This window comes from Beta vulgaris, chromosome 5 (assembly GCF_026745355.1).
Source record: "Beta vulgaris subsp. vulgaris cultivar EL10 chromosome 5, EL10.2, whole genome shotgun sequence".
Lineage (NCBI taxonomy): Eukaryota > Viridiplantae > Streptophyta > Magnoliopsida > Caryophyllales > Amaranthaceae > Beta > Beta vulgaris.
The window spans coordinates 4,511,611-4,572,558 of NC_079206.1; the positions used below are offsets into that span (position 1 = coordinate 4,511,611).

General features: G+C 33.5%; 8 protein-coding genes and 1 long non-coding RNA gene across 12 annotated transcripts; 5 read left to right on the forward strand and 4 right to left on the reverse strand.

Annotated features, from left to right (window-relative positions):
* The first annotated feature begins 6,753 nt into the window (after positions 1–6,753).
* Positions 6,754–7,815, forward strand: LOC104892312 (thaumatin-like protein 1). Its single transcript, XM_010678209.4, has one exon. It carries the CDS (start codon positions 6,822–6,824, stop codon positions 7,479–7,481), a length of 660 nt encoding a protein of 219 aa, XP_010676511.2. The 5' UTR covers positions 6,754–6,821; the 3' UTR covers positions 7,482–7,815.
* A 2,165-nt stretch (positions 7,816–9,980) lies between these two features.
* On the forward strand, positions 9,981–12,670 carry LOC104892317 (uncharacterized). Of its 2 annotated transcripts, XM_048645146.2 has the most exons (3): positions 9,989–10,284; positions 11,452–11,692; positions 12,037–12,670. In XM_048645146.2, the coding sequence occupies exon 2, from the start codon at positions 11,455–11,457 to the stop codon at positions 11,683–11,685; it is 231 nt and encodes a 76-aa protein (XP_048501103.1). In that variant the 5' UTR covers positions 9,989–10,284; positions 11,452–11,454; the 3' UTR covers positions 11,686–11,692; positions 12,037–12,670. The 2 variants fall into 2 exon arrangements, with proteins under 2 accessions (XP_048501104.1, XP_048501103.1); XM_048645147.1 differs by lacking the exon at positions 12,037–12,670 and having other exon boundaries at positions 9,981–10,284; positions 11,377–11,988.
* Positions 12,671–15,097: 2,427 nt separating this feature from the next.
* On the reverse strand, positions 15,098–16,033 carry LOC104892314 (thaumatin-like protein). The gene has a single exon (XM_010678210.4). The coding sequence runs from the start codon at positions 15,969–15,971 to the stop codon at positions 15,285–15,287; it is 687 nt and encodes a 228-aa protein (XP_010676512.2). The 5' UTR covers positions 15,972–16,033; the 3' UTR covers positions 15,098–15,284.
* A 2,533-nt stretch (positions 16,034–18,566) lies between these two features.
* Positions 18,567–19,626, reverse strand: LOC104892315 (protein P21). Its single transcript, XM_010678211.4, has one exon. It carries the CDS (start codon positions 19,556–19,558, stop codon positions 18,875–18,877), a length of 684 nt encoding a protein of 227 aa, XP_010676513.2. The 5' UTR covers positions 19,559–19,626; the 3' UTR covers positions 18,567–18,874.
* Positions 19,627–30,062: 10,436 nt separating this feature from the next.
* Positions 30,063–30,920, reverse strand: LOC104892316 (alpha-amylase/trypsin inhibitor). The gene has a single exon (XM_010678212.4). It carries the CDS (start codon positions 30,858–30,860, stop codon positions 30,228–30,230), a length of 633 nt encoding a protein of 210 aa, XP_010676514.2. The 5' UTR covers positions 30,861–30,920; the 3' UTR covers positions 30,063–30,227.
* A 5,448-nt stretch (positions 30,921–36,368) lies between these two features.
* On the reverse strand, positions 36,369–37,849 carry LOC125497374 (uncharacterized). The gene is made up of 2 exons (XR_007274010.2): positions 37,370–37,849; positions 36,369–36,684 (listed from the first exon to the last, which is right to left on the reverse strand). It is a non-coding gene; the product is annotated as an uncharacterized LOC125497374 (long non-coding RNA).
* Positions 37,850–40,909: 3,060 nt separating this feature from the next.
* LOC104892321 (hypothetical protein) lies at positions 40,910–45,821 on the forward strand. Of its 3 annotated transcripts, none has more exons than XR_007274639.2 (9): positions 40,910–41,236; positions 41,694–41,824; positions 42,032–42,086; positions 42,264–42,321; positions 42,531–42,625; positions 42,729–42,832; positions 43,416–43,544; positions 43,678–44,830; positions 45,047–45,821. XR_007274639.2 is itself a non-coding variant. In XM_048645145.2 (9 exons), the coding sequence occupies exons 2-8, from the start codon at positions 41,694–41,696 to the stop codon at positions 44,681–44,683; spliced, it is 1,578 nt and encodes a 525-aa protein (XP_048501102.1). In that variant the 5' UTR covers positions 40,910–41,236; the 3' UTR covers positions 44,684–44,715; positions 45,047–45,821. The 3 variants fall into 3 exon arrangements, 2 of the variants coding, with proteins under 2 accessions (XP_048501102.1, XP_048501101.1); XM_048645145.2 differs by having other exon boundaries at positions 43,678–44,715; XM_048645144.2 differs by having other exon boundaries at positions 40,913–41,236; positions 43,678–44,696.
* A 1,430-nt stretch (positions 45,822–47,251) lies between these two features.
* On the forward strand, positions 47,252–49,841 carry LOC125497636 (galactoside 2-alpha-L-fucosyltransferase-like). The gene is made up of 2 exons (XM_048645143.2): positions 47,252–47,795; positions 48,137–49,841. Exons 1-2 carry the CDS (start codon positions 47,525–47,527, stop codon positions 49,606–49,608), a joined length of 1,743 nt encoding a protein of 580 aa, XP_048501100.1. The 5' UTR covers positions 47,252–47,524; the 3' UTR covers positions 49,609–49,841.
* Positions 49,842–55,219: 5,378 nt separating this feature from the next.
* Positions 55,220–58,406, forward strand: LOC104892324 (bifunctional UDP-glucose 4-epimerase and UDP-xylose 4-epimerase 1). The gene is made up of 9 exons (XM_010678222.4): positions 55,220–55,537; positions 55,751–55,800; positions 56,077–56,212; positions 56,837–56,938; positions 57,021–57,248; positions 57,341–57,422; positions 57,566–57,648; positions 57,744–57,835; positions 58,034–58,406. Exons 1-9 carry the CDS (start codon positions 55,340–55,342, stop codon positions 58,116–58,118), a joined length of 1,056 nt encoding a protein of 351 aa, XP_010676524.1. The 5' UTR covers positions 55,220–55,339; the 3' UTR covers positions 58,119–58,406.
* Positions 58,407–60,948: the final 2,542 nt, after the last annotated feature.

Sequence of the window (60,948 nt, forward strand, 5' to 3'; positions counted from 1 at the left end):
GATGATGCATGCATGGATTACTAGTCAATTCACGAATCTACCAGCAGGGTTAAGTGAGACGACAAGAACCGTTGATGTTTACAAGATGTTGTTTTTACTTCCACTATTAAAAAAAGACAACCTCAACTACATACTACCTCTCTTTTTTTAGTTGCAACATTTGCTTTTTCATATTTGCCGATACGATTCTTTGAACGTTAATATTTTTTATTGGGTATAAGTAAAAAAAATCTTTTAGGAATGAATTTTAACTTCTTATATCATTTCTCTTATAATAAATGAAATTTGGAATGAAAATAAAAGATGAAATAGAAGTACCTAAGATAAAAGAATAGCTTCCAGTATGGTCTAGTTCTCACCACAAACGCATACATTATAGACTTTCGGGACTATCATAAGTTCATAACTAAACTAGCAAGTCCTATGACATATGTAGGCCCATATGTGCCGTGCTAGGGTCATACACCATCTTCTCTATATTCATTGCAATTCGTTGCGACCTACAATAATAAAAGACCAAGACAAGCAGGGCCGTCTCAACTTTTTTTTTTTTTTTTTTTAATAAGCAAAGAAAAACTAAGTGAACCTTCTACCATGGAGGTCGGCCTAAAATGTGTTTTCGAACCAATAGGGAAAAATCGACATCAAAAGGAGGAAAGAAAATAGTAGGGGAATTGTAATGGTGAGTTGGTGACCCTTAGAAGCCATAAAATCAGCAGCTTTATTGCCTTCGCTTTTGTTCCAATATGACGAAAGCAGATCTCCAAAAAACCCACAACCTTTTTACCTGATAGGGTCGTCTCAACTCTCAACTGTGATCGAGGCCTTGTATTACTAACAAAATATGAGACCCTCGATTCGAAGTATCCTCTTAAACCTCCATAATTCAAGATAAAATATGATTATAAAGTCTAGCTTCTTTTGGGTCCCTTACTGGAGACCCCATGATAAGATGAACGGCACTGTCAGACCGGCACCTCTCATAGATTAATCAGTCCTGGATTTGCGGGTAAACACTTTGAGATTGGGGGGATGGTAAGGAAAAATCCTCTCTCAAAGTGTCCTTAATGGAGATTGAACCCCCAACCTTGAGGTTGGAAGTTTCTTTCCTCACTACTAGGCCAAACTTAGATTGGTATAAAGTCTAGTTATTTACCACCCTAATAAATTTTCTACCTATTGCCCTTAATACGTAATTTACATATTTTTATAGACCTGACTAATTCCTCCTTTCCCAACCCCAATCCCCCCTTCCTTGTTATCCACATCAGAACACTACTGCTAGCACCACCCCCACCAGGCCACCAGATCACCTCCATCTTTCTCTCCTTTCACCCATCTCCCTCGCCTGTAAACTTAGGAACACATTGCAAGCACTACCCCCCAGTAGATTGAATGAAATTAAAACCAAAGGACAACAACATTTGAGTCAACATCGAAAAACACCCAATTTAACGGAAAAAAATGTTGGAGAGGTCATGTACCTATCAAAGACGTCTCACCATAGGTTGAGGGACGGCTAAGGACATGGGCAAGGTGAACAACTACACACAGGATCCCCAAAATAAAGGATTCAATTCTATTAGTTGTCTTCTCAAAGTATTAAAAAAAACTAAATCTAATTACACGTTGTTCCTTTTCAATTTATCAAGAGTAACTAGTTTTTAGGCCCGGGCTATTCCTCGAGTAATTATAATATTTATTTATTAACATTTTACTTTTAAGTAAAACACTAAACATTATTACTTGTTTTGGTGGTTAAGACTTTAGTGTATAAGCTTGAGGTCATGGGATCAAATCTTATAATATGCATTTTCCTTTTTTTTTATTGTATGCGGTTTACATAAAGTAAACACTCTAAGCCTCTAAGGGAAAGCGCCACGTGGTGTAGTTCCTTGCTTAGGAACGCCTTTTAATATATTAGTATATATGTTGGATGCAGATTGAAAGAGGTTGATTTCTATGGTGTTATGCTTCGTCTCTTCCTATTATTCTAAATAAAATCATTAATGACTCATCATCTCTTCCCATCAAAAATTGTCAATCATATAATTTTATCACAGGACCCCTAAATTGTATAAGACGGTGCCGCATAGGTTCACGCGTCTATCACAAACGATCCACCGCTGGTGCATACGTCTATAGTGGACGCCCCACCATATGAACAGACGGTGCAGATGTATTCGGGTATTCTCCGACAAGTTTTGACATTCTTGTGGTGGTCGTGGTGGTGCAAGGATCAGAACAAAGAGGATTTATAGAGGAAGTGAAGGAAAGAGGGAAAGACGAAAGAGAAAAATGGTATCAGAGTTGTTTCAGTGGTGGTGGTGTTTATGGGGGTGGAGTAGGAGACATGGAGAGAAGTAGTAAGTGGTGGCGGTGGTGATGGAAAGGGAAAAGCAATGAGTTGGGAATACGATATATGGATATATCTTTATATAGTATTTAGGGTCATACCAAGATAAATACAGGGCGACATTTAGTCATTCAGAACAAGGATATGTGCCGATTTATTGTTGTATATGTTTATCCCCATTTCAATGCTGATTAGAAGAAGAATGCATTGATCTACTGAGGTAAGACAAATCTCTAACAGGTAGATGTGTTAGACATAAATTTTCGTGTAATAAAAATTATTTGTTATATTCACAAACGATATTTGTTACACAAAAACTTGTGTTAGATACATCTAACTATTTGAGATTTATCAAACCTCTTGATCTACTATTATACTTTGGCACTATAGTAGGATCACTATGCGGAACTTGATTACAAACGTTGAGGATCAATTTGTATTTTTTATGCAGCACAAACAAATGTCATGCTGCCACATGTACTTTCCCCTCCTCCACACAATCATATCAAACATTAAACAATAAAAATGTGTCTTGCAAGACTTGAACCCATGACCTCTCATTTAATATGCTAATGCATTAACCAAATACACTACAATAGTCATGTTGGTCTTTGTGAGGGAAAAAATCATTTAAAGACAAGATAATATTTCTATTTTTAAAGACTTCAAATACACGCTGGTAAATAGTATCCGAGGCGTATCTCTCGTGACAAAAACTAGTTAACTTCATAACTTGTGATCTTTCCAAACTATTCTCAGTAGCTTTGGAGAGGTAAATGCAATGACTTTTATATCTAATATGCAATGTGGCAAGGAACAGATGGGCTTGAATAATAGCTATGTCTTTGTTCATTTGGTAATTCTCCCATTTTTCTTATTTGCTCATTAGAAGCCATTAAATTGAGTAAATTGAATGAACTAAAAAATAGCCTTTGAGTACACCATATGCATATATACTTACGTGGGTGTCTCATGAAAATGGTAGATATATATGTGAAAGCTAAGTAGTTTAGTTATTGTATGGAGATGATAACTAATAATAAGACATATGAGTGATTCTTGTGTACAATACTTCTCCGTACGACACTATATACCAATAAGTATTTGATAATGAATTATATAATACAAATCTATTAAAGTTCATCCGATATCTTGATCCTATCCTAGTGACCAAGAACGACCTGTAAATATATTGTTAAAGGATATCGTTTGCTAACCCACCAATAATTTTCCAGTAAGAATATTCAAAATATATGCTCAAGTATAGTTGGATATTTATTTGACAATGAACATCAAAGCGAAATAAATCAATCATAAATATTGGTGCTTTCCCTAACATAATAGAAGAAAACAGAAAAGACCTTGACTTTCGAGAGGAGCACTAGTGTTTTGACTCGGCAATTTGCATTGCCGACATAGTCATGAATATATGTCCTTGGATGTGTTGTATTTTAGGTATCCTAAAATTTCCGTCGTTGCTTCTGACTAACCTTCGAGAAATAGTCGGTTCATCGGGAGGTAAACTATACCCTAGTTTATTTTCATTCATATGAGTCACGGAAAGAGTAGTACAAAATACAACGTAAAAAGAAGGGGAGGAGAGGTGGGATTGAATTTGCAACGTATCGTTCATAACAACTCAATCTTAATCAATTCGTCGAGATATCTTTGGTTAAAATATACAGTACTATACATTTTTCTTATAAAATAAAGAATTTTGATTTTTACTATTCATAAGTAGGATGTTTTACACTTTATCACCTTTTGTTTTTTTTTTCAATTTTACCGCCCTAAACTTTTCAACTCACGAACAACTACCACCTAACTCATACTCCGACCAAGAATCCGATGAAGGAGGGCCCACATTTCGGATTAAAAACCTTTTCCTCCTGTTTTACTCTCCCTCTTCCCGATTTCTTTCTCTTTCTTCCTTCACATTTCCTTAAACAATTCACATTCTTATCTTCAATTTCCTATGAACAACCTCTCTGTAAAATCATCAACTCTTCTTTGATATTTACAGAGATTCTTTTACCCTCTCCCTCCTTCACTTCACCCGGCCTGGCCCGAAAATCCACAATATCAAGCTCCTCTTTCTTCTCCTTTATTTCGACTTTTGCGATAAGAGGAATTTCATATATAGTTGCACTTTTGCTAGTTTTAGGAAGAAGATTGAAACATTATTGACCTTTAATAATGAAGATGAATGAAAACTAAAGCAAGCATTATGCTAAATAATACCATAGATGCCCCAATTTATGCTAAATTTACCAAAAAAAGTTCAATGAACAAGAAATGCATAAAATCGAGGAAGAACACTAGCCTATTAAACTGGAAGGAGAAATCATAACTTTAACAGTAGCAAAATCTCCAATTTCATCTTTGATTGAGGTTGAATTTATCAATAACTAGTGGCGGAACTATGCTTAGTCCCAGTTGGTCACATGACCAACCATTACTTTCGGAAGAAACCCTTTATAGTTATTGTGCACTGTGTTATTTCAATGTTTTGATGTTTGGTTCAATGGCTATTGGGCCGAATCTTCAGCCATTGTATTAGTAGTATACACGGGTTTGATTCTTGCTGAAGAGGCTTTTGGTTTCTTTTCCATGTTTTCTCACTCCACTTACCTTCCTTTTGTTTGTTTTTTTTTTTTTCTGTTTTCTATGTTTTCTCGTTCCTCTTTCCTTTTTCTTGGTTTTGTTTTGATTTACTATTTTTATTTTCTTTCTATACAACCTTTTTTCTTTTTCTCTTTTTGATTTAGAATTTTTAGATAGAGTCTATTTATCAATTTTGTTTTAAGCTTTAAGTTTCATAGAGCATTTTCTTCTTTCTACTTTGAAAAAAATTACCCAAAATAACCCCAACTTTTTCCATATTCTTATATTAATCCCAATTTTCGGAAAACACCCAAGCTCGAGGACTGTCTTAGCAAAATAATATGAATTCTTCAATTTCATGTATACTTTATACAATATACCCATAAAATATATTAGTGAAGCAGGTTCAATTCTTGCCGAGGAGGCTTTTGGTTTCTTTTCCACGTTTTCTCACTCCACTTACATTCCTTTTGTTTTTTTGTTATGTTTTCTCGCTCCTCTTTCCTTCTTTTTTTTGTTTTGTTTTGTTATGATTTACTATTTTTATTTTCTTTCTATACAACCTTTTTTTCTTTTTCACTTTTTGATTTAGAATTTTAGATATAGTCTATTTATCAATTTTGTTTTAAGCTTTAAGTCTTTCTATACAACCTTTTTTCTTTTTCTCTTTTTGATTTAGAATTTTAGATATAGTCTATTTATCAATTTTGTTTTAAGCTTTAAGTCTTTCTATACAACCTTTTTTCTTTTTCTCTTTTTGATTTAGAATTTTAGATATAGTCTATTTATCAATTTTGTTTTAAGCTTTAAGTTCTTTAGAGCATTTTCTTCGTTTCTTCTTTGAAAAAAATTACCCCAAATAACCCAACTTTTACCCGTCTTTTTATATTAATCGCAATTTTGGGAAAACACCCAAGCTCAAGGACTATCTTAGCGAAATAATATGAATTCTTCAATTTCATGTATACTTTATACAATATACCCAAAATATATTAGTGAAGCTATAATGGCCAAAAATATTAAAGTTTGGATTATTATGAGAACCATCCCATGACTCTGATTCCACATATTACTTATGACTTTTTTGCTTTCCAATTTTTGGTTTGCAAATAGTTAATACCTAGCTACTTGGAAATATATTTCTTCCAAAAAATATTGAGGATTTAATTGTTCATTTTGTACATCTATATTTTTGAATGCTTAAAATAAGTGGTATATAATGTCTAATGCATAAACAATTTTAATTTCATTTATCTCATGTTTTCTCGAACAGATCCTGGATCCATCACTGGTTAGTGTGACCAACCATTGTCAAAATCCTGAATCTACCACTGTCAACAACTCTAGTGAAAAAGAAAATATAATTAGTGAAAAAATACCAACAAAAAATACCCGCGACGATTTTCTAACGTCATGGTAAGGTAAAAACTAAATTTAATTAAAACCTTAAACTTTCTTTTTAGAAAAATATCAGCCAAACTATTCCAACATATCCTAGAAAGCTCCTCCAAATAAAATTTGGCAGTAGCAAGAAATTTGGAACCTTAAACTTACTTTATGACACGGAACCTTAAACCTCATTAGTCATTCCCTCTTTAGTTTAATAGTCCTCCTCTCGCAGAAATAGAATAGAGATCACACAAGCCATCATTCGGTCATTCCCATACTTTAAGTCTACACTATGTGCCAAACTAACCTTCGACAATTCCTTACAATCAAACAATAAATCGCCCCAAAACATACGCAAATAAGATCAACTTTGCCGCCTTAAACTTCTATATAAACCCTTCTCATCATTCCAACATTTCCACACACAACCAATAAACCATACTACATTCTTATAACCATATAACCACGCACAATGAGTCCCCTATCTGCTCCGATTCTTGCAGTTTTCCTATCATTAATCACACTCACCCATGCAACCACCTTCACCGTAGTTAACAACTGCCCATTCACTGTATGGGCCGCCGCGGATCCAGGAAGCGGTCAGAAGCTCGACCAAGGACAAACTTGGTCAGTGAACCCCGCACCTGGCACCAGTATGGCTCGCATTTGGCCCCGAACCGGGTGCAACTTTGATGGCAGTGGCAATGGCCCTTGTGAAACCGGAGGGTGTGGGAAACTCGATTGCGATGATGGTCATTGGGGTGATAATCCAAAGACCTTATTCGAATACACTCTCGCCAACCCATCAGACACCCTCGACATATCTCTTATCGAAGGGTTCAATGTCCCCCTATCCTTTAGCCCCAACAGTAATGCGGGTGCGCTTGATGGGAAGTGTCGTGCTGTTAGCTGCGGGGTTGACATAAACGCGCAATGCCCGCAACAATGGAAGACCACTGGTGGGTGCACGAATCCTTGCACCACACCTGGTACTGGAACTTGTGCTGATGATGGTGACTCTAAGTTTTTCAAGAATCTCTGCCCTGATGCTTACAGCTTCCCAAAAGCTGATCAAACTAGCACTTTTTCTTGCCCTTCTGGAACTGATTACACTGTCACTTTCTGCCCATGAATATGATCACTGTGTGTCTGTGTTATAAACATCTAGAATTATATACATGATTTATGAATTATGATATGTAGTAGTCAATAAAACAGGTTCATGAGATTAATCAGAGCATATTGTATTTTCAGCTTACAATAATAATAACGATACTGGTTTCTATATCTTGAGTTCACTCCTGGTACACCCGGGTGTACCATGAGCATGGTACACATGGTACACCCAGGGGTATTTTTGTAATAAATTAGAACGTCAGGTGCTCATTTGACACCAAATTTTTTCATATGGGCAATTTGCTCATTTTGCTCATTTTGTAATAAAAGTGATTGTTCATTTTCTTAAATGAGTAAGATGTTTGCTCATTTGCGCATTTGTTCATTTTGCTCATTCGTTCATTTTGTTCATTTGGGGAAAATACTCTAGGGTGTACCATGAGCATGGTACACCCAGATTTACTATAAATATTCTCCTATATCTTCGTCAATTTCTTGATGGTTGGCAGTTCATTATAGCTATTGACTACATGATGAACTGATGATGCATGCTTGCATTACTAGTCAATTCATCAATCTAGACGATTGGTTTAGCGAGCTAGTGATTTGAAGATGCGAGAAGAATAGTTATCGTATGAAGAGATTGTTTAATCAAATAATACTAAAATAATTGTATTAATAATTAGTTGCTTTTTCATGGTCTTTCATTTCACGCAATCATTAATAACTTTGCATATTGAAAAATGAATATTTTACATAGATAAAAACGAAATGAATGCAACAATATGTCATACAGTACTAATAAAATAAGTATATAGAGGTATATATACGAAGATACGATTGGCTGAAAACACAAATTAAGTCAAATATTGAAAACGAAGATATGTTTTAGCAATAAAAGGGACACAATTAAAATTAAAGAGATTTAAGTTAATGTGTAAGCTATCATTTCATATCAAATTGTGTGACATATCACAATTTACGAATAGACTTCATAACAAATATGATTTCGATCTATAAACCAAATTAAACACTTTATTCAACAAATTAAACACTTTTAACAGAGAGTTTTTAAATTGTAGTATTGTACCCTTATTTCCTTGAAGTGTACCCCTATTTTCAATTTTTAAATTTAATACTTTGTCTACTCTATACTTTTTGTAACACTTGCCATTTAATGATATTTGCATCTTTAACAACCATAATAAAGTATATCTCATATGAAAAAAGGGGGTGAATATAACAAAATATATCAATATCTTCAATTGCATATTCAACAAAAATTGTTGACTATATATATATTAGTATCATTTTAACTAAGCATTTCCCTAAGAAAAGTATCATTCTAACAATGAAATTGCCATCGATCTATCTATACAAATTTATTAAAAGGCGTGTGTGACAATGTATATACGCCACGTGTTACCTCTGTCACTCCACTAGAACTGTTCAATGTGTACATCCTCTTGCTATTATATACATGACATAAACATAATTACTATCTCAATCAACTTTTAGTCATGCTTTAAGTGTTCACATTATTATATTTGTACCTTTTACATGTTGAATTTTCCTTAATATATTTTAATGGGAATGGAAAAATACATATCAAGTTCGCAAAACAGTACCAACCCGGAGCAACATCCGGTCCCAAATACTAGTTAATTTACAAAGCTTGTTGAGATGAACCGTAATTTCTCACGGAAAAAAACACAACAAAATTGACAAAAAGTCAATTAGGTATATATTCTGCTCAACTTATTAGAATAAGTAGTGTTAAAACAAGTTAGATAAGTTCAGCAGAAATAAATTAAGTTCAATAAGAATGAGTTGAGCAAAAATAAATTATATTCAACAAAATTCAATTACGTTCAACTTAAATCAGTAAATTAAGTTTAACGAGGATAAGTTGAATAAAATAAATTAGATTCAGTTCAGCTTAGATAAGATCACACCTTAACAAACTAACAAAGAGGATGAGTATAGCCGGTAAAATTAAATAGACTCGTACCCGTGACCCGACATGAAATACCCGACCAGAGAACCTTTTTTCCTCTTGAAATAACCTGACCCGAAAGCAAAATAGTTCCCGAATATGACTCGAATCCGAATCTAGCCGACGCGAAAGTGACACGTCACGGAATCGACCCGATAATGATAACCCGACCAGAAAAGTTGTCATATAATTAGTTATATTTTCTAATCAAATTTAAGGTAAAAATTGTCATGAAATACTATATATGGTTTAACCACTGTCTATTAATTATTTGACTTACTCTCGTTAGTCTTATATGTGTTCTATTTATTTTCGAGATTGAAAACCTGATTTTAACCGACCTGACTTAATCCGACATGATATGATCCGAAATCTCATGGGCTCGAGATGGGCCGTATCTGAATGGACCGCAACCCGAACGTAACTCACACACAAAGTTAACCAGATAATCCGACCCGTACCCGACCCTTCAAGTCCCTTTGCCATAGCCCATAATGAGTAAAAAGTAAAAATCGGGAAAAGTCCCATAAAATAAAATAAATAGAAAAACAAAGAAAAGAACTGAAAAAAAACTGAAAAAGGAAGATGAAGAATACTCTAAGCCTCAATAACGATTTAAAATTCTCTTTCTCTCTGTAGATTCATCAATTTCAACTTCCAGCTAAATAATCCACGAATTATCTCACACAATCCCGGATTTTCATCATCAAATTTCTTCACCTCAATTTGTGTTGAGTAGATAAGAAGACTGCGAGAAAAAGATTGCGAGCGAATCAATCTTCTTCGACGAGATCGGAAACTTCGATCTTCCAAAATATTCAAGGTTTGTTTATTATTAATTTTATTCTACGTTTTAAGATAGACAACTTGCATCTTCTACATATCTGACATAGTTTTTTGATTTCATCTTTCTTAAAAAAAGAATTTGAATTTCAGCATTAGGAATCCCTAAAACATCTTAAATGTAGAAGATGTTAATTTTTGAAATGTTGCTGCAATTATGAAATCTTGAGCATACTAGTTATGGATGTGAAATGAGTTCAGGAGAAAATTATAAATTATTGAGTATGAACAATGCAATTATTTCAAGGGAAAATTTGCTAGCAATTTTATTGGAGATAGCAGTTTTTGTTCGAGTAAATTTCTAAGCTGAAATTGTTTAATTTAGTCTTCAATTGATCACCATAAAACTTCGAATTGATCGCCGAAGATAGTATTTACGGCCGTTTCACCTTTCATTGACGATAAGGTGATAATTTAGGGTGAAAGCAGGTCATTTATTAGTTAGTAGAACTATCTAGTCAATCGCAGACATTTCTGGAACACCTCTAACAGAGGGACAAATAGTCCAATTTGAAAGAACTTCTTGTCAACCTCTTTCCGATATGAAGCCATTTGATTCAGAAAGTTTAGATTGAATGTAGTTAGATGAGGTTTTGGTTTTGAAGAAGGGATGTGTGTTGGTATATGTCAAGCACATAAAGTTTCATTTCCATGTAAGTTTGTCCAATGGTTAGGGGAGGTAACAGTTTCATGTGTGCTAAAAGCTTACATTTGCTTGGGAGACAGGAAGTGTGTTTCATGGTTAGCGAAGGTGATAAACTGAATGCGAGGTTGGGTGGTGCTTCTATTATCTTTTAAGTAGATCTGAATTTAGACTTTGCTAAACTGAATGTGTAACTGTTGTGACTTGTAACGGTTATTGAGACTATTTCCATAGTTCCATACTTCCATCCTCATGTGTAAGTGTGGGTAGCTCTGGAAAAGTTAATGAAATTTGGATAATCATGTGAAGCATGCAAACCTTACCATCCGTCACAGATGTATAACTGTAATACAACTAGACCAACTTATGTGAGCTTCAATATATGGTGAATTTGTAAGGATGTAAAGGTTGAGTATGTGTGTTTTGTAGTATTCATTTGGAGTGCTGAAACGTAGGAAGGTTTCTGTGAGGGGAACCTTGATGAATGATGTTTTTGGTTTGCAGTGAATGGGTTTTGGGACGCTGCTTCAAGGGTTCCTGCTTTTTACAAATGCGTTGGCAATACTCAATGAGGACAGGTTTCTTGCTCCAAGAGGGTTGGGTTTTGAGGCTACACCAGGCAGAAGACAGTCACTCAAACAACGAGCTAGGGAACTTATCTATGTAGCTCAGTACCTGAGGTTGCCCTTGATTCTCTTAAATATTATCACCATCGTATTAAAGCTGGTCTCTGGATAAGGCAATGGTAAATCAAATTTATCCATTTTATTCTAAAATTGCATAAGACGTTACATCCGGATCTTTTGACTATGATTTTCATTTGTCCTTTTTTTTTTATTTGACATGAAATGGGATGGAAAGCGAGAGATGAGTTAGTGGTGGTGTTTTGTAGTCTGCTTTTAAACCTGTTTATGTGATCATGTGGAAGAAGATTATGTAAAAGAAAATCTTGGATTCTTTCAATTTTTTCTTTAGCCGCATTTGTCTCCAAATTTCAGAATCGACACAGCTGTATGAAATGAGTTTCTGCTTTAGATGACACACACATATTGTAGATTCTTGTTGATGGCTTCTACATTTGTTATGCAGTTCTTTTTTGGTGGAGAAGGGGGGTGTCAAACGTAACGATTTTGTCCTCTGCCCTCGAACTATCGATGATATCATCCAATTCTGGTTTGGATTGGTTAATTTTCTCTGTTATCTTCAGGAAATTTATACCACTGTTGTAACTCTGTGAGAGAAATTTATACCACTGTTGTAAGTTGTAACAATGTTTCTGAAGTCGGTATAGTAGGTACGCAAGAGCTACTGAATTTTGTGGTGCTGCTATCACCTAGTGCGTCTCACTGTCACTAGCTGGGATACCTGTTATGTTGATTATACAGTTAGGGGGCGTTTGGTTCAAATAGAGAAATGGAAGGGAATGAATCAAGTAGAGGAGCGAAATGGTAACCATAATTGTTTCTTTTATTGGGTGTTTGGTTCAACAATGAAAAGGAATCACTTGTAAAGGAATGTAAATGATTTTGTTACTCTTCTAATATAGAGAGTAACATTTTGGGGGTTCGGGTTATCCTTTAGTAAGGGTAATGGTAGAACTACTACCCAAACCAAACAAGGAGAAATGGATTCAGATTACTGAATCCGTTTGCAGGCTCTTAAAAAGCTCAACCAAACAAGGCCTTAAGTCGTATTCTTATATAAACTTACTATTTAGTATTTACTTATATTGACCACATAGCATTGGTTGAAACTCAATCTGCCCTATCCAAACCCAACTATACAGCAAAGCGTGCACTATATATCTGACCCTAAAGTGATCACCCCCAAGTGAATGGTGAACACCCCCAGGCCCCAGTCCCCCAAGTGATCAGGTTCCTGGACGAACTAAAATAGTACAAAGTTGCAATAGGCTACAATCTGTTTGGACCAGTTGTACAAGTTTGAACACCTCAAATACCTAATAGGCTAATATGTGTCAGTTTTGTCTTTCACATACATAAATTTAAGCTTTTAAACCTATGTGGCGTGTTTATCACCCAATAATGAGTTGGAGAATTATACAGTTGAACACGACAACTTCAGACGTACATAATTAGTTGGAGTAAAAGACTAAAAGTTCGATTATACCATAATATAAGCGTAAGATCACAGGTATCCCATTAATCTTTAGAGGATTAGCTATATGTTGGAAAGAGCAGGGGAGAAAAGGGGTTCCGCAAAATTAGCTAATAAGAACGTTGTACAACGTCTGTTGCTAGGCCAACCAAGTCTTTGAAGTTTGAACCGAGTAAAACATCTATACTAAGGCTATGTTTAGTTCACCTGAAATTTTCTGATCTGAACTTATCTGATCTGCTGAACTTATTTTTTCTGATCTGATCTGATCTGAACTTATTTTTTTAATTACAAGATCTTATCTTTTAGATTTTTCTCAATATATAAGAAAAAATATAGTCATGTGGGGTCTTGTTTGATTCGTCTCAATGAGTACTTTATTAATATTCAATTATTATAATTTTTACTAATATGTAATGAAAGATATAATGATTTTTAAATATAAGCATAATCTGAACTGATCTGATCTGAACTTATTTTTTCTGATCTGATCTGATTAGATCTGAAATAAGCAAAAATAAGGTGAACTGAACATAGCCTAATACTACCTCTGTTTTTATTTAGTTGCAACGTTTTGACTTTCACGCTTGCCAATGTACAATTTCAAATCGTTTTATCTCTAATTGTATGTAAGTAAAAATTATAAAAATTTGATATTATGAAAGCTTACATCGAAACGAATCAAACAAGATCCCACATGACTATATTTTGTTTAACATATAAATCAATAAATGTGGTCAAATAAGAGAACATGAATAGTGCAATTTGTCAAACGTTGCAACTAAAAAAGAACGGAGGTAGTATATTAAAAGGCGTGCGTAAATGAGGAATTGTGTCACATGGCGCTCTCCCTAGAGAGTTTTAGTTCATGTAATCCATGTACAATAAAAAAATTAGAAATTGCATAGTATAGGTTTTAATCCCATGACCTCAAGTTCATGTAAAGTTTTAACTACTAGACCAAAGTTGTATTTAGTGTTATCATATCAAAGTACAATATTAATAAATGAAAATTTTTCTTACCCGGGGCATAGCCCGGGCCTAATAACTAGTTATAATTTATTAGCACACTGACAAAAATCGTACTCAATTTTTTTGAATGAGAATAGAGAAAGTTATTATTAATAAAATGTCATACGACATCTACAACAATAATAACCTTTACATTTTTAAAAAAATAAAGGTACATAAGACAATTCCACATAATGACTTATTAGCACATTGACAAATATTGTACTCAATATTTTTTTAATAGGAATGAAGAAAATTATCATTATATAAAACGTCACACGGCATTTACAACAATAATAACTCTTACATTTTTTTAATAAAGGTACATCAGGCAATTCCTATTTTATGGAGAAGTCTAAGTCGAAATTAAACCAACACTCCTACGAAAATCGAACCTATGCCTTGGGTGTGCTCTTGTGTTGGCTATTCTTGCTCCAAGCGGCAGGGAATTGAAGAAATTACGTCTAGTGAAAGGCATGCTTGAGATATGCTTATTAGAATTCAACTTACCTGAACTGACCTTCTCTGTACTCCTCTAAACTTAACTGAATTTACTTTAACTAATTCGACTTGATTCAGACTTATTAGAGTTTACTAGCCCCAACTTAAACTTATTAGCTCTGCCTGGAACTTATTTGATGTGGTTGAATTTAATTCAAACTTACTGGATCTATTTGGAACTTATTGGATTTGCTTGGAACCCTAATTGGAACTAATTGGTTCTATGTGGAGCTTATTGGCTCCTAATTTGAACTTATTAGCCCTTACTTTATTAGTTATTAGGTACATTTATCAGAAAATAATTATATACGCAAAAAAAACATGCACCCAAGTGCACGTAGAGGATCGTGCATCATCTGCTAAATGACGTAGTTTTAATATATGGAAGTCTCGTTTTAATTGCAACGTTTCCTTATTTTGTAATATCTTCTCTTTATCTCTTTCCTATCCCATTGCTGACATTGGTCCCATTTCTTTTATCTATCTCGATCTCTTTCTTCTTCACATGGTTTAAACAATGTAGCAATAAATTTATGTTGCAATAGTACTAGAATTGATGAAGTATATATAAATATACACCTGCAATTCAGTGACTCACTGAAAGCAAGATGAGTACATCTGGTCTCTGGATATCATATACATAAGAGTATCATCCAAATTATTCCATTAAATATTATATTAGAGATCAGAGTTTATATATGATTTGATCAAGGACAAAATGTAACCATGTAGTTGGTACCAGTAGGGCAAGTAAAGGTGCTAGTAGCATCATCCTGGGGATAACTATAAGCATCAGGACATCTACTCTTGAAATGCATGGAGTAGTCAGTTGGGCCGCAGCTCCCAGAATTACAGCAGTACATATTAGTTCTAAACACGGTGCAAGGGTTGTTACACCCTCCGGTCGCCCTAAGCGGAGCGGGGCACTCGTTGTTGAGATTAGCACTGCAACTAGGCCCTCTACTGCACCCACTTCCACTTACAGGCAAGAAACTCATGGGCACATTGAACCCATCAACCAAAGATATGTCAAAGAAGTCCAAATTGTTGAATTGTTTTAAGGCATACTCAGCTAAAGTATTAGGGGGTGTTCCATAACCTGTGCATTGGAGTAGTCCACCACAGTCTCCTGCATTGCACTGGAGCCCATTCGGTCCCGTGACTGTGCACCCAGTACGGGCCCAAATGCGGCCTCCTGTTTGGCCAGGGTTGGCAGTGACAGTCCATATGGCACCAGGATCCATTTGCCGGCCACCACCGGGTACTGCAGCGCCCCATACAGTGGTGGAGCAGTTGTTTTTTATCGTAAAGGTGATTGCGTTGGTGGGTGTAAAGACTAGGGAAGCAATGACTAAGAGAAGGCTGTGCATGGAGAAGGATTTTAAGTGTCCCATTTGGTAGGCTTGAAGAGAGGAGGAAAAAAAAAAAGTGTGTGTGTGTGTGTGTGTGAGTTTTTCGAGTTGAGATAGTTTGGTTTATATAGAAAATGGTGAACGCAATTGCTTACCATATGCACCATCAGTCGTACACTCTAGGCGCTAGCTTACATAAACTAATTACTTCCTCCGTTTCTTTTTAGATGTTATGTACACTTTTTATTTTAGGAAGTTTTAAATTAGATGTTACATTTTTATTTTGGGTAATAACTTCTCTCTATCTCTCTCCTATCACATGTTCACATGGGACCCTTTTGTTTTTCATTTTCTCTATGTCTCTCCTCTCCAAAAAATCCTAGGAGTCTGTGAATTGAAAAGTGTAACATCTAATAAAAAACGGAGGAAGTATTAAAATGGAGTGTATTGTCCTGCTCAAGATAGTGAAAACGTACTGAAAAGGATGAATTTTTGGCAATTTCTTCAATCGTTCATTAAAAATTGATCTCCCGTAGCTAGTTGTCGGAGTTTTTAAGGAAATGCTTCATCGTCAAGATAAGTTAGGTAGAAGACCAATTCTTCCGAACCAACTCTCCATCGTCTACCAAAATGCCTAGATATCCCTTTCAACCAAAATGATGCCTGTTCTTGGAAGAATAATCAACATAAGATTACTATCTATGAGCATCTCGACAGAGCAATTGGTACAGCAAATGGTGGTGTTTTGTAGTTTGCTTTTAGATCTGTTTATGTGATCATTGTAGTTATGTCCTGTTAAGTATTCTCATACTCTTACTAATATTGACCACCTAGGATTCCCAATCCAAACAAAGAGTGCAACACGTCTGACCCTAAAGATAGCTTGGCTCTCTGTGCAGTTAATTAGTAAGCTTAAAAGTAGGCATCACTAACCGGGATTTCTGAATATGATACTTCCTCCGTTTGGGTTGCAAGTTGCAACATATTCCTTTTAGGGAATTACAATGCTTGCAACATTCCTGTTTTTGGTAAATTCGTATTAAAAAAAAAAAAGGTTTTGTTTTATGGTCATGTTTCACACTCTCTCCTGCTCTTTGGTTTATGGGTAAAAAGAAATATTGTAACTTTTAAGAAAGGGAGGCAGTACGTCATGATTGTCCAACCCTCAAATCATTTAAAACTCAGTTGAAATTCTGCTCATAGAATTCATCCTTCAACCTAATAAGACGTAGTGTTGCTCTATATCCTAATTGCAACCTTTAAGAAACGGAGGTAGTACTTCATTATTGTCCAACCCTCAAACCATATAAAACTCGGTTGATATTCTGCTCATAGAATTTCTTCTCCAACCTAATAAGGCGCAGTGTTGCTCTATATCCTAATTGCTCCTTTTCATTTGAGCCATTCACGTGACCAGTGACCTACATTTGGTCCATATGTTGATTTCTCTGTAAAGTTGCACTTGCAATCCATAAAAAAGCGAATTTTGATCAATTTTACCTTATTTTTGGCCCATATTAAGCGAGCTAGGAGCTGAAAAAGCAAATTATAGAGTGAATTATGTTGCACTGGTTCATATTACCACATCCACGTTCTAAAACTCCATTTGTTTATGATGTTATTGACCTTTTTTCTCTTTTGTGTTCCAGATCATAGTGATAAGGGAAGACTGCTTGAGTACTTCTTCCTACATAATTATAGTTTGCCGCCTGATTTTATAGGGTTATTTTATGCTGCGCCCAATTTTTGTTAAAATTCTACATTCTATTGTGACCGTTTACAGAGTTTCTAAGTATTCTCGTGGTTTTAGATTGTTTCAATGATCCTCCTATCATTATATTTGCAGTAGTCAATCAAGGATGTCTTGGCCTATTAGTTAAGATTGAGGTGTTGTGAACCGATAACTCACAGGTTCGAATCACCCCTCCCCTTCTTTGTACTTTGTACTGCCCTTCGTGACTCATATGGATGAAAAATTTTTTTTTTTTTTGCAGTAGTCAATAAATTACGTTAGTGAGATAACTCCATTTGTTGGGTTTCAAACTGATGTAATTAGCTCAAATTCCTTGTTATAAAGTGAGGAAATTAGTTCAGAACTAAAAGTCTAAACTGATGAAAGCAGTTTCAAATGCAAATGAAATAATAAAACTCTCAAACATATTTCCAGCAGAATTTATTAATAACAAGATAATAGTACGAAAATCATAACTTATAGGACACTTTGAAAACTACAATGGTACCATAGAATTCCTTGTTATAAAGTGAGGAAATTAATTCAAAACCAGAAGTCCAAACTAATGAAAGCGATTTCAAAAAAATAAAAATGAGATAATCACACATCAAACATATTTCCAGCAAAATTTATTAATAACAAGATAATAGTATGGAAATCATACTCCCTCTATATTAAAATATAAGGCACGTACGATGTTTGAGGTCGAACTTTGACCGTCAATTACTCTTATTTCATGTTGATAGAAAAATAAAATAAAATAAAATAATGTTGTTGTAGTATTTTGCAAGATAAGTCAAATAATATAATTTTTTATCTAATTTATATGTCATATTATAGGAGATATTTGTTATCAAAGCAAATTATAGTAAAACATAACTGTCTTATATTTTGAGACGGAGAAATTGGAGTAACTCATAATGCACTTTGAAAACTAGAAGGGTACAATGAAGATGTTCAACTATAGACCACAAATGGCACAAAGTGTACCATTTTGTCAAAGACAATTGTTGCATTGTCAATATGTCATATTCGAAAATTATTACATTCCCTTGACAAGTAGCTGCGTAATTTGTATTTAATAAAGATACTTGCGGTTCAGTGACTCGACTCACTGAAAGCAAGATGATTACATCTAGATAGATATCATTACATAAGAACATTATTCCAATTTATTCATAATGTTTCAATATTGAAGAATTATGAGATTTCTTCAAGGACAAAAAGTAACCATATAATTGGTACCAGTAGGGCAAGTAAAGGTGCTAGTTGCATCATCCTTGGGATAACTATAAGCATCAGGGCATTTACCCTTGAAATACCTGGAGTAATCAGTAGGGCCACAACTCCCAGAATTACAGCAGTAATTATCAGTTTTAAACACCGTACAAGGGTTGTTACAACCACCATTAACCCTAAGTGGCCCGGGGCACGGCCCGTTAAGATCAGAACTGCAAGTGATGCCTCTACTGCACCCACCTGTGGGTAAGAAACTCATGGGAACATTGAACCCATCTACTAAGGATATGTCAAAGAAGTCTAAATTGTTGAATTGTTTTAGGCCATACTCAGCTAAAGTATTAGGGGGTGTCCCATAAGCTGTGCATTGGAGTAGTCCACCACAGTCTCCTGTGTTGCACCGGAGCCCATTCGGTCCCGTGACTGTGCAGCCAGTACGGGCCCAAATGCGGGCTCCTTGTTGGCCAGGGTTGGCGGTGACAGTCCAAGTGGAACCAGAATTCATTTGCTGGCCACCACCAGGTACCGCCGCGCCCCATACAGTGTAAGGGCAGTTGTTTTTTACTGTGAAGGTGATTGCATTGGAGGGTGTAAAGACTAGGGAAGTGATTACTAGGAGAAGGCAAAACAATATGGAGAGGGGTTTTAAGTGGCTCATCTTGTAAGACTTGAAAATAGGAGGAAAAGAGAAGTGTTTGAAATTTAGATATTGTGTGAGTTTTACAGTTGAGATGGTTGGGTTTATATAGGAAAAGTCTTTGGAATTTAGATATTATGTGAGTGAGTAGAGTTGATTATTGAGATGGTTTGGTTTATATGGGGAAATGGGGAAACGGGGTAACAGATATATCACAATAGTTTATTGTATGCCTCTCATAATACTCCCTCTGTTTTTTTTTATCTTTCTCACTTAGAATCTTGGCACTATTCATACCTAGAGAGAATCTTCTAATTGTTTCACAATTTATAAGAAAAAACATAGTCATGTGGGGTCTTATTTGATTCGTCTCAATTAGTACATTATTAATATTCAATCGTTATAATTTTTACTAATATATAACGAAAGATATTTAAGCTCAAAGAGGTGCATTGGGAGACGCGCATAGCAAAGTGAGAATGATAAAAAAAAACAGAGGGAGTACTTACCAGTTTTATATGCACGCGATGCGTGTGAAAATACATAGAAAATTAATTTTATTTAGGGGATATAGAAAATTAAATTAGTTGTTAATTATATCTAATAAATTAGGGATATTTGAATTGTTGACGGTTTTCTTTTTGTAATGTATTTTTTTATTTTTAAATTTTCTATTTTTTAATTAAAGTATGTAGTTACTCTTTTTTTTTCTTTTTTGGTGTCTTATTCCTCCTGACATATAGAATAGAGATGTAATAAGGGTAAAATGGGGTTTCTAATATTTTGGTGTCCTACCCCTCTTCACATATAGAATAGAGATAAAGACACGTCAGATCTTTATTTCCTACTTTTATTATACGTATCTGTTAATGTACTTATTTTACCTTAAATATCTTTTAGTACGTATTAGTGAAAATTATAACGATTGAATATTAATAAAGTACTCATTGAAACGAATCAAACAAGATTTCAGATGACTATCATTTTTTCTTATATATTAAAGAAGAATTCAGAAGATTATGAATACTATCAAGATTTTAAGTGAGAAATATAAAAAAAAAAAAAAAAAAACACAAGGAGTAATATTTAAATATTTGTACAATAAATTATTATACAAGTGTGAAATTAAGAATAAAAACAGGATGATATATGTATTCAAATAGAAGCAAGTAATTGGTAAGTCAATACCTAAGTCTTTAAATAATAATATTATATTAGATACACTTCTTCTTTTTCTAAGTTATCGGCAGACTGACTTGAAGCGGCCACCAGTATGGACAGCTGAAGCATGACTCACTTGTCTAACATTATACTCCAAGGAGTTTTCTTAAAACTCATCCAGAAACATCATTTATGGATCATTAGGTGACTAAGAAAATGTAGAATGACTATTATTATAGACATTAGATTAAGAAAAACCTCTCAATACTGAGAAAGTATTGCCGTCTTATCTTGAGAGATCAAACAGTGGTATTATTAATATTTAGTTTAAAACAACAAATGACTAACTCATAAAGCTGGTACCAAAGTTTATTAATATTGGTATCAATACCAAAGTATACTTTGGTAACTAAGTGTAAGTGAATTTTGGTATCAACATTGAGTTTTGGTACCAGTTATAAATATTTCAGTATCAATAACTTTGAGCTTTGGTACTAGCTAGTAATAAGAGACCAAAATGAGAGGCCAAAATAGCCTCTCACGATGATTCGCCTATACAAGCTCTTGAGTACTCTATACCAATCAAGTAAACAGAACTATCCACATATGAATTGTATAAACCTACAGTCTACTATCAGAATATAATAAAGTTGTACATGAGTCGAGATCAAAGTCTTAGAAAAATAACTATTCAATAGTCGCGGATGATGTCCCGTGTTATTAATATTTTCATGTTAGAAAATTAACATTTAATGTTGCATAGCTTATTGGTTAGAACTTTAGTATATATTAACTTGAGGTCACATGGTCGAATCTTATTTGGAGCATGTTTCTATTTTTTTCTTGTGCATTTTAATGACATAGAATGAAACAACTAAAAGGAGAGTGTTACGTGACGCGATAGACTTGTTTAATAACGCTTTTAAATATATTAGTAATTAGTATAGATGTTGAATAGGGTCTTCAATGTTGAACTTAATGCTAGTTCCACATAAAAAGGAAAAAAAAAAAAAAAAATTGGAACTAACTCACTTTATGAAATGTTGTCTTTTTTCTTTAGTCATTAAATAAGGAAAGATGGACTGGGTCTTGCCATCTTAGATTGGATTTTGTGATGTTATTAAATAATTATAGTTCTAAGCACTGTCAAAGAAGAATTATATATAGTATTAACAAAGAAGAATGTTGTTTAATCACGATAATTTTTGTTGTATACTTGTGTTTGTTTTAGTATCTATTGTAAATATTTTAGGATTTTGAATTAATGAGATTTATATTTCCCTTCAAAAAAATATTATACCAATTTAGTTAAGATTGTTTCTAATTTTTCTGATTTTTTTTAATTGCACTATTTTATTTTTTGCACTATTCTCAATCAACTTCAACTTTATATAAGAAAAAAATATAATCAAGTGATGTCTTGTTAGATTTGTATCAATACAAGGATACAGAATATCTCATATTTATAATTTTCACTTATATGCAATTAGAGATATTGATATTTAAAGAAATATATCAACAAACATTTTGAAACACAAAATGGTGTAATAAAAAAAAAGATGAGGTATATTATAAGAATTTGTGACATTTATAGGACAACTTGAAAGCTAATTTTGTGGAGGTCTTTTTGCCGAGTCACACATGCAAGACTTGAGTCTAGAGCTATCGGCATACCGCATAGCACCTTGAAAGCCCCCACCACTCCCACACCATTCCAAGAACTTTACTTAAATTCTTGTAAGTCTTTTTTTTTCTTTTGAATGGACTTTTCTTTCCATTTTTTCCTCCATCTGCCAAACCGATCAATGCGAGCGGTTGCATCGGAAACTCGTAACGTCACCTCACAAGAAAAGAGTAAAGGTCGAGCAGTTTTGATGGAAATCCATGTACATGCATGAAATTCTATGTAGATGGTGTTTTGTAAAGGGCTATTCGATAGTTTTCTCAAAAGCTAATAACTCATCTTCCTTTTTCACATAGTTATGCCTTTATACGGCTTATATGTAGCCTTAAGGGTTATATATAATATTTGGAAAATGATATACATAGCCTTTAGGGCGATGTATAAGGTGCTTAAAATGAAAATAAAATATTGAATCAAGCATTTATTAACTCAGTTGATGTGAAAATGTGTCTTGAATTCTCAAACGGTTTCCATTTAAAGAAATGTATTTTTCGTAGCTAAAAACTTATCTTATTCGGCAAAACTGAAAAGTTGGTTTTACTAGATTCCTATATTGGTGTTTTGTCTCAAACATTCATATTTCATTAAAATGGTCAATACAAACAGTGGTCAAACACCCCTCATGATTCATATCTAATTAGAGCCACTTCCGCAATACAGTTGTGGAAAAAAAAAATTCTATTATTGATCACAAATTTCATTATAAAAGAAAGAAATGAGAAGTGGATGGGGAAGATTCAAAATAAAATTCATTTTGGTTCCTTTCTCTTTTCACTATAAACCAAGGAGTTAATTGATGATCAATTGTTTAAAGAATATAAAAAAGTAATAAGGAGATAATAAACAAAGCGCTTGAGAGACTAAGGCTATGTTCAGTTCACCTTATTTTTACATATTTCAGATCTAATCAGATCAGATCAGATTAGAAAAAATAAGTTCAGATCAGATCAGATCAGTTCAGATCATGCTTATATTTAAAAAGTTATTATTATTATTAAATATCTTTCATTACATATTAGTAAAAATTATAATAATTGAATATTAATAAAGTACTCATTGAGACGAATCAAACAAGACCCCGCATGACTATATTGTTTCTTATATATTGAGAAAAATCTAAAAGATTCTCTCTAATTGTGAATTGTGTCAGGATTCTAAGTGAGAAAGATAAAAAATACAAAGGGAGTATTATTATTTACTAGTACATTTGTTCAAAGGGATTATTATTGTTGTTGTTGTACTTATTAATTATTAATATTGATAATTATTATTAATCTTGTTGTTATCATTATAAATGTCAGTATTATCATTATTTTAAGTTATTTTGTTGTTATTAAATAATAAGAAATTAAAAGCCACGTGTTAAGAACATAAGATTGACACAAAAATAAGAAATATATAAAATATGATAGCTCAAATTCATGACAACGAAACTACTAATTAAGTTTGGATTACATTTCAAAATAAGCTAAGTGCGAGATACAAATTATAAATTTAGATTCGGTATACCTCTTCCTATCAAATTCCAAATCTCTCTAGCTATTTGAAGTTGCACGCTATTTATTTATTTCTTGCGCAAGTCATAGTTGTTTGTATATCTTATTTTATTTTATATGAAAAAAAAGAGTTGAGTCTGCCGACTTCTCAAGTATGAAACATTTTTTTTAAGGGAAAGTGTGAAACATTGTATAAGTACTCTTATAATTTAATGACTTGGGTTATATAATTATTTTTAGTAATAATTATTATTATTATGATTATAATTATTGTTGTTCTTATAATAATGATAATAATAATTATTATTATTAATAACAAAAGTTGCGTAAAAGTTGTAATAGAAATAAAATGATAATAATAGTAATACTATAAATAATATCTTATAATGTATTGCATAATAATGAATTACAAAGTAATAATATAATAGTAATAATATATTTTATAAAAGATAAGATCTTGTAAATCAGATCAGAAAAAATAAGTTCAGATGAGATCCGAAAAAATAAGTTCAGATCAGATCAGATCAGAAAAAATAAGTTCATATCAGATCAGATCAGAAAAAATAAGTTCAGATCAGATCAGATCAGAACAAATAAGTTCAGATTAGATCAGATAAGTTCAAATCAGAAAATTTCACGTGAACTAAACATAGCCTAACACTTTGTTTGGAACAAGTTTCCTTGTTTAATAAGAAATTGGGGGATATAAGGGGAAGGAAAGGGAATGATCCATTTTCCCTCCTTTTAATAAGGCTATGTTTAGTTCATCTGAAATTTTCTGATCTGAACTTATCTGATCTGATTTGATCTAAATTTATTTTTTCTGATCTGATCTGATTACAAGATCTAATCGTTTAGATTTTTCTCAATATATAAGAAAAAATCTAGTCATGTGGGGTCTTGTTTGATTCGTCTCAATGAGTACTTTATTAATATTCAATTATTATAATTTTTACTAATATGTAATGAAAGATATTTAATAGTAATAATGATTTTTAAATCTGATCTGATCTGGACTTATTTTTTCTGATCTAATCTGATCTGATTAGATTTGAAATAAGCAAAAATAAGGTGAACTAAACATAGCCTAAGCGCATCCCTCCTAAAGAATAATGAAACTCTATCTTCCCCTTCTCTTTTTTCCCCTTCCCTTTCCTCCTTTATTCCTCCCCTTTCTTTTCCTCTTATATTATTATCGAAACAAAGTTTAAGAGTACTTAGATGGATAACAAGAATATGGTTATGTTCTTTTCAACTTATTTAAGCACTCTACTACTCTAGTGTTTATTTCTGATTTAATCAGATCAGATCAGAAATTTTCAAATTAGATCAGAAAAAAATCATATCAGATCAGAAAATAAATCAAATTAAATAAGATTAGGTTAGAAAAAATCAGATCAAATAAGATCAGGTCAGAAAAAAAGAAATTAGATCAGATTAGAAAAAATCAGATCAAATCAGAAAAGTTATTCTAGGCCTTATCAAAAAAAGAAATTAGATCAGATTAGAAAAAATCAGATTAGAATTAAAATTCTAGGCCTTATCCTTAATTCTTTTTCTAATTATTATTATTATTATTATTATTATTATTATTATTATATTATTATTATTATTATTATTATTATTATTATTATTATTATTATTATTATTATTATTATTATTATTATTATGATGTAAGAAATGACATGATGCGGCAATACAGCCAAAACTCAACACGAAATAAATGGATTTGGGTCAAAGTTTGTGACACATTTTAAGTAAATGGGTCAACATACACGACTCGTTTATTAAATATGTGCTGGATTTGTAAATTTTAATGATGTTGACAAAAAAATCTACAATTGCTTAATAATAATAATAATAACAATAATAATAGTAATAGTAATAGTAATAATGATAATAATGATAATAATAATTTCTTGGACGTTAATAATAATAAGAATATGAACAGAAAAGTTCACATCATATTAAATCAAAAAAGTTCATATCATATCAGACCAGATTAAAAAAAAGTTTAAATCAGATCAGAAAAGTTAAAATTAGACCAGATCATATCAGAAAAAATCAGATCAGACGAGACGAAAAGAACATAGTTTATGTTTAATAAATTTTAGGTAATTGTATATGAAAGATGTAAAATAAATGGTTCTGTAAATTGTTTAGTTACATATCAGGTAAGTAAATTGGTAGAATTAAGGTAATTATAAATTTGAATAGAAATAAAGTAAGAAAACCATGATGAATTGCCCCAAAAACTAAAGTAACTAAATATTTATGAAACGGAGACTGATTTTTAGATGAGACTATTTTAAATAAGAGTCCGTTTTTGGAGAGACGGTCTCACGTTAGTATTAACGTGACACCGCTGATGTCATGCTAACATCACGCGTGTGCATCAAACCATCAGTAGATTTAGTTAAACGCTTATACATATTAGTTATTCTAGTCTTAAATTGCTTCTAGGTGAATTAGTTAGGCACTGAAGTATATTAGTTAAACACTCAAGTATATTAGTTAAGCGCTGAAGTATATATTAATTATATCATAAAAATTATATTATAATGCATTTTATTAGCCATAATTTCAGTATCACACATAAATAATCCTCTCTTTCTCAAAAAAACTAACGCACTAATTCTCTCTTTCTTAAATAATAATCTAATTTTTGCATTAGTTATGCAACCTCAAATAACCAATGCTAAAATAATGTTTACTAATGCATAGATACATAAAACTAATGACCACCTATACTACCATCGTTACTCGTGAAATTAATAAATAATTATTCATATGCTATAATTATAATATTTCAGTTATTTTCTGTACTAAAACTATTAGCCATAAAATCGCAACTAAAAAACAAAAAGTCATAACTAATATAAAAAACGATAGTAATTAAATACCTAAGTGCATGACAGTGTATACATGCCACATCATGGCACCCCTGTTACTCCACTAGAATTATCCAATGTGTACATAAGTCATGTCAATTAACAAAAGTAAAATTAGCTTGCAACAAGATTTGAACCCATGACCTTTTGCTACTATACATGACAAAATTACCATCTCAATCAAATTTTAATTATGTCTTAAGTGTCCACATTATTATATTTGTACCTTTTAAATGTTGAGTTTTCCTTAATATATTTTAATGGGAATGGAAAAAAATGCATATCAAATTTCGAAAACAATACAACCCGGGACAACGCCCGAGGCCCAAATACTAGTTAATAACTAATAACCTAAAAATCATAACTATATATCTGAATTTCATAACTATTAAGCAAAAGCCAGAATCAGAAAACCATAACTAAGAGCCAAAAATATGTAACTAATTATTAAAATTCCTTAACTAATTGAAAAATGATAACTATAACTTTAAAATGACAAAATTAAGAGAAAGAGGAGAGAGAAAACCTCATGAATGTCGTTAGAATGAACAATCCAAGGACCGTATGCACCTTGATAAACGTATGTGCAAGCTACGACGTCGATTACCTCCGAAACTTCATCCAAACCCACGTCAACATCACGGTCTACTTCGAACAAATGGTTACCATGGACAAGAGGTTCGAGATCGTCGTCCCTAGGAGTTTTTCTCTTGTTTGCTTCCGCCTCTCTCCGGCGGCGGTTCTGCAGTATTTAGGCCAGAAGTTCATAGAAGAGAACGTCCTCGATGATCTCAACTCGGAGCCTATTCGCCGACGCCGACATGTAACTTCGCCGCCAACTGACAACCCCTTGAGTTGCGGCTCCATCTCTTTCCCCCACCCCAGCGTCGTGCCTCCATCTCTTTCCCCCACCCCGACGTTAAACTTGGACGGTCTCATGTTAGTGTTAACGTGAGATCGTCTTTTATAAGAGTTTGCGTTTAAATAATCACAAATCTTGTACGACTTCGTTTAGTATTAGAATGTGAGCTCGAAATATGTCCCCCTTACCAAAGTTATCCATATTTTCAAAATAATTATATCCAATCTCATCCGCATTTTCTAAAAACAGTCAATTAATAAATACACCGATGATAATTGTGCCATGTAAAAACGATTACTTAAATATATAGGAGGAAAAAAAATTACCTTTCAAATTTAGGAGGTCTTCTCATATTAGTAGTTATATAAGCTTCAAGCTTACTAATGCTACGTACATTTACATATTAGTTCTAGTCTATAGGAAAAAGAATCTACCCATATCTAGTGGATTTAAATAGATAGACAACTAAAAAAATGAATAAATTTTCGATAACTACTTTTTGTATACACTTTAATTTATACAAATAACTGACTTTTATAAAAATAAAAAACAAATTTAGATAAATATCTTTTGTTTACCAAAACCTATTAAATAATACTTGATGGATTCCATCCAAATATCCATTTGATAAAGCAATGAATTCTGATTCTGTTACACCTTCCTTTTGAAGCATTTTTGTATTTCATAATACTACCCAATACAAAAAAAAAATCCGAAATATCTGAAATTAGGTTCGAAAAACATCTCTACCTAGTTGACTTTTGACAAATTTTAGGTTAAATGTTTTAAAAGATAAATTTCAGTCATTTCATGAATTAGGGTTTACAATTTCGATTATAAAAAAAAATTGATTTTTCTTTTCAACAATTTTTTAATTCCGCAATTATTTTCTTGAAATGTAATCGTTCTTCCCTTTCTATTGTGTAACAAATTAGTATTCGTTATAAATATCTAGGAAATAACCTCTTCTCTATAAAGTAAATGATGGCTTTAAAAATCAGTTGGGCTTTTAACCCGATTGTTTCGTCAGATTATTGAATCAAAACAAGATGAATTATATTTGATACGGAGGTTAAGGTGAATTGAAGAGGAGTGAAGAAGGTGAAACACATAACAAAGGAAAGATGGGAAGGAAAAAAGAGGGAAGTTGAGCGCAAATAAGTACATGCACCCAAGTGCATGTAGAGCATGTGCACCCTTTCTAAACTACGTCGTTTTATCATTTTTAGAGTCTATAATTTTAAAAAATTATTGTTATTTGCTTCCTTAAATTTTGCAACTAAAGATTCATTATTCGAATTTAAATTTAGAAGGTATATGTTTTTTACCTTGAATGTAGATGTTCATCATTTACCATATGTTCTTTTCATTATAACCTTTTCTCTTTTATAAATATAAATTTACACGTTCTTTATTTTAAGTGGTGTATTCTTTTTTAAAGTAGAAAAGTTGTTGAAAGTTCATGTTCTTTTATATAAATGGTATGTTCTTTTTGGGGTGTACAATGAGCATTGTGCACCCTAATGCATAATCCGCTTTGGGAAATTGAGGACTGCGTTTTCCAAGAAATTTTGCTTGTTTCGGATTTCTCTTCCATCAGGTTAAATGGAAATCGGCCTTTTTGCGTTTCTTTGGAATTTTCATTGTCACTTACTTTAGACAAGAAAATTCTTTTGCTTCTGTTTGTTATTCTGCCACTGAAAGTGTAACAAAGATGAAAAAAGTTAATAAGTCAATAAGTGGGCCCACAAAACGAACTTTTGGATTAAATTGGCTCTGTTTGGTATTTATAGATGAAAATTAACTAAAATTCATAAGTTAACTGAAATTGATAAGATAAAATTGAAATTGATAAGATAATTGATTAGTTTAACTGTTTGGCAAAATTAGTTGATAAGTTGATAAATTATTTTAGCAAAATTAATTATCAAAATTTTGGAAAGATTTTCCAAAATTTCAGTCACCTTATGTTGAAAAGGTAAATTTTTTAACTTATCATTGAAGTCGTTTTAGCCACCTGAAATTTTATTTTAGGTGCTCTCCAAACACTATTAGTTAATCATTTTAGCACCTAAAATATGTTAGCATCTTATTATTTAAGGTAGCTAAAATGCTTCCCCAAATAGAGCCAATATGTTAAGTGATAGTGATATATTAGGTTTTGATAAACAAAAGATAGTTGTTTTACCTTTTTTCATAAAAGGTATACTTGGAAAAAAGTATTTATAAAAGGTAGTTTTTGGCAATTTTTCTTACAAACAATTATTATTGTTGCTTATTTGAATTTAAGCTTTATTGTCAATTTTTAATTGGTGGCTTACTCACCTGATTAATGAAGTTTTTTCAGTCTAGGAGTACATATTTGTATATGTAGCATTATTTCTTCCAAACTCATAATGTGAGCATAACTAGCTCTCAATATGATCATATATAAAGTATAACACCAATCATATTGCATACAACGTAGAGAATATTAAACATTTGCAAGCTCAGCTCCTTACATAAGATGGATTATGGATAGTACTAATCCATTTATTCATAAGAGTAGAGTATTCGAAAGCTTAATTAAGATTACCAAGTGTTTCCCTTGAATAAATCAAGGGCAGAAGGTAACCTTATAATTAGTGCCAGAAGGGCAAGAATACATGCTAGTTGCATCATCTTGTGGATAACTGTAAGCATCAGGGCACCTTCCCTTGAAAAACCTTGAGTAACTGTAATTATAAGCATTGTTGCACCCACCATTGGCCCGTAGCGGACCCGGACACGGCCCGTTAAGATCAGCAGCACAAGTAGGCCCTCTATTGCACCCGTTTGTGGGCAAAAAACTCATGGGTACATTAAACCCATCCACCAAGGAAATGTCAAAGAAATCAAGGTCATTCCACTGTTTTAAGGCATACTCAGCTAAGGTGTTGGGGCCTCTTCCATAGCCTGTGCAATGGAATTGCCCACCACAGTCTCCTGTGTTGCATATGAGCCCGTTCTGCCCGTTGTATCGGCAGCCGGTACGGGCCCAAATCCGGGCTGCAGTCTGCCCAGGGTTGGCGTAAACAATCCATGTTGCACCAGGGTTCATTTGCCGGCCACCACCGGGCACTGCTGCACCCCACACTGTGTAAGGGCAGTTGTTTCTCACTACAAACATGGCTGCATTGGTGGGTGTGGAGAACAGGGAAGTTAGGGCTAGGAGGAGAGAGAAAATGGGGAAGAATTTCAGGTGGTTCATCTTGGAAGTTTGAGTATTTTTTGGAGTTTAGATGTTTTGATTTGGTGGGTTTTAGAGTTAGAGGATTTGAGGGTTTATATAGCATAGGAAAAGGCAGACCATATCATTACTAAGTAATGATATATTGATATTGGAAAGACCAAGACATTGCTTATCCTCTACAAGATATACTTCAATACTCCAATGGCCAATGCGCATGCACGCACTTGTTTTTGTGTTTACGTATTTCTGAAAGTGAAACTTCCCCAGTATAAATTGGGGTCAAATACTACCTTAGTTCCGAGTTGTGATTGGTGATTTGATTTGCATGTTGATCAGTCGATCAATATTGCAATATTATTGCATGGAAAATGCGCTATGCATACCATGAGTACCCATATATTACTAATGATGTACTCCCTCCGTCCTCTATTAGTTTACCCCTTTCTTTCGCACAAGTTTTAGGAGAAATAATATTGTGGGTCATATAAAGAAAGAGAAACTATTATTTTATATTAAATTGAATTTATGTGTGATGAAAAGTTTGTGGTCCCATTCCAAAAATAGCAAAAAATAAAAAGGGGTAAACTAATAAGAGACACTCTTAAAAGGAATACGGGTAAACTAATAGAGGACGGAGGGAGTATATTATTGATAAGAATTATCAGAAACAATTATGAGTTATATATTATCGAGTAAAAATGGAATTATTTATCTTGTGTATGACATTTCTCATAATATCGCATCATCTATCATCAAAAGAAGTGATTTGTCTCTTGCAAGTTACAAGAAGGGAAAAAATTGAGGATCCTTCTCACAAAAGGTAAGACTCGATCCCGGGACCTCTAATATCAGATGTTATGTCAATGTACCACTAGGCTATCATATGTTGTTCTTATTAAATGAAGTGATGCATAAGAAAGTTGTATATAAAACTTATTTAGAAGTATCCGCACATCAACACGTATAGTTCAATATGTACTCATCAATTTTATTAAAAAGATTATTATTTGCACCATCATAAGAAAATTACTCGTATATAATAATATAAATACACACTACCTAGTATTAAATTTAAACATTGACTCAAGAATAAGTAATCGTTTAGTTGATACTACAAAACATAGGAAATGTAAGTTCTTGTTAAATATAAAGATGAAGGATTGTTTGGTTAACAAAAACACACAAATTTCTGGAATTTCACTTCTCATAAAATAGTAAAAGTATATAACCAAAACAGTTATGTACTCTTCATAAGAAATGAAATTTCATGGGAATTACATATTGCTAAGAAGTGTAATTTTCCGTATGCAACCAAATGACCACTAAGACTCCATACGGTATCCCCATGAAAAATAGATTCTCAATATGATACAGTTTTATACTAAGCTCTATAACTAAATCTTCGCGAGATATTGTAGAACTTTCCTTTGTTACCTTTTGGATCATCAAGCCTAACCCATTAACATAACATAAACAGTATTCAGTCACAAATGACTTGAAGGATTGGAGCTCCAAACTTTATCTGCCCAACTTTCTTTCCAACACTGGGAGAGTGGGAGTATTAGAAGGCCTTTTCTTATATTTCCATGAAGAATAAATTTTATAATACATTTTTCCAATGAAGACCATTAATGGGCCATTAGGCTAGTATCCTAGTGGATTAATGAGATAATGGAAGAAAAAATTGAAAGGAAATGTTGCCAATGTCATCAAACGACAGCATTCCAACGTCAGTGTGCTTTTGCAAGCTAAGGTTATCCCATCAAGATACATTAAAAAAGTACTAGTTCTATTATCAAATTTCTAATGAGCTTTTATATATATATATATATATATATATATATATATATATATATATATATCCGTTCTAAAACAAGTGAAATATTTCTTTTGAAATTACACAAAAAGAAGAAAATTGTTTCATATTTATCTCTATTTTCTAGTGATCACCTATCTACTCGGTGAGATTGGGTGTGTCATTAGAGATGACTTGGGTCTTAGGACTTAGGCACAGCACTCAAATTGGTAGGTTTCAAATTCATTGTTTCTATTTTGGGATCTCAATTGCAGAAATTAGGCAGTTTATGAAGGCATAGAGGGATCCCTTTTTTTTTATAACGGAGAATTTTGCATTAATTAAAAATGAAAGTACATCCTAACGCTAATGCAACCAAATAAAAACAAAGAAACTAACTTGAGCTTTACTTGTTGTTACATAACAATTACAATAACATAAATAACTCAAACTTAGATAAAGCTGCTCAATCTAGAGGTCCGTATTGTGAAATAAGTGTATTGAAGTTCTTTTGTTGATGGTTGACAAACACTATAACAATGATGGAAGATGAGGAAGGAGTGGACTGATTTAACAATCGGAGGGACGAAAAACAAGCGAGATTTGGAACTTGCACTTTAACTAGTTCCCGTGACCTTTTGTCACATGGAATTCTTGAATCATGATTCTTGGAAGAGTCGCATTCCTCGGTGACTCAATAGTCAATACCCTTTTGAACGGGTAATACTGACTTCTCCTTCTCAAAGGAGAAGCTTAATGTAGTTGACGAGCTATAAACCCAATTAACAAATTGGAAGCCGTCTTCAGATATCTTTTTGTCAAGGTAATGATTGATAAGATCATTACCAAGCTAAACTGAAATCTAACCATTATTAGATCTCGAACAATTATCCTTTTACCAAAATCAGATAAAATAAACTCCAGCCATGAAACCTTTTGCCACACACTTCCACGCTCTATTCCATGCATAAAACAAAACCGAAATTCCTATCCAACTATACGGACCATGCCCAACACCTTGAAGACAAGGACAACCCCCAACAATTAACAAACACTACAAGAATAACCCTCATCAACCACGGGAAATTCGGTTGCTAATGAACAGTTTCTCGTCGCAAAAGCCTTTTACGACGAGATTTTCGTACCGTCGTCCGCGGTCGCAAAAGGCTCCGTCGCAAAAAACATTACGACCAGTTTGAATGAGCCGTCGTCATTGATATTTTACGACGAGGTAAAAAACTCGTCGCAAAACGTTTGTATCTACGACGAGATTACCTGTCGCAATTGAGTTTTTGCAAATTCGAATAATTCTTTTTACGACCAGATTTTCTCGTCGTAAATCGCTTTCTTGGAAGTCATTGTTGACCTAACTACGACTAATTTCCAGTCGCAATTATACTCTTGGAATTATTTCATTACACCACTAACGACAATATTTCTTGTCGCAATTCTTTTTCATGCATTTCTTACAACACATTTTATGACCATAATTCTTGTCGGTGTTCTTTTATTAAATGATTTTTATAGCACCTTTTTACGAACTTATTTGTTTCGTTTTTTGCCGGACCAAATTGTTACATTTTATGTGACCATTCTTGCTTTGCATTCACTATATATACCTGTAAATCATATACCACTCACTCCGAATATCGTGATAAAACATAATTCATAACTACATAGATGTGCAAACACAAGTACCAATAACAAAAGTATCTACAATCTTAGCTAACGGTTCAATACGATAAAAAAGTCTAGAGACTCTGTCAAAAGTTTCACAAGCTAAAAAAACCATAACTATTGTAGTTCTTTCACATTATAGAAAATGTCATAACCCGCAATGTTAGTCCATATCATTCCAACTCAAGCTTCACGTAAGGATCTCCTCCACGTGTCATTGCTACTACTGTTTTGCCCAATCACGAGTCGCCTCGCTACTAAGCCCCTAAAATAAAAGATAACAAATTATAAATTACAATGTATAAATTTTTAACACACAACAGACAAAGTAGAAGTATAACTAACAATGAGAAAAAAAATTAGTCCAGATATTTAAAGGAAGAGTCACTTTACAAAAAACAAATCAGGATATTTAAAGGAAGAGCCACATTTACTATATCTGAGATAAAAAATGAATTGCAATTTCCATAGGAACACATCCAAACTTAATACAAATACCAAAAGCCATTCATTCTTGTAGTGAAACTTATCAAGCAGTTGTGTCCCCCACACAGTCCCCTTTCGTTTCGCTAGTTCGTTAGTTTTACCCCCTTCCCTTGTTCCCCAGTCCGGCAGTTGCCCTATACGTCTCCCTGTTATAGTCGTTTTCCCCTCCCACGTCCCTGTAGTAGCTTAGCTCTTCCCCCTTCCCCCACAATCGAGTCGCCCACCACATGTTGTCCAGTAGCTTTCCCCTTTCCCCTTTTGTGTGCCTATAACGTTCTCCCTGATTTAGGTGTCTTAGTTTTAGGATAATTCCCTCTCCCTATACCCTTGGTTATCAGTACTTTAGGTCTAGAATTAGTTTTCCCTTCCCTGATTCCCTATTCGAAGTCGAAGTAGTAAGTTATAGGTTTCCCTTCTCCATCCCCTTGTTATAGTCTTGAGATTTAGAGTTTAGTGTCCCTTCCCCCCCCCCTAATGTTAGTTGTTGTCGGTTCGATTGGCTCGCTAAGGACGCTATCGTTGGCTCGTGTAGACTTCTCGCAATTTTCGACGACTTTGTGGTGTTGGTTTTGGTGTGGTATTATGTTTTGGACGTTTGTCTGTTTCGTGTATCTTGTTTATGCTATTTCTTTCCGTTTTCATTTAGGTTTATTCAGATCAATGTATGCTTCTGTAGGGGTTGAAGTATTGTGTAAGATGAGAGGTAGTGATTATTTTAATCATATTGTGGTTAGTTCTTCTAGGTTTGAGATTGCACAGTTAGATCTTTGGATTCGTAGATTGGGTGACTTTATTCCATATAATTCACCCGCAATTTATGTGATGACCTTTGGCATCATCACACCTAAAAAATGCATCATGTGGAAAGCCTTCCAATTTAATTTGGAGCAAATTATGACTTCCATGCATTTTAGGTTTTAGTCTTGCGAGACTAAACTCTGGTTACCCTTGCAAAAGGGTCAGGCATCACCGAAGGAGGTGACTTAGCTTCTTGGTTACTTTAATCAGTTGATTCCCAGGAAGGTGTTCATGTTCAAGGACCTTGAGATTTTGTGGCTAGTAGTCAATGGGGGTTACTAGCTGAGTCATGGTAATCTACTTTCGAAGATTGTTTGGGTGTCGTCTTTCAATAGGTTCCCTCTCATATCAGGTCTGCCTCGTCACACAGCAAGAATATCACTCTTTTTCGTCCGCCAAAATCGGACGCTAAAAACGCGGGATCGGACGCTAAACAGATTAGCGTCCGTCAGCGGACGGTAAGAGACTGATGCAAACCACCTGGTCGCTAATTCTCCAATTAGCGTCCGCTAAGCGGACGCTAAATTTTTAGCGTCTGATTTTATCAACTTACCGTCTGCCCAGTATTCGGTCGCTAATTACCGACTGAAAAAGTCAGACAGTAAATAGCGTCCGTCAAAACGGACGCTAGTCCTATATATCAGACGCTAATGTGAAGGTATTTTGTGTTTTCCTTTGATGATGTACGGCTCTGTCAGAACTTGTCAATGTCAAATTTTTGGTAAATTTTCTGGTCAATATAAAAATGAAAAGAAACAATGGAACCAAAATTTAAAAATTAATCTTTTTATTAATTATAATGGTAAATACAATATATATTACATCCCAATTGAAATCTTACAAAAATCTAGAACAAAATTACTTCAACTAAAATGTAAAAAAATAATTACATCAACTATGATCTGGAACAAAACCAATCTCTTCAAAATCTGGAATAAAATTAACTAAAATCTAGGAAAATATTACTTGAACTAAAAACTGGATCCAATCTCTTCAAAATCTGGAAAATATGGAACGGAGTATATCAGAAATCTTCAAAAGCAATCTGGAACCAAACTCTTCAACAAATACAGTACTTGAACAAATCTGCATTGAAATTAAATAAAAATTAGTTAACACCAAATTATTAAAAAAAAAAACCCATCCAAAAAATCGCCCATCCACCCTACCCCACCCACCCAAAAACCCAAATTACCCATAAAAAACCCCACCCACTCGAACCCAACCCACCTCATGAACCGGAAAACCAGAAAAACCCCACCCATCCAAACAAAAAACCCACCCACCCTAAAAACCCTAAATACCGCACCCACCCAAACAATAAATCCCCAACCCATAATCCATAACCCATAAAACGAAAGAACAAAGATACGAAAAGGAAGAATAAAAAAGAAAAAACAGAAAAGAACAAAAACTTAAAATGAATAAGAACAAAAATGAAACCAATCAATCAGTTAAGAAAAACCAAAAACAAAAGAAAAAAAAAAAAAAACGGAAATCCCAAAAATCAAACACCGAAAATCCAAAAACCCAAAAACAAAATCGAAAATTGAAAAATTTGAAAATGCAAAAATCGAAATTAGTAACAAAAACTGGAAAACAATAATCAAAATCAAGAAACAAAATAACCAAAATCAAACAGCAAAAACCAAAACCAAAAAAACAAAAAAAGAAAAAACCAAAATAAAAAAACGAAAAACAAAAAAACCAAAAATCAAAAAACCCATAAAATCAAAAAAACCCACAAAACGAAAAAATCACAAAAACTAACCTTTCCAGATCCAGAAGAAAGAAAAATGGAGGAGAGATGAGTGAGAAACGAGAGTGAATAGATGAGAGTTGATGAGAGAGAATGAGAAAGATGAGAGAGAAGAGAGAAAGATGAGGGAGAAGAGAGAACCGTCGAATTGAGAAGAGGAGAGAGAAAGGAAGATTCCTTGAATTTGATATAAGGAGAGAGAAAGAAAGGTTAAGTAAATGAGGAGAGAGAAAGAAAGGTTAAGTAAATAAGGAGAGAAAAAGGGGTACGAAATCGTCGGAATTCTACGTCCGCTATACGGACGATAAATCCTCTGAAAACGGACGGTAAATACCGTCTGATATAAATCGGACGGTAAATTTGGGATAACGGTCGCTAATTAGCGTTTGATGCAAATCGGACGGTAATTTTAATTTTACCGTCCGCGAATATAGGCGGACGGTAAATGCAGACGGTAAAAATACGGATTCTTGTTGTGTCACAACCTTTCTCCCACACCCTCCTACCATCGCCTAAGCCTAGTCTAAGTCGGTCTGAGTATGTAATCGTTTGTTTTTATTTCATAGCGTATGTAAGAGTAAATGAAGCTCCTCTAGTTTCATTTTGCTTTGTAATCTGTTAGGTTGTAATAGTATTAGGCTCTACTTCCGATTTAAAAAAAAAAATAGAAGAATGAGATGACTAGGCTGATCTTTGAACTGATTCGACGACGAATTGATAAGTTAAGACTAACGGACAAGATTTAACCTTATTGCTCTCTTTTTCTCAAATTATTTGTCCTAATTTTTAAAAAAATTGGTGCCTTAATTAAATTATGTGATACCTTTCTTAAAACTTGTTTCTCTCTATTTTTGGCTAGTTATTCTCAGACTTTTTCACAAGATTGTAAAAAGGCGAACTATAGGACATAACATCCCTCCCCAATTTAAAGGATCCATTATGCTAAATTTCATCATACGCGTTGTATTTTCAATTAATAATTATCTTGATAGGTTTAACACAAATATCAAAAGTAAATAACAAGATAGTGTAGGTTATTTGGATAGATAAAGTTAAATAAAAAAATAAAAAAATTGATTAAGTTAGTGAAAGAGCCTACATTACATGAATTTGAAAGAGACAATTAGTGGATGCACTCACATCACGTAGTTAAGTGAGTAGTGTGGGGGTAAGTATTTCATCTAAGCCCTAAGGTACTAAAACAATGATTCAAGGAGATCGACTTGCTAATTAACTAGCATGAATTACAATTATCTGATGGTTATATTGATGGAGGGACTCTAGAGGGCTGCTAGTGCGGGCTGAGCGAGATGGTCCTCGAGCCCTAACGGGCCCGGTTGGGATTTTTACAACCCAGGTCGGGGATGTGAAATTTACGATTTGGGTTGGCTGGTCCACGGGATAGTAAATCTTGGCCCACACTGGTTTGTTACCAATTTTCACGATTTTGGAAATGGTTATGGCTATTCGTGGACCTAGCGGGCCGACATGAGATTCTTTTAATTATTTAATCATTGGAATCATTCATAATCGTTGCATAAAACCTTTAAAATTCATTAAAATATATACAATTTGATCAAAATATACACATTTGGTTGAATAATTACTTAGGATAGGCTGATTCATGGCTCATGCTGGACCGATTTCGTGGATCGGGCTGGGCGGTTTTAGTAGCGTGCTTTCGTGGTTTGGGCTCAACAAAATTCGTCCCACATCCCACCACCAATTTCACAGTTCGAGTCGTGATGGACCGGACTTTTCACGCGCTCAGCCAACACAACCCAAAAGGTGGGATGGGCTAGATTGACCTGTACTGTTGGTCATCTCTACTCCTATATATCAAGTATGTGTAATAATCCAAATCTTTCCACCCAGCTTATAGAGAAGTAAGCACTATGAGAAATATTAATTTAGACTATATTACCATAGTATTCCCCAAGTTATATGAGAGAGTGTGGAGCACAAAGCCCAAACCTAAGTCAAATTCATAATCATTAACAATTGTAATTAAACTTTACCAATCGAACTACATTAATAACTAGATTCTTGCAAGGGTGATCCTCCTTGCTCCCAAGCATATAGCAATATCTGAATCTGAATCTCATACCATAATGACTACTAGCCTTTTATGCACGCGATGCATGCGTCAATTGTTTGGACCTGTTCTTAATAAATTTTATCTAAATATAATTTTAGAAGTGCAATTTTATAATTATTGTTGTACAAACTAATATAAAGTGATGAGAAAGTGTAATGAACATTTAGATATAAGGTCTTATAGTCAATTTAAATTTGTAATTTTTTTTAATTAAATAACCATTTTTCTAATTGTGTCAAGTTACTTTGTTAATGCCTTATTTAGTTTAATTTATCATTGGAATTTTGACCCCATCTTTAAATTAGGAAAAGATAGATTATAGGAGATTTGAATATCCAATTATATATTTAGCTAAGGACAAAAAGGACTTTCTAAAGAGGACACAATAGCTCCCTCCTTGGCTTATACTACCTCCGTTTCTTTTTAATTGTTACACTTTGACATTTTACACTATTCACAAATTGCACTTTGACCCTCGTTTGTGATTTATACGTGAATAAAAACATAGTCATGTGGGATCTTGTTAGATTCGTATTAGTATGTATTTTATTGATATGTAGTTTTTATATTTTTTACAAATACAAAATTAGAGATATAAAAGCTCAAAGTAGTGCACCGGCATGCGTGAAAAGTGTAAGTGTAACAATTAAAAAGAAACGGAGGTAGTATAATAGAAATATTTTTACTTATATAAAAAAAAAGTCAATTAAAGTTAATCATTTGTTTCCATAAATAGAAAATGTAACAAGTAAAGAAGATATAACAAAACTACTTCATTCAATTTCGCTCCTCTATCTTCTAAAAGGAAAAAGATTTCTGAGAGTTATTTCTTGGATCCGAAAGAGAATACTTGGTTTCTTCCAAAAACTAAAAAGTGTATCATGCCTGAATCTAACCGGAATTCGCGGTGATGGAGGAACTGGATGAGAAAAAATAGGGATTCTAGTTGTTAGATATTTAATAAAACCGTCGCTGGAATTGAGATCTCATTCAAAGAGAAAGATATCAATAACGATATTCTCGACACGAACTCCTAAAAAGAATTTGATACTTTTATGCAAAACTTTAGTATAAATTTGGGATCGCGTATACTTCCTCCGTTTCTTTTTACTTGCAGCGGTTTGACTTTTACACTATTCACCAGCTCTACTTAGTTTATGTTTGGTGATCTATAGTTAATGAAAAACATATTCATGTGGGATCTTGTTAGATTCATCTGAATGTATATATATATTCCGAATATATACTTTTTATAATTTTTATTTATCTGTAATTAAACTTACATATGGTTAAAATTATGCATTGGCAAATGTGAAAGTCATACTGTTACAAGTAAAAAGAAACAGATGAAGTATATAGTAATAATACTAATCATTCCATGGGAGAACAAGCCTTAATTCCATATTCTCACTTTGACTTGTCGGCTGTTGATGCTACAGTGCTACTCGCTAGTGAGAAACTGAGATGTGAGAACCCCTCTACTACTCGTACTAGTAGTCTAGTGTACGTTACAAAGGTGTGGAGCAGTAACTTCTAACGTAAGCTTTCGAGAGGAGAGAGACATAGACCATAAGATTGAAAAGCCGAACAAAACATTAATTTTCCCATTCCCGTTAGAACTCCATACCTTTTTCTCTCTCCTACATTTTCCCGCTTCTTCTTCTTCCTAAAACTAAACCCTAATTCCAAACAAATCTTACAAATCTCTGATTTTTTCAAATTTTCTTCTTTTCTCCTTATCTGATCATCTGTTAGCGGTTACAATTTCTCAGAATTTTGAGGTTAGTTCATTTCAAATTCAATTTAGTAAGATTGTAGATAAAAAATACTTAAATTTACTTGAAGATTTTCGTATTTTTTTAATTTATTCATCTTGTAACGGATGATTTTTGCTGTCGGTTATGGAGGAACTTCTTTAATGATATCGAGTTATTAAATTCAGTTTGAACGTTGCAAATTTGTGTTGCTTTTATTACTCTTAGTAAGTTGATTGCAGAAACAGAGTTTGTGATTGCGATGAATTCAGTGAATCGTGATCAAAACTTCGAGAAAACTGAAATGACTGCCTTTTTTTGATTGATTTTCTGTGCATCATACATTGTTTCCAGAAAATTCAATTTTTTAAATTTTTGTTTTGATTCGTTTGCTGTACGCTAATAAATTGATACTGTTTTTTCTTCATGATTATGATTTTTAATGTTTTGGTGTTAAATTGTAATGATTTTGGGGATAATGAAGATGATTGAGGTGAAGAAAGATGATGATGGGTCGAATTTAGGGTCTCCTGATGGTGTTACGATTGCTTCGAGTTCATCGTTGTCAAGTAGCAGTTGTGATAATGTGACTCCGAGATCGACTCCATTGCACGGGTATATTACTCCTATACATGTTTATGATTGTGGTATTTGTGCAATTTTAAGTTGGAAACTATCAGTTTCAGTTACATGATCTTTGATGTTCACTTTAATGTTTATTCTTTAGTTTGTATGTTTGAGAAGATGTTTCTGTTGTTTAGTATTGAAATAACAATACGTATGATTTTGTAGAGGTTAATATGTGGTTGTTTTGTTTATCAGGAGGATAAGTGGCGCAACAAGACGGTCATCAAAGGGAGGATGGACTGAGGAAGAGGTGAGTATTAGGCTTTTTTCTGATCATTTATGCTACCTTTATATCTGTTACAATGCTTTATATTTTACGCTTTCTTGTAATTTTGTTTGTTCTTTTTGTTAAATATTCGATCAGATGTGCAGTGATGTAATTTATGAATGGTGTTCCTTATGTTGGCTTATTGATCTTGAAAAACAGGACAACCTTCTAACAGCCGCTGTGAGGAAGTTCAATGGAAAGAATTGGAAAAAAATAGGTGAGCACAGACTATTTGTTTCATGCTTTCTTTGAATAATGGTTGTTTAAGGATTCTGTCTTAATTTGATAAGCCTTGATGGCAGTGCAACCAATCCGAATTTAGTAATGATTCATAAAATAAATGCCTAATCTTGTGTTAGGCGAATCTTGTGTTTTGTTTCAATGCTTATGAGCTGTTTAATGAATATATGATTTTTTTTCCCACAGCTGAGCATTTTCCGGAAAGGACAGATGTGCAATGTCTACATCGGTGGCAAAAAGTACTTAATCCTGAATTGGTTAAAGGACCTTGGACAAAGGAGGTATATTTAACAGTCGAAATCTGTTTTTGACCCTAGATATTGTGCTGGTTTATGTTGCTGATGCTTATTGATAACGTGACTGACTTTCTATCGCACCTTTCAGGAAGATGATTGTATCACTGAGATGGTTCAGAAACATGGTTGCAGAAGCTGGTCTGTTATTGCAAAGTGTCTGCCTGGTCGGATAGGCAAGCAATGTCGGGAGAGGTAATAACTAATAAGGCTATCTCTTCTTCTAGTGCATTATATCCCTGAATGCTGAGTCGCTGACATTTAATACTACACTAATATCTGTAGAAGGATATGCTCCAATGTGATGTTTTCTTCTCAATGTCGTCTGAAATGATGTTGCCGGTTGTATTTTTCTCTCTATTCTATTAGTACATATAGACAGCAATAGATGTTAGCTGAAGGTTTCATTTCCCTATGTCAATGTGCTTGTACATTTTGAATCGCTTTCGAGTAAATGTATATGGAAATATAGATTTGAGATTTAATGTTTTGGGTGGTCAAACTCGAAAGAAGAAAGAAATCAAAACAATCTGCTTATTTTATCCTACTCTAATTGATAAATACTGTGTTTATGACTCATTTTATGGAGTATCTCTTATTCTTAAAGTATATCCAAGCGGAAATTTGTGCAGATGCTAACATGATAGGCATAAAAGATTGATGTTTGCTCTATTATCATATGCAAATCGTCTCTATAAATCCTCTCTTTCTGTTCACTTCAACCAAAATAGAAGTCATGAATTCGATTGCCAGCTTCTCATTTTTGGTTCCGTTTTAGATGGCACAACCATCTTGACCCTGCAATAAAGAAAGATGCCTGGACAGAGGAGGAAGAATCGCTTCTTATTTACTACCACCAGATATATGGCAACAAGTGGGCAGAGATAGCAAGATTTCTTCCAGGAAGGTATTTGTACAGGAACTGACGGCAATGTCAATTTTGGCTGCGTATTGAGACGATCATTTCATTGTTCTGGTGGAATCAATTTTCACCTCTAAATAATGTTTCTTCTGACTTTTTAGTAACTGGAACCATGCAGGACAGACAATGCCATAAAGAATCATTGGAATAGCTCTCTAAAGAAGAGGTTAGATGCGAAATTGCTTCCTGGTTTTACACAGAGCATAAACAATAAACCTAAAACAAACTGCTCCGAGAGGAATTTAGATTTCTCTAGAGTCAAAGCAGCTGCACTTTTTTATGAAGATAGCTGCACAACATCAACTTATGGTACTGAATCTTGCTCTACCACCTTATCCCTTGGAATCGCTCCTGGAAAAGCTTATGGATCAGAAGCTAAACTAAATCGACCAAGCAGGGTGTTGCTTGATGAAAATGGTTCTGCCCTTGGTGAAGTAAATCTTCAGCTATCTAGTACCGTGACTGTAGATACTTCTTTAAATTTTTCTACATTGACAAATTACAAGGCTACTCCTCTAACTATGTTATCACTGGACTCTCCTAAAAGGCCAAGGAGTGATAGCATCACTGTTGATCAGGTTTTTGTAAATTTAGACAAGTCGTTCCTGAGTTTAGCAATGTCTGGTTTCAGCAAAGATGATTCTCACGGCAAGAAGAAAAACAAAGTTAAAGGTACCTCATTTTCTGAAGATATCAGTTACGGTAATCTGTGTTATGAGCCACCTGGATTAAGAATTTCCGAGACTGGCCAGGGATATGAAGTTGGCTATAAAGAGAGCCATGATGCACAAACTAATAGCCCATTGTATTTCTCTACACCTACTAGCTGTGTAAGTACCCCTGCCAGTGGCAGTAGTCCAGAATCAATACTAAGGAATTCTGCTATGAGCTTTAGCATGCCGTCTATTATAAGGAGGAGAAATTCAGGGAAAAGCAGTTCTGTCAGGAAAGAGGTTGGAAGTGGAGGTGTTAGAAGAGCTGAGACTACAGCTACTCACAAGCCTGTGGAGAGATGCCTTGAACCTTCTTTTGACATGGAAGCAGATCTTGGTGGTCTTAAATGCGGCAACTCTATTGCAACTTCGGGTGATGGTGTTTGCTTGAAGACAATGTCAATATCATGATATAGGCCTATTGGTAACTTCTAAACTATAGAGTATGCATTTCCTCTTCCCCGAAATTGAGATGTTGTCTAAAATCAATCCTACATGAACTACTCACTGAATTGATATGGTGTTGTGGTCCTCTGAGACCTGACATCATACAAAAAGGTGTGACCTCTGTGCTAATATGTGCTTGTTGTAGGCTTTTTTTCTTCGTTTTGGTTTTTCACCAACTTCCTGTTCTAGAGTTAAAATTCTGTATATATACACGCCATACTTCCTTGTGATTGCCTGAAATATGTCTCGTTTGGTAGTTTTATGATTCATTTTAGATCAAAAGCAACCATGCAAGTTGAGTAATGAGAAATTATTATGTACTTGCAGACTTTGAAGCTGTTTTTGGCGGCTCTTGGATAGGTAGCAACTAGTACGAGGAATTGAGGTCAAGAGTCAAGCTATGTAGGTAAATCTGGAATCAAAAGGCAGGTCTCGAAATATGATCGTGACAATAAAGAATATCAAGTTTCCTTGAACAGTAGAGAACAAAGTTTTTGCTGACACGTTACTAGAAGATGTACAGATTACCTTTCATCGTGAATTTTAGATGTAGGGAAGAAAGAAGTTCAAGATTGATAAAATACAAGGGGTTAGCGAAGCTTTCTCTTGGTATTCTGTTAGCTTGCTAAAGCATTATTACCCACTTTTCTTATATTGACCATTTGGTGTTACTGTAACCTGTTTGGCTCACCAGTGATGAACTTTGGAATAAAAGAAAGAGTATCGAATAATTCTGCTGCTTCATAACAGTTCTTCCTCCATTGTTCGAGAAAAAGCATGAAGAAATGTTGTTATACTTCACCTCCAAAGCAAGGTCGCTTGGTCCAAGAACGATCACACCTTGTTTTTTTTTCCTGATCCATATGAGCCATGAAGGCAATACAAAGTACAAAGAAGGGGAAGGGGGATTCAAACCTATGACCTATCTTTCACAGCACTTCAATCTTAACCACTAGGCCAAACATCCTTGGTTACGATGGCACCTTGTGATTACATGTCAGATCATTTCACTTAGCCAAGTGCGAAGTTGGATTGTAATGAACTCATGAGGTCTGATTCTTATTAGACGATGCAAAACTACATTTTAAACTTTTTCCAACAAGATATGCTTAGTCAACTGTCACAAGGTATCCCAAAAGTCTGTTTAAATTAGTTTAATTTATCTCTAAGAAAACTTACTTTTTACTATTTTGACGATAACAAACTCTAAAAGCTACTTGGAAAGCTATTGTCACATAGTATTATATATAGGGTAGTTCTTAGAAAACAAATGGGAACATGGATCATATATTTGTTGAGTAGTAGTATAATATTACTCCAAGTCTAGAACTTATTCTATTGATCGGATGGAGACATTCTACTCTCGACAATTAAAATAACTATAAGACCTCTAACTTCCGGATAAAATGTTCTTCTGTCTGACATGAAGTATTACTGGAGTATATTGTCAATAAGATCTGGAAGCAAAGATTATGCAAAAGTGTCGTTCAATTAATCAACATAATTGGTTCATCCAGTCTTCCCACAATGAAGAACGCGTGCTTTTATGAAATTTTCTCCTTCACTCCATCGTAGTACCTTTTCTAATATTATCTTAAACTCCATTTGGCTGACATTTCTTTTTCATGCAAAAATGTAGGATGGCAATGAGATGAGACAGTTCACTAGTTATTCAATACCGATTTGGTCAAAATTTGATTCGAGGGAGCTCGAATTGATCAACGAATTCAATTCGAGCTCGACTTGAGATGTTGTGAAGTAGAGCTGATTCATATGGTACTCAACTCGAAAACTCATGAGAAACTCGAAAAAACAATTATTAATTATTGCCAAAAGTAAAATGCTTAAATCCAACATAATTCTATCCTAGGACACTAATAAGATAAGATAGCTTACGAGTTACTTAAGATTGACTTGATTAAAACTCGACTAAAAGATTCGGTCAAAGCTTGGTCAATACTCAACTTGCATGAGCTCGACTCAACTCAAGAAGTTAGTGAGTCGAGTTAACCTAAACTCGGACTCAACTCGCATCATTGCCACCAAGTGTTTGAAGACAAATTAGTAAATTTGATGGATTTATTTACAGCCCAAATAATATACACTATTGTCTCCTCAAAGTTTTGCATACATATCCCGTCCAAATTTTTTTTTACATGTGTAGTGAGTTGCCTATCCGTACATTGTACATGGTTTATCAAATTGGGAGTTGAAAGTGGTTAGACTCGAGATGACACAAAAAGATGTCTTATTTATGGATTCTTCTTAATTAAAAAGATTTAGTTCCTTTGTTCTAAATAAGTGAAACAATTCTGTCAAAAAGCTCCTACATAAAAGAGAAAAGTATTTCACTCATTTCAAATGTAAGGAAGTAATACATTATGCTGTACAATTTTTCTTACTATTCAAAGAAAACAGCAACTAGATGCTACTAAAATTAAATTTATAGCACGTTGCATTTGGAAATTGTGTGTTTTCATTCGTTTCTCCATGTTAATTGAAGGATAAGAAAACCCCACTTTTCTCCACTTAAACCACATCCACATGTGGTTTGCTCCTATATCGCACCAAATTATGCCGTTTTAAGAGAGCTATGATCACCAGAATTAGTCCTCTAAATTAAGACAGCTGCAGAAAACAGTACTCTTTTGACTATGCATATATTTCACCCAATTAGGTGCATCATTATTCATTGCTCACATAATTGTTGGATACAATCATACAATATGCACGCATTTAGTACATTTACATCAATTTTGTGTTCAGCCAACTTAATCTGTTAATCATTATATCTTCTTAGGAAATATGAGAACTCTTCAAATCTCTCAAACATTGAAATTCGTTGATCATTTTACTGAGAGGGTTAGTGATGTAAGAAAGTATACAAGAATTACATCGTTTATGGTAGTTTGTTTCATATCATTGCCTGTTTTTGTTTTGTTGTTTAAGAACTCAAAGATTCATCTTTTCGAGACGCCGGTTGACAGTTCTACAAAATCTTTGGAGGAGAATGCACAAAACATCTCATCTGAGCTCTTGGAAGGAATTTCACAGGATGTTACACCATTTCTTGTAGGTAAGGGTTCTTTATTTGCACTTCATATTAGTCCTATATAGTATATATTCACCAAATTATGTGTTTTTACAAATGTTAATCATTTTAAAGTTTTTTTTTTCTAATATTCAATTAAAGATATTGATGATCAAACGTCTACTTTAAAGACAAAAACAATTGCGCAATCATTTGGAGATGAGTAGTAAATAGTAATTACGAACAAGCCAAATTTTAACTATTCAAGATCTACGAGAAGATATAGTAAACTTCTGATGGAACTTGGACAAATATGTTGATTCCATATCATTGCTCTCTTTTCTTCAAATAATTCTCGCTCACAAATATTACTGATTCATTCACAGGGGAATACAACAATTCATCAAAACCAACTAATACTAGTAGCATCCCTATTAATGATCAACAAAAATTGGTTGATGAGCTCGTAGCTTCTGGATTTGATAAAGAATCATGCATAAGCAGGTACCAATACTCTTCATACCACAAAAACAAACCATATAAACCATCTCCTTATTTGATAACTAAATTACGAAGCTACGAAGAACTCCATGCTCAGTGCGGTCCTCAATCATCGTCCTACAGACGTTCCATACATAAGCTCTCAAGATCACATTACATGAATGATAGTGAGACCACATCATGCAAGTACCTAGTTTGGACTCCTGCCAATGGTTTAGGGAATAGAATGGTTAGTATGGCATCGGCTTTCTTGTATTCCCTTCTTCAAAATCGAGTTTTCCTCGTTGAGTTTGAGGCCGAAATGGATGACCTCTTTTGTGAACCATTTCCTAATTCAACATGGCTATTACCAAAAAATTTCCCACATAAAAACCATTGGAGTCAACTACCAAGTTTCAAAAACAGGGTAAATTCAGGGGAGGGTAAGTTTATTCCTTCATTTTTTCACCTTGATCTACAACATGGACATGGTGATGATAATCTTCGGCACTTCCATTGCACTAAAATTCTTTCGAGTTTAGAAAAAATCCCGGTTTTAATCCTACTATCGGACCAATATTTCGTTCCTTCCTTGTTTATATCATCCTTTAAGGAAGAACTAAACAGAATGTTTCCAGAGAAAGATGCAGTTTTTCACCACTTGGGTCATTACCTTTTCAACCCTTCTAATGAAGCTTGGGGACTAATTACAAGGTTTTATCAAGCTTACTTAGCCAAAGCAGATGAAAAAATTGGATTGCAAATTAGGGTATTTGACCATCAACAAGTTCCGTCCCAAAATATAATGTCACAAATTTTAGCATGCACCCAAAACTATAACATACTGCCTTCATTTGATGATACAAAAAAATCTTTGTATTCTCCATTGCGAAACTCAACCTCAAAATCAAAGGCTGTTCTAGTTGCATCGTTATATCCCGAGTATGCGGAAGGATTGAGGAGTATGTACTGGACAAGGCCAACAATGAATGGAGATATGGTCGGAGTTTATCAGCCAAGCCATGAAGAGTTGCAGAAATTTGGTGACAATGTGCATAATATGAAGGCATGGGCTGAAATTTATCTTCTAAGTTTGTGTGATGTGTTAGTGACTAGCCCTCAGTCCACTTTTGGGTATGTTGCCCAAAGTTTAGGGGGATTAAAACCATGGATTATGGTTGGATTAGGGAGAAAAGAGTTCCAAGATTCCCCATGCAAACAAGGTTTTTCTATGGAGCCGTGTTTTCATATTCCTCCACAATATGATTGTGAGGGTAAGAACAAGATTAATAATTTTACTAATCTTTATGCTCATTTAAACACTTGTGAGGATGTGTGGTGGGGAGTTAAGTTAGTTGAGATGCATGAATTAAACTGAATTATGGTATGTATATAACACATTTTTTTTATTTGGTATGTATGTAGTATATATGTTTCTACGCTTGGGCGATTAAAGAACAGTAGGTAAATAGCACTATTATGCTAGCCCGAGCAGCAGGTGATGGTCTAGTGATATTAACATTACCTCTGATCTTAGGGGTTCCGAAGATTGCTATTTACCTATTATGTGGATTAGGAGTATTAAAAAGGTGAGTTGAGTTGAAGTTGATATATTGCCCTCTTGGTTTTACTTGAACTCATTAATACTTATACATGATCGGCTCGAGTTGGCTCAAAGATTATCGGCATAAGCTAGTAAAACTACCAGAGTTATATAGTTATCTTGTTTGGCTAGTATAATACTCCCTCTGTTTTTTTTTATCTTTCTCACTTGGAATCTTGACACTATTCATGTATAGAGAGAATCTTCTCAAATATTTTCAATTTATAAGAAAAAACATAGTCATGTGGGGTCTTGTTTGATTCGTCTCAATTAATACTTTATTAATATTCAATCGTTATAATTTTTACTAATATATAATGAAAGATATTTAAGTTTTAAAACGTGCATTGGAAGACGCGCACAGGAAAGTGAGAATGATAAAAAAAAACAGAGGGAGTACTATAATTTTGAATATAAAATAATTTTATTCTGTTTGGAAAGACTGAAGCTCTAAACTCCTATTGTATATCCCACCTTCTCATCACGATCTCTTTGGGTCGATTTGGAGGGATACATATGGCTTCTTTTTACTTACAACCATTTGACTTTCATGCTTATTAATGTATAATTTCAATTATATCGATAATTAAAAATTACGAAAAGTAAGTATTCGAAAAATATACGCTCAAACAAATTTAATAAGATCCCACATAAATATGTTTTTCCTTAACTATAAATCATTTAAAGATAAACTAAATAGAGTTGATGAATAGTGTAAAAGTCAAACTGTTACAAGTAAAAAGAAACGTAGAAAGTATTAAATAGTGCGGCTCATATTGTAAGGAGCAATGGAGATGTTGCATGATGGTAATGCCTTTAAGGTTAAAAAGAAAATTATATAGTTCTCCTCTTAGTCCTTTTGTTATTATATGAGTTTGACTTTTGAGCATTTAATAAAAGATCAAATTGAGGTTGTATTTGCATTAACTTATTGAAATAAGTTTCAGTAAATACAAGTATAAATCAGTAAAAATAAGTTAAATTCGTTAAATATAAATTTTGTAAAATTAATTTCAGCAAAAATAAGTTAAATTTAGTAAAAATAAGTTAAGTTCGGAAGAAGTAAGCAAGTTTAGCTAAACAAATATCTACTCTAAGTTTCAGCACAAATAAATGCAGTAAAAATAAGTTCAGCAAAAATAAATTAAGTTCAGCAAATATAAGTTCAGTAAAAATAAGTTTAGCAAAAATAAGTTAATTAACAAAAATAAATTAAGTTAAGCAAAAATAAGTGAAAGAGAATAGAGAACGTATTGTGTCGGACTCGTCCGATCATAATCTTGGTCGGACGACTTTCAGGTGGTTCCAATTTTTTTCCAGGTAGTCTTCATTTTTTTTCAGGTGGTTCCAATTTTTTTTCAGGTAGTCTTCATTTTGTTTTCAGTTAGTGTTCTTTGTTTTTCAGTGGGTTTTTGTGCTTCAGTTAGACTTACTTGGGTTTCAGTTGGTCTTTATTCTTTTTCAGGTAGTCTACATTTTTCTTCAGGTAGTCTTCATTTTTGTTTCAGTTAGTCCATTATTTCTTTCAGTTGGCCAATTATTTCTTTCAGTTGGTCCAACTGAAAGAAAAGAAAGTCCAACTGAAAGAAAAGAAAGTCTAACTGAAAGAAAAGAAAGTTCAACTGAAAGAAAACAAAGACCAACTGAAAAGAAAACAAAACACTAACTTCTGCTTTCTCTCACTTTCTCCTTCTTCTTCATTCCTCTTAGCTGATTTTTTTCTTCTTTGTTAGATTATGAAATATTGCAGCTCACTTCAACTTCAAGTTAAACAATTTTTTTTTTTTTTTGATAAAGTAGTAACTATCTTAACAGAGAAAGACAATTGTAACACAAAAACTCTGATGACATGCTGAAATGCAAACTTAAGCTTCTGTGTTTGCCTCCAGCAACATGGCGTAAATCCAACTGAAGTTCATCAAAATTCCTTGAAACAGACAATAAGCAGCTAATCTTCTTGTGCTGCACAAGTTTAATGGTCACATCATCGTCTACAATTTGAACATCGACTTGTGTGTCCTTACACTTCCTTTGGATCCATGAGCTTCGGAGTTGGTTAGCAGCTAACCCATCGAAGTCCCCATCTGGGTCGGGTTTTACCACGGCCACGCCATCGTTACAGTTACTGCCACCGCTATGAGTATCCTCAGTAGTACTCTTATGAAGAAGAAGAAAGAGGAGAGAGAATGTGACCTAAAAAGTGAAACAGAGAGAAGATGTATTGGGCTCAGCCCGTCTGACAGTAAACAATACGTCAGACGGTCTGACCCAATACTTTCACAAGAGAATATAGTCTAAGATGATGGAGACAACAAATTAATAAGGATGTGGGAATACCATAATACATACTAGAATCGAAAAAGAAGATATTTTAAAAAGGATTGGAGTTGCTTATGTTCAGGATAAGCTAAGAGATAATTGATTATGATGGTTGACCATGTGATCCCCGACTAGATGATGCAATATTTAAAGTTGTAGGGTACTAGCTAGTTCATATTTTATCATATTCTCGGATGGATAAATCATTTGATATAATCCAAATAAGTAACATGTACTAAAACTAAGAGTTTCAAATGAGCAAATGAGCACAAATTAATATGCACTCAATAAGCAAATGAACTCGTATACTAGTCTTATATGCATATTATGCGTGCGAAAGTAAATAGAAAATAAAATTGTATTATTACATATAATAACCTCAAATAAGAGGTAAGAGTAATGGTTTAAAATCGCTCTAAAGAAAAATTGACATCATTTTTATTTAACAAAAACACTGTAGCGAAATCCATTGGTCAAACATTGTTTGCATCATTATTTATATTAATTTAATTTAATTACTCCCTCCGTCTCAATTTAGTTGCTATATTTTGACCGTAGGCACTATTCACGTTATAACTTTGATTATCTTTTACTCCATATACATAAGAAAAAACATAGTCATGTTGGATCTTATTTGATTCATCCCAATTTGTATTTTCCAAATGTATAATTTTTGTAATTTTTTTATATATGTAACTTAAGATATTGGTGTTTGAAGTTGCATCTCGTAAACTGTGAAAAGCAAATGTAGATAGCAACTAAATTGTGACGAAAGGAGTATTATCTAAGTGAGTACTTTTTATATACTACCTCCGATTCTTAATAAGTGTAACATTTCCTTTATTTGGAATAGTAACAATAAGTGCAACCAAACTCAAAATGATAAAAAAAGTTCAATATTATTACAAAAATGCCACCAAAAAGCAAGAGGAGACCACAACTTTTTTGTTTCATCACTTGAATTACTTTACTTTATTGTGGTCCCAACTTTCTCTCTCTACATTCCTTGATATTCTTCCACTTTCTCTATGTTGCACTAGATATGTCAGAGATAGGACATTTCGAAAAGAGGCAAAAATAATTGGTGTGTCAAGACCAATATGAGAATTTTAGGTTAGCTCAAGCATTGCATGTTTGTATGTAGCACTAGTGTTATTGCTCAAGTGGGTAGAGCGCTCCCCCTTGGTCCGGATCGAACACCTGACCTCAAGGGGGTAGAGCACTCCCCCTTGGCCCTGCTCTACCCACTTGAGCTAGCTCCTATCCTTGAAAATTACTTCATTTGAGGATAAGTTATTTGAGTTATGAGAAGAAAGTTTTGTACTACTCGTGCTATACTTTGCGTAAACTCCTTTAGAAAAAGGAAAACAGCTCATCGATTGCCAATGTGCAACTCGAGTGTGGTATTTATTACTCCACTTTTATTAGCTTTTGTACTTGTTATTCCACTTAACAGAAAACTGAATATCGCGCCAACCTGTTATTCTTTTTTTTTTTCGAAAAACAGAAATCTGATTCTTTTTCTTTCTTTAAATAATTTATTTTATTAACTGCATGGGAGTTAATGGCTTTAACAAATAAAAAGGAGGTATTCACGTTACCTATAGTAGGTGACGATGATCTTTCCTCAAACCAGCCTCATCGTCGGTTTGTCAATCGCTATCATAGTTTATTAATTCACAAGCAAAGCAATATATAGCATTTAATTCAAATCATAATCATATTCTAAACCTAATGGATAATATACTGTAAGATATAGTTTATTGTACAAGTGAATCTGTTATACAAGATTAGGATAATATTGTCAATTTTGATATAGTGTGTTTATATGTGGTATAATGTGTTTCTTTATGCTATAGTGTTTTTTTTACAAGAGATATTGTTAAATATGGGCCTGGGCCGCATCCATCACAAGGAGAGAGAGTCCACTTCACAACACAAAGGAGGTTCCACCTTAAAACCATATGACAATAAGGGGGTAGCTCCTTTGCAATATAAAGTGAACTCATCCCTCTTCTTTCATCAATGTGGGAGACTCACATGTGTTGTGCGCTATACATCATAGCTTCAACAGATATAGTGTTTATTTTGTGTTATAGTGTACTCCCTCGGTTTCCTAAAGATCTTCCTTGTTATAGTTCCTACAGATACCAAGGAGGATCCATTTGTGTGGGGTGTGGGGTGTGGGGTGTGGGGTGGGTAAAGTAGGAGAGAGAAATGGGTTAATATAAATAAACAAATAAAAAGGATTAAAGTAAGAGGGAGAAAGAGAGTAAAATTAAATTAATAATGTAATGGTGGACCATATGATAGAGACATGAGAGGGTAAAAAGGGAAAAAAAAGACCAAATAAGGAATAAAGTAGAAGAGAGAAGATATTTTGAAAACGCACTTAAACAAAAAGAGGGAAGATCTTTAGGAAATGGAGGGAATATTTGTTTGTAATATAGTGTATTACTCTCTTATATAGTATATATGCTTGTGATATAATGAGTTTATGTGTATTACATTAGTGTGATATCATAAAGAAATCCTCCATTATATTGTATATAATATCATTATATATTTCCATTGATAAAATTCACTATATTATATATTGTATAGGTATACTATATTTTCTATAAAACTCACCATATGAAGTTAATATCAATTACCAATACAGTGCACACTAAATTAATATGCACTGGGTCCATTTTTTTTTTTTTTTTTCCAATTCATAATACTTATACATTATGAACATATACAACTAATTGATAGAGAATAGAATAGAATAGAATAATTCTCTATTAAGGAAATTCCAACACTAATATAAAAGGTATGGATATACTAAATATTATCCTTTTGAACAATAAAAAAATCATTACAAGTCAACTCATAAACTCTTCATTTAACTAAATTATCAGGAAAAATACACATTAATTATTCCTTCCTTCTAATTTAAAAATCCATAACACTATAAAACTTATTTTATGACATCAGCATATCTTTCATTATGGGTACCTCACCTTTATCCTCTTGTTCTTATCTAGTCTTACTCATATAAAAGCGTCAGCATTTCTTGGATTTCTCACATTCTCTTTCATTTCCTATTTTTCAAACAAATTTCCTCTCTTTCTCTCTCCTCTCTTTCAGTTCATTTTACTCTGTTTTCTTTCTGTTTTTGCATTCTCTCTCTAAAACAAAATTAATGGGTTCTGAAACTAGAAACAATATTCTTGTTACTGGAGGTGCTGGATTCATTGGTACTCATTGTGTTCTTGTATTACTTAAAGAAGGATTTCGAGTAATTATCATTGATAATCTCGATAATTCTGTTGAAGAAGCTGTTAATCGTGTCAGAGAGTTAGTGGGTCCAGATTTATCAAAAAACCTCGAATTTCATTTGGTAATTCATTCATTTAACTTTTTGGGTTTTTCATTTTGGTTCATTTTCTGCAAATTCTGGTTCATAATCTTGTGGGTTTTTGAAATTTATGTGGTTTTTTTTTTTTGGTAATTCATTAATTTTACTTTCTGGGCTTTTGATTTTGGTTCATTTTCTGCAAATTGTGGTTTAAAAGTTTGTGGCTTTTAATATTTATGTGGTTTTTTGGTGCAGGGTGATCTCAGGAATAAAGATGATGTTGAGAAGCTTTTTTCTGACAACATGTATGGCTTGCTTTAATTTTTTTTTTTTTTTACCCTTTTTTCTTTATTAGTGGTGTAATAATTCTGTAATTATGATTGCTTGTTTCTGGGTTTTGATGATTCTATGCTTCTTGCATTAGCAATGTTTTCTTGGGATTGTGCTTTTTGTTTTTTCTTTATGATATTGCTTTTTTCTTCAATATATCTTTTATGGGTTTATTTTAGTTAATATAGTACTAAATTTCCGTTAATTTATAATTTTCTTTGTTTTTCCATGGGTGTTGTTGCATGTTAAAGATTTGATGCTGTGATTCACTTTGCTGGACTGAAGGCTGTGGGTGAAAGTGTTGCTCATCCATTTCGCTATTTTGATAATAATTTGATTGGATCAATCAATTTGTACCAAACTATGGCCAAATTCAACTGTAAGAAGGTGAGTTTTCGGGTTAATTTCGAGTATTAATGTCGAATTGCTTATTAGTTTTTCACAAAGTTTGTTAGCAAATTATCTTGTAATTGGATCATTCAATTTCTATGTAATTTACATGTTTTTGTTCAAAATTTCATGTTAGGATATGAAAATGACTAGCGAGTACTCCCTCCTTTTCATTTTAATCTACACACTTACACTTTTCACGCATGTCAATGTAAAACTTTGAGGACATATATCTTTAGTTTTGTATTTGTAAAAATTATAAAAAGTACATATTATTAAAATACATACTAATACGAATCTAACAAGATCCCACATGACTATGTTTTTATTCACGTATAAATCACAAACGAGGGTCAAAGTGCAATTTGTGAATAGTGTAAAATGTCAAAGTGTGTAGATTAATATGAAACGGAGGGAGTAATAATGTAGTCATTTAGGAAGGAAAATTTAGCTATATATTGCTTTATGCAGTAGTTTTTTATTTCCGTATTTCAATTGAGTTCATAAGATCACTAGATATACTGGGGAATTTCATGCTTTTACTTATCAAGTGTATGTGAACCGTTTATAGAGTGATGCTCATTGATGCATATATTGATATTCGGATTATTGGATGTATAGTTGGTCTTTTCATCATCAGCTACTGTTTACGGCCAGCCAGAGAAAATTCCATGTGTAGAAGATTTTGCATTGAAGGCTATGAATCCATATGGTCGCACTAAGGTATTATTAACTCAAATATGCTGAAACTGAAATTGTTTACTGTTCTTCCTTAAGATCATGCTAATTTTATTGCAATATGTAGTTGTTCCTTGAGGAAATTGCCCGAGACATATCGAGTGCAGACAAAGAATGGAACATAATTCTGCTGAGGTACTTCAATCCTGTTGGGGCTCATGAGAGTGGTAAACTTGGTGAAGATCCTAAGGGTATCCCAAACAACCTTATGCCCTACATACAACAGGTTGCTGTCGGGAGATTACCTGAGCTCAATGTCTATGGCACTGACTATCCTACAAGGGATGGTACAGCGGTGTGTAACATATTTTGTTGTTTCCAAATAGTATTATGCTTAATGTTTACCCAAAGAGTCTCAGTTGTGATTTAAAATATTTGTGTTTACAGATTCGAGATTACATCCATGTGATGGACTTAGCTGATGGTCATGTTGCTGCTTTAAGGAAGTTGTTTGCTTCACAGAATATAGGTGACTAAAATTATTCTTTCCTGTAGATTATATATAAGGACTTGTTGACAATGATATGTGTTCAAACCATAGTGTTTTATGCTGTGAAAGTACCACTTCTTCCTGCATTTTGCCTCTTGAGCTCAAATTGTATCTCGCTTTAGGTTGCGATGCCATTAATTTGGGGACTGGCCATGGTGCTTCAGTGCTTGAAATGGTAGCGGCTTTTGAGAAGGCATCTGGAAAGGTAAATTTCTGTTTCAGCTTACATTTGCTTTCTTGCAAATATTAGTATATATTCTGTTAGCCTCACACCCATTTATCACCAAATGCTATTTTCAGAAAATCCCACTTAAAATGTGCCCTAGAAGACCAGGAGATGCAACTGAAGTTTATGCCTCAACAGAGAAAGCTGCAAAAGAACTTGGCTGGAAGTAAGTTTGTCCAATATCTTTGTTGACTATTTTCTGCTTGTGCTGAAGTACAATGAATACAAGCAAGAAAATCAATATACAGAAATATGATACATGATTAAATTGTCCCCTATCATTACTCTTAAGAGATTAGGACTACTAAATTTTTTATTATCTAAGAATTAAATGATTGAGTTGATATGATTATATGTATTGCAGGGCGAAATACGATATAAATGATATGTGCAGGGATCAATGGAAGTGGGCAAGCAGCAATCCATGGGGTTATCAGGAAAAACCTTAATGATCTGGTTCAAGAGTTCCAAAAAGCAATACCTGAGGATGAGGACCAAATATTTTTCAAGTGTTGAAAGTGTTCATTTTGAAAAAGTTTCTTAAGTTGCAACAGCAATGTTGGTCAGTCTATTTAATAGTTGTTTCTAAGTTTCCATGATATAGTAATACTGCTGTAGATAAACTTGGTTGTTGGCGCTGAGTCATACTAAATGAGAAAATGAGATGTTAACAGAAATGTGCTACTCCTATTTAAAGTTAGAAAATGATATACTCCTATGTAGTATATCTTGTCAAATCTTTTCTGTTGTGACTTGATTTTATTATCCACACAGACACTGGACAAAGTAGGTCATGGCCCATCAGTTGTCTTTCTTCTTTTTTTTTCTTGTAGATAGCCCACTAGTAGGCAGTAGCCTTATCTAAAACCAATCGAGGCCTCAACAATCAACATTGGCCAGCATTGAATGTTTTATTATCCGTTAAGAAGTTTCCTTGTGGTGTTCAAAATATATTGGGGTGTTAAGCAATTAGAGTTTTCTTTATAATTCGACCAATTGGCTACTAATCGTTTATAACTGCCGACATCAATTCTACAATCCGACTTGTGTGGACCCGGTTCACACTAAAAATAGTGTGGACCAGGTCCAGGCACGTGACCCGTTATATTACTTTAACATACACTATATTATTTTAACATACACTATATCACTTTAACACACCCTATATTACTTTAACATATACTATATCACTTTTAACATACACTATATCATTTTAACATACCCTATATCACTTTAACACACCCTATATCACTTTAACATACACTATATCACTTTTAACACACCCTATATCACTTTAACATACACTATATCACTTTTAACATACACTATATTACTTTAACATACACTATATCATTTTAACACACACTATATCACTTTAACACACCCTATATCACTTTAACACACACTATATCACTTTAACATACACTATATCATTGTAACATACACTATATCACTTTAACATACACTATATCACTTTAACATACACTATATCATTATAACATACACTATATCACTTTAACATACACTATATCACTGTAACATACACTATATCATTTTAACATACACTATATCATTTTAACATACACTATATCACTGTAACATACACTATATCACTGTAACATATATATCATTTTAATATACACTATCATAAACTCACGTGATATGGATCGGGTGCACACTTAGTGTGCACCGGGTTCATATTAGTTTTTATCTAAATTCTATGCGTGTAACTTATGGAATAAGATCAATTATGATTCTCTGTAAAAGGGTATAAGATCTGTGACGGTTTTTCTGGTACCTAGAGAGTTTGTACATCAAATTCTTTAAAAAATGGGGTACTATAGGATTCATTTACTTGGCTAAGTAAGCTCATATATGACTTTAAGACATACTTCCTCCGTTTCTTTTTAAGTGACACATTTGCATAGTGTTTACTATTCACAGTTTAAACTTTAATTAGCTTTGGTGATTTACATTTTAGGAAAAACATAGGGGTTGTTTGGTAATCGGCTGTTGGCTTTTGGCTGGATTAGTTAGTTTGTTTGACTAGCTGGAAGCATTGGCTGTATGTATTGGCTTTTTAAGTTGGCTGTTTAAGCCAGCTGTTTGCAAAAGTGTTTGGCAAAATTAAGTGTGGTTGTTGGCTGTTTATTAGAAAGTTTGTGGGCCAACAAGCCAAAAGACAATCCAAAAAGCTGCTCCAGGCAGCTTTTTCATTTTGGCTTAAAAGCCAGCTTTTCAGCCAACCAAAAAGCCAATAACCAAACACTTTTTTTGGCTGTTTGACCAAATTGAAAAGCCAAAAGCCAATGAAAAAGCCATTTACCAAACATGGCCATAGTCATGTGGGATCTTGTTAGATTCGTCTTAATGTGAATTTTTTTAATATCAACTTTTTATAATTTAACTTATTAATAATGGAAGATATTAATGGTTAAAATAATACATTGGCAAACGTGAAAACAAAAAATGTGTCACTTAAAAAAAAACAGAGGTTAGTATATATCAAGCATAATCATATGTGAGACAGTCTCAATATATGTGAAATAACAAAGAATTATATGTGAGACGGTCTCAATAGTCACATCGATGTTGTTATTGTAAGTCGTATTATAAGAAATGTGCAACATATAGGTTTACCAAGTAACTATGATGCTGAAGTGTGTAAGCTACTTTAATAATTTGAAAATAATATTTGAAAACTCGAATTTGGTTTGTTTTAAATTATTTCATTCCTCTACATCTCTAAGTATGAAATCCATATTAGTGTTTTCTTTTCTGACTCTTTCTCCGCACCGACCAATTGGCTATTGATCGGTTACGGTTGCCGACATAAATTTGGGCTGTGTAATTTATGAAATAAAATCAATTGTGATTCTCTACAAAAGCGCATAAAATCTATAACAATTTTTCTGATACCTATATAATTCATATATTTAATTCCAATACAAAACATTTAAATGCATTGCATTGAAATCATACATTATTATATTATTATTTATATAGATATGACTAATTAAGTTGAACAATATATTTCTGATCTAGCGACCCGGGACGTCTGTTAGCGGGATTGGTTTTACCATACTTGTTGCCAGACTTTTCGGCATGTAATTTTAAGAAAGATGATAGGCAAGGTAAATAGATAATAATTCGCACAATAAATCAATTGGAGCATCATTCCGATTATGAGTACTGAGATGTTTCAAATGCTGGCAGCCTGGCAGATTATAGACGCTAAATGGCTAGGCTTTGTCCTCCATTGAGGAGTTGCACAGTGCA

Coding starts and splice junctions, on each gene's coding strand:
- LOC104892312 (XM_010678209.4), top strand. CDS start 6,822: ATGAGTCCCCTATCTGCTCCGATTCTTGCAGTTTTCCTATCATTAATC.
- LOC104892317 (XM_048645147.1), top strand. CDS start 11,455: ATGGGTTTTGGGACGCTGCTTCAAGGGTTCCTGCTTTTTACAAATGCG.
- LOC104892314 (XM_010678210.4), bottom strand. CDS start 15,971: ATGGGACACTTAAAATCCTTCTCCATGCACAGCCTTCTCTTAGTCATT.
- LOC104892315 (XM_010678211.4), bottom strand. CDS start 19,558: ATGAGCCACTTAAAACCCCTCTCCATATTGTTTTGCCTTCTCCTAGTA.
- LOC104892316 (XM_010678212.4), bottom strand. CDS start 30,860: ATGAACCACCTGAAATTCTTCCCCATTTTCTCTCTCCTCCTAGCCCTA.
- LOC104892321 (XM_048645145.2), top strand. CDS start 41,694: ATGATTGAGGTGAAGAAAGATGATGATGGGTCGAATTTAGGGTCTCCT. Junction 41,825..42,031: donor AGATCGACTCCATTGCACGG/GTATATTACTCC, acceptor TTTGTTTATCAG/GAGGATAAGTGGCGCAACAA. Junction 42,322..42,530: donor AAAGAATTGGAAAAAAATAG/GTGAGCACAGAC, acceptor TTTTTCCCACAG/CTGAGCATTTTCCGGAAAGG.
- LOC125497636 (XM_048645143.2), top strand. CDS start 47,525: ATGAGAACTCTTCAAATCTCTCAAACATTGAAATTCGTTGATCATTTT. Junction 47,796..48,136: donor TGTTACACCATTTCTTGTAG/GTAAGGGTTCTT, acceptor ATTCATTCACAG/GGGAATACAACAATTCATCA.
- LOC104892324 (XM_010678222.4), top strand. CDS start 55,340: ATGGGTTCTGAAACTAGAAACAATATTCTTGTTACTGGAGGTGCTGGA. Junction 56,213..56,836: donor CCAAATTCAACTGTAAGAAG/GTGAGTTTTCGG, acceptor TTGGATGTATAG/TTGGTCTTTTCATCATCAGC. Junction 57,836..58,033: donor GCAAAAGAACTTGGCTGGAA/GTAAGTTTGTCC, acceptor TATGTATTGCAG/GGCGAAATACGATATAAATG.